The 50,943-nt window shown below is 49.0% G+C and overlaps 2 protein-coding genes across 4 annotated transcripts in view; one reads left to right on the top strand and one right to left on the bottom strand.

The window, feature by feature from the left end:
* The window catches only part of LOC122372574 (probable indole-3-acetic acid-amido synthetase GH3.9), a 9,455-nt gene extending 4,097 nt beyond the window's left edge, over nucleotides 1–5,358 (bottom strand). The window contains exons 1-4 of one of the 3 annotated variants that reach the window (XR_006254891.1): nucleotides 5,234–5,352; nucleotides 4,749–4,918; nucleotides 845–2,037; nucleotides 1–140 (exon numbers count right to left, since the gene is read on the bottom strand). The exon at nucleotides 1–140 is cut by the window's left edge and continues 77 nt beyond it. Coding sequence is in view for 2 of the 3 variants with exons in the window: in XM_043349939.1 (XP_043205874.1) it covers nucleotides 1–140; nucleotides 845–2,037; nucleotides 4,749–4,918; nucleotides 5,234–5,282 (1,552 nt within the window). In the remaining variant the exon portion in view is untranslated. Of the gene's footprint in view, nucleotides 141–844; nucleotides 2,038–4,748; nucleotides 4,919–5,233 lie in introns of all 3 variants that reach the window. The other 2 variants (XM_043349939.1, XM_043349940.1) reach the window with 2 other exon arrangements.
* Nucleotides 5,359–19,432: 14,074 nt separating this feature from the next.
* Nucleotides 19,433–50,628, top strand: LOC122372567 (E3 ubiquitin-protein ligase UBR2-like). The gene is made up of 22 exons (XM_043349924.1): nucleotides 19,433–19,595; nucleotides 24,912–25,174; nucleotides 31,593–31,743; nucleotides 33,039–33,181; nucleotides 33,838–34,007; nucleotides 34,418–34,680; nucleotides 35,109–35,297; nucleotides 35,753–35,902; nucleotides 37,011–37,203; nucleotides 37,562–37,749; nucleotides 38,133–38,287; nucleotides 38,895–39,067; nucleotides 39,472–39,581; nucleotides 39,888–39,992; nucleotides 43,788–43,904; nucleotides 44,580–44,723; nucleotides 45,035–45,194; nucleotides 46,973–47,186; nucleotides 47,466–47,640; nucleotides 47,877–48,520; nucleotides 48,946–49,132; nucleotides 50,482–50,628. Exons 2-22 carry the CDS (start codon nucleotides 25,089–25,091, stop codon nucleotides 50,626–50,628), a joined length of 3,864 nt encoding a protein of 1,287 aa, XP_043205859.1. The 5' UTR covers nucleotides 19,433–19,595; nucleotides 24,912–25,088.
* Nucleotides 50,629–50,943: the final 315 nt, after the last annotated feature.

Here is a 50,943-nt window from a genome sequence, read left to right as displayed (position 1 = left end):
GGTCAGCCGGTCCCAACTGACTGCTAGCCACCGTGTAGTCCTTCAGGGTGGACGGCCAGCGCTTAGCCGCGTCCTCCAGCGCGCGAAAGAACACATCCTCGATCATTTTCTCGCCACAGACGTTCAGAAGTTGACCTGACCTGGCAGTGGAGCACGGCAAAAAAAAAACATTTCTGTTATGACGTTATTTGATATCGGTGGTTATTCGGGAAAAATGCATCGTCTTACCGCTTAGTGCTTGTATGTATGAAGACATCAAAATGCGTTCATATGTATGTAGGCAATGAAACTTTCTGTATGCATATGAACAAGCTATGAAGCGACTCATAAAAGGTTATTTATAGTTGTCATATGAATTGACCACTTTTGCATCTTTATCTTAGCAATTCGTAGGTGCTTGGATGCTTGGCATAGGCAATAGGCAATGCCGAGATATTTCACCCGACTCAATCGACCTCAGGGGCACCAACGACTCAACTTTATTTGTTTTGTTGGGTTAAGTCTAATTAGACTCCTTCGGTCTAATAAGACCATTCCAGAGCAGGAAGGATGATAGGAATTATGGGGAGACATTGATCTGGGCGGGCATCTTGGTGAGTCGTCGGCTGGGTGACCCATCCAGGCCATCCATGCATCCGCCCGACACTCACCACACCCGGCTACGGGCGTGCTCCTATGGGAGCTTCCCGTATGGGATATAAGCTGCCCGTCCAGCCCGGAACAGGGGGTTGAAGTGCAGTGTAGAGAAGGATTTGATTATCCTGAGGATGGAAACGATACCAACGCTGGACGACTCGACCGAATCGTACCCAGACATATGTATAAGACCTCGTGTGCCGCTCACCTGTAGAGGAACTCCACTTGCGGCGCCTGCTGGTAGAACCCCGCCACCCTGACGACGTCGCCTAGACGGTAGCGGAACAGCCCAGACGGGTTCGTGATGAACATCTCGTACTCCTTTCCGACCTCCAGCTGGTGGCCGAGCAGCAGGTCCTGCGGCCGGATGTCTGCCAGCTCGGGGATGTGGTCTCCCACGATCGGCAGAAACTCGTAGTACACCGCGTCAGGGATGAGCGTGTAACGCGGTGGTCCGGGTCGGGTCAGCTCGAGATTGGCGCCCAGAAAACCCTCGGAGGCCATCAGCGAGAAGCTGAAGACGGGAATGTTGGGACCCAGCACGGCTCGGGCCTCTTTGTAGTACATGGCGTTCGTGTTTCCCGACCAGATGCCGCTGATACGGGTCACTTTCGGCCAGACTCTCTGAATCAGGCCGTCGAAACCTTTGGCGAATTCCTTCTCAAGCTCTGCTGCTCTTTCGGGCATCGGAGAAAGGTGGGCGTTGATTTCGGAGCGAAGTTTTTCATCGATGTCTAGATCCTCTTTGATCTGTCCTCTGCGTATATCTTCAACGAGGCTCTTCTGGTTCATCTTAATGCCACGAATCAGAGTCAGAAACTGGAAGATGTATCCGTTCCGGATCATAGAGATGTGCTTGTCCCGAAGGCCGAACAAAGCGTGGATGTAGTTACACACAGACTCGTTCTTCATTGGCAGACTAAGTGGCGGCGTTGTTGTCAGCAGCGTGGTCATCTCATTTAGCTTGGAGTAGATAACACTGGAGACGACACCCACCTTGTGACCGGCCTTAGTTGGCTTGTGAACGAGGGGACTGTTTTTTACGGTCAACATCCTCGTCAGGTCCCACGGGAACCGCTCACGAAGGGCCCACTGATAGGCGCCGAACAGGACCTGATCCTGAAGACTCTTCGCCCCCTCAACTGTTACCGGTATCAATTTGTTCTTGCCCGTCGTTCCGGAGGACGCCGAGAACAAAACTAGCTCGTCCTCATCGCCGAGAAATGCGTTCTTTTCTCCATTCGCCATGCGGTTTATGTACTCTTCAACTTTTGAGAAGTCACACACAGGGAAGTTGCGTCGAAATTCGTCGACGGTTTTGTAGGAGGGGAGATGATAATCTCGTCCGAAGGCTGTGTTTTTGCAGCGCCGTATCCTCTCCAGAAGGAACTCGGACTGCGCCTGTAAGTTACACCACATTGTGTTACTTGGTGTTTTAGAGGAAACAGCTCAGCTTACCAAATACTTACGGGAGCTGAACTGTCCACATTGTAATCGATATAACCGATATAAACGTTACTGTATTCGGTCACTATGATATCGCTTGACAATTGATATTTGTTTGCGATAAAGTTATTGTTGCATGACTGACTGGAATCATTTGTGTCGAGCTCGGAGCTCAGGCACCGCAATGAAAGCCGTGCATTCGGGAAAATATGCTTCACTTTGCGTGAGTTGCTGGTCATCATTGACGATGTGTTTTACTTTCATCAAGAAACGCCCTACCCCGAACGCACAAACATACTCTTATATTATGTATCGGTTGTCATTACGTTATTATGAGCCTTCTATAACCCGCGCCCCACTAGGGGGGGAGGGGCTATAGCCCCCTCCCGTTTTTCTGCAATAAGTTCTAAACTGCTTGAGGTATCGCCGCCAAACTTTCAGTACCTTCGGCTGCATCAATTTGACACCTTGTGTCAAAATTCGGACTTCGTACCTATCATAGGTCGGCCGGAAATGGCGTCAGAGTGACGTCATGTTTGGCCGATTTCGACGCAAAACATTGAAGCACGGCAATCGCTCCCAAAAGCTCAGTTTTTTAGCTAGATCCAATTTCTTTGCATGAGAGGACTCAGAATGGACTGCGCTATCAAACTGTTATCTCGAATTTTCAAAATTTTGAAAATTTTGAAAATAATATTGTTGCAGACGTTCTTCAACTTGACTCTAACTTGACGAATGTCGTTCTAAACCCGTCTCAGACATCGGTTCATTGGTAAACATGACACGCTGAATCGGAAAATTCCACCATGGGTGCTTTGCACCCTCTGTGTGCCCGTCAGGTCATCTTAGGTCGTGAAATGTCTTCATCAGTGTTTGTTTACTACAACTTTTGACAGTGAGGTGCTAGAGCGGTGAAAACACGTCAGATGTGTTCAGCTCAACGATACGGATCGACTGATATGCAGCACGACCCCTTCCGGTCAGGTCATGTCCTTGACCTAAGGTCAAATTTTCAACATGACCTTTAAAGGTCAAATTACAGTTCAATTGACGCGTCTTGACGAGAGGAACACGTTGCTGGCTAAAGTTTATTCGAGGCTCTCTTAGATCAAAAGTTACTACCGAAAAAAAAAAACATTTTTTCGTGACAACGGGCTATTTCTAGGGGTTTTGCCGTCTGGAGGCTAACACATTAACCTGAGGTCAAATCTGAGGATACGGTGGCAAAAGAGCTATCGATGCGCTTTTCCGCGGCACTGTAGCTCTATTAGCCCTCGCCCTGGCAGGGCATTTTTCATAACACGGCCTGGCAGGGGGGGGGGGGGGGTCGATGCGACCCCCCCCCCCTCGCGATTGGCTCCTATGGCACCTAGAAACATCAAATTTGGTAGGTAGGTGGGCCCCCTGGAGTTCTCGCCCCTGTGCAAATTTGGTTGCTCTAGGTCAATATTTAGGGGGTTTTGGGGGGTATAAATGTAAAAATTTCGCTAAAAACAGGTCAAATGTTTTTCGCTTATAACTTTTGATCTAATTAAGATAAAGCAAAAAGAAAAGCACCAGTGAACTCAGCACGTCAAGGCGCGTCGAATGATATACTTTTTAGCTTGCTTAAGTGTACTTAAAGTTTTTCTTAAATTTTAAGTAAACTTAGATTAATAAATTAAGTTCAAGTTAACCAAATTGCGTCATATCGTACATCATTCGATTCGGCTGATCACCAGGAACACAATGATACCATTTTTTAAGCTCTAGCGTCATTATGTGCCAAGTTATTGGCAAAAATGTCATTTGACCTCAGTTGACCTCATTTGACCTGACCCATGGATAAGTACACCAAACAAAGAAGCACCAAGTGACCTGCTGTTAAGTACTGTGGTTTCAAAGCACAAAAATGATAGAACGAAGCGGATATCTCCATTATTTTCCGAATTTAGTATTTTCCCATAGGCTTAACATTACGACGTAATGACCTCTAACTGACCTCAGGTCAGTGACCTCAAAAATCCCGAACTATATGCTATACAACTCGGTGAACTTAGCACATCCTGAAAGTTTGAAGGAAATCAGTGAAAAACTGTGAGTTGGACAGGTGCAAAAAGAAAATTGAAATTTGACCATGACCTTGTACCGGTTTTTCTGACCTGGTGACCTGACCCAAGGTCACCCGGACCTGAAATTTTCAGGTCATATGTAAAAAGGTTGCCCCATAGGCTGTGCCAAATTTGGCGGCGCTGCGCGCCGCCGTTTTTACGCTATCTTCGAAAAACCTTAGGGGGGGGTCGCATCGACCCCCCCCCCCCCTGCCAGAGCGAGGGTTAGTTCCCGAGTTAGCCGTCCGGTGTTTCAAAATTGTTGAAATCGACAAAATTTAAAATTTGATGACCTCTGGTGACATGACCTTTGACCTGACCTTAAAAATTGCTGAAGTGCTTCCGCCATTATTTTTTATGCTCTTTCGAATGCCGCTTCCAGCGTGGAGGGGGGCGTAAAAACACCCCCTCCCCCATCTCTCCGCGGAAAGTTCAGGCCACCAGCACGGCGCGGGCTTATGCTACTGATAGGTAAAACCATAGATAACATGAATGAATAACCATACCGTAAATAACATGATTCATGTTATCTATGGTAAAACGAAAAGGCAGAATGACATCTTCGCCTCTCCCCACCTTTTCAAATTGACGAACATCTCTTTCAAACTTGCGATGCAGCCGGTACGTTTTGATATCGCCAAGCTTGAGTAAAACGTACAATTTAAGTAGCTGTGTCCAGGTCAGTGCCTTGGAATATCCTCGTCGCTGTATGTCCAGTAGTGCCAGAGGAAGCGCGGTACTCAGCGCTGAAGTGAAAAAAAAAATGTTAGCATCGCCTATCTGATTCAAACATTTCGAATAGAAGCTGGCTTCTTGTTATATGTTTCTTTTATCCATAAAAGTATGTTAAACGGAGCATCATGCATTTACCACCAGTGACTACTGACTGCATATACATAGCACGCACTGCCTTCAAAACGAAATAAAAGTCGCACTAGCTCGGCACAACACTCAGAAATGCTAGAGCTGTATCAATTATTCATTTCATAGACATCTAATATTCATGAAAGATCTCTACATCTATCGATCGATAATCGATAATCTCTATCGATTAATCTTACCAGCGACGAAACCCCATAGCAGAATGGAGCAGAGTGCGCACAGGTCCATAGCCGGCCACCGAAGCTGCACCTCTGGGAGTTTCCGATCACAGTGAGCGCCGCGGGCCGACTGAGCCCGCGACAAACTGCGCCTGTCTCAATGATTGTCCATCATTTTCCGATAACTGGAGAGGCAGGCGGACTCTCCACGCTGTGCCGATAACCGAGCGACAGCCGGACTCCCCATATGCTCAGATAGCAGACGGACAGATCAGAGGCTAAAGGCTGTAGACGACGGGAAGTAGGATAGAGCGTCCAAATCTGCAGCCCGTCTTCTCGGTGAAGAGGGGAGGGCCGGTAAGATGGGAGGTTCGACTGATATTATTTCAGCCATGTTGTTATGATACGAGCTATGATGATCAGCAAAATTTGAGATATCTGCTTAGTGCATCATGTAGATGAAGATGTATATCATAAGCAGATGTATATCTGCTTGTATTTGTATTTGTATTTGTATTTGACAATAGCAGACACTCTACAGCAACGCGTAGCTTTTACGTGTCCTTAGTCAGAGATGAATAAAAGAGCAAGGCAATGATGTCGCATAAACACACACACAATGACACACACGCACACACAGTACACACAGTCACGCATACAAGTCATCGCCGAGTAAAAATACGTTTCACAGCTCGTTTAAATGCCGCGGGGTCTAGATTTCTCGCGTCTCCCGGCATGGAGTTGAGGAGACTAGCAGCGCGGTACTGAAAACAGCGCTGCCCCGTCGCTGTGCGCACGGCTGAGAGGCGCAAACAGTTGTCCTGTCTAGTCGAACGCTCATCATTCCTAGTGTCAGCATGGGTATGTAAAAGCATGGCAAGCTCGGCGGGTTCTTGATATAAAATGGCTTTGTGAGCAGCAATCGCTGTCTGCATATCACACATTTGCCGAGGCGTGTGCAGGTGCAGGTCATCCCGCGCGCGAGACACATGGTCGAACTTCTTTAGCCCCGTTACCACTCTCGCGGCAAAATTGACTACTTTAAGCAGTCTAGTCTGCTTGAATTCCAGTAAACGGCCCTTTGGCATTTTGGGCGAGAAACAGGTGAGCGAGACAGTGAGCCCTGCAAGTGCAAAAGTACAATGTGACCACTGGCTGACCTCCGACTGGCTAGTGCGGGCAACCGTTTTAGCCAATTAAAAATGCATTTGGTGTACATTTGATCAAGCTGGTGCATTCGCCAGATAACCCGTCGTGAAAACGGATCTGTCTATTCACTAATTCAGTAGCCCTATGCGTTTGCGCATTGCGTAATACTTAGGTATGGGTGAGGGCCATTTTTTAAAATTTTAATTTAGCTCGAATGTTTGAATGGACGAGCCGGAGCCCAGCTAAGCAGAGCTTGTTGCGTATACCCCGACCCCTACCGTCCGATCGCGCAATTCCGGGTAACGGGAGAATTTAGATGCCAAAGTTTAACGTGCCCTTCAAAGCCGGACACGGCCTGTCCCACTCAACTGACTTCAACTGGCTGCGGCTGTCCCCACCAACCGCAGACCATCCCCGTCAGGAGTCTCAAATATCGAGCGCCGGAGCATCTCGAACCCGGGCTCTCACTACCGGGAGTCCGATGCTCTACCAACTGAGCTACGGGAGGCCATGCTGAAGACAGTGGAGAGAGAGACGCAGGAAAATAGCCCGAGCCATGTATTCAAGCGCCGATGCCAGCGATAATTTTACCCCGAGTCACCACATATCGCCATCATGGCACACTCAGAGATAAGACACGGACAGTCCTAAGATACAAGCAAATATACGATATATATTTATACCCGTAGTGGGAAGCCCAACTTCGGAGTATTTGCACTGTGCACCATATCACTTATCACAGCGGAGTTTCCTGCTGTTAAGGTTCGATAAAAAAACAGCGCTTGGCCTTGACCTAGAGTGGCGGAATTTCAGATGCGACAGCCTTTCCTCGGACGGTTTGAAATCTTATATTGACTTGTGAGTGAGCGCATCAATTGCGAGCGAGTTTTGATGCTAAGGTGACAATTGGGGCATTCCATGTCAACCGGGACAGCCAAAATCAGCCACCTCTGCGATTTTGTTCAAACTTGGTATAATTGTTGGCTATTGAGTGAAACCTCTGAGGGTCAAAGGATTTTGTCATATGCCCTCGGGCTACAGAGATACAAGCCGCTAAACTTCTGCTTTTTTAGCAGAATTGGACGTGTATTGCAATCTTGAAAGATCTATAGCTTGAACATTTTCGAAGCTATTAATTTCAAACAAACTGAACCGTGTACATAAGGAGTTATGCTAGTTAAATCTGGCAATTTTAACATTTTTTGGTGATTTTGTATTTATTTTATTTTGAAATAATTTCTTAAAATCTAATTTGTGAAAAATGCGTACCCTTCGATTTTGCTCAAATTTAGATATTGACTTCCACTACACGTAGGGCATACGTGCTGAGAAAATTAGAGTGGGCCAACGATAACTTTGGACAGGGCCTCGTCTAACATGTTAACTGGGGGGGCAATTGCCTCCCCAGTCGAGCGGATTGCCCCCCCAGTGGCCAACATTTGCCCCCCCAGTCAACACGTGAACTTCTCACAAAATTACCTTATCTGCAATACGTTTTGCTAGGAGTCTTACATGGATTTAACGAGAAACATTAAATGATTTGTTCAAAAGCTGGTAAAATTAAAATATAAACCTACGGGAAAAGCCAGAGTTTTGTGATTTTCAGAGCTGAGAGCGCCAATTAGCAAATTGTCAATTAGCAGAGCTGGCCAGTGACCCAACTCGTGTTTGCCCCCCCCCCCCACACACACACACACACTCAATCAAACGCCCAACACGGATAAGTATGTTTGTCACTGTCTGGTGAGGGGGTAACTGGTAACACAATGTTAACCCGCGCCGGGCCGGTGCTCTGCGACTTCCGCGCCGGACCGGGGGTGTCTGAACCCCCCCCCCCCCCCGTCTAACTCCGCTCCTGGGCCACATAGCGACACGCATTAAGCGGCATTCGAAAGAGCGTCAAAAATGATGACGGAAACACTTCAGTCATGTTTTTAGGAAGGTCAAAGCTGATATCGCCGACGCCAGAGGTCATCAAAGGTCAAATTTTGTCCATTTCAACAATTTTGGAAACTGCCAACGGCTAACTCTGGAACCGATAGAGTTAAAGCGCCGAGCAAAAGCCAATCGATAGCTCTTTTAACGCTCTTTCGCCGGTGTGTCCTCAGATTTGACCTCAGGTCAACGGTTTAGCCTCCAGAGGCCAAAATCTAAAAAATACCCGTTGTTATGAAAAACGTTTTTCTGCAATAACTTTTGACTCAAGGAAGTGACATTTATTTTGAAGGCATCGCGTTCCTCTTGTCGAGACGCGTCGAATGAACTATAATTTGACGTTGAAAGGTCATTTTGAAAATTTGACCTCAGGTCAAGGTCATGACCTGACCGGAAAAGGTCATGTTGCATATCAGTCGATCCGTATCGTCGAGCGGAACACATCTGAGGTGTTTTCATCGCTATAGCATGTCTCTATCAAAAGTTATTGTAAAAAAAAAACTCATGGGACCTTTTATGACCTGATATGACCTCAGGGTCATAAGGAGAGGTCACGGGTGCCATTTTTCGGTTCAGCTTGTCGAGTTTACCTGTAACACAATGCTTGAGAGTGTTTGGAATGACGTTCGTCAAAAAAGGCGCCTTTCATTTTTCTCCTATTGACTTAGGTATAATAGAGAGGTCGCAAAATTGACCTGACCTTAGGTCACCGATATCAAAATTCCGAGATATACATTTTGTATATACTGTTACTCTCATCAATTGCTGAAAGTTTTAAGGTGATCGTTCGGTCGGTGCAGCTATTGACGAGGATTCTAACTTTTTCAGGTGAGGTCACTTGACGTGACCTGGTGACCTGACCTTGAGTGACCTGGGTTTGAAATTTTCACAACACGTGCGGAACAGATGCATGAACAGGTGTGCCAAAAACGATTCTTAGATATCTGCGAAAAACCGCAGGGGGTGTTCAAAAATCCCCCGGCCCGGCGCGGGATAAAAAATCAAATTAAAAAAAGAAAATTGTTAAAAAATTATGGTCTCAGGGCTGTGACGAAAAACAAGTGGCCTAAATCCGATGAGAAAACAGGATTTGGGGGTACCCTAGGTTTGGCTCCTTCAGTCTCTGCCCCCCCAGTGAAAATTCCTTAGACGAGGCCCTGACTTTGGATGATATAGCAACAAGTAGTGCAACGTAGCACGGGCGATGGAAGGGGCTGATTTCGCCAACCCCACCTATTTTTCGCCAATAACTCACGCCTTAATTATTATATTAACGTCAAACTTGCAGCATCTGTCCAGAATTGAATTGCAAATCCTCCCGTGCAAGCAATAGGTAAATCGGTCCACAACTTTTCTAGTAATAGCGATGTAAAGTCAAACATCTTGCCGGAGCGGCGCGGTGGCCGGCGCCAGCCGTTGCCGCCTGAATTGTAGACTGTGCCGGCGCGGGACGGTTCCATCTTTGCACTGCGCTTCTTACCGCTGATTATGATCGATTCGTGTTAAATTTTGTGTGAAGGCTTAAAAATGTACAGGCAATCTAATGGTCAAATAAATACGAAATCAACTGGTAAAAATTGAATTATTAGGGTGCAAACACAATCTGTGACTGAAACGTTTCCCGCGTCGGCCGATCCCCGCCTTTGCCGGCGACATCTTACTCTCAGCAGGCCACTAACTGCCAAATTTATGGTTAGATTAGCTAGAGATTCTCATAACACTACAAATGTCGTATAAAGGAAGAAATAGCAAAATCGGTCAGTAACTCTTAGAGCTATGGGCGTATAAACGCAAAATAGTCACTATATAGCAAATTTCATCACGATTAACCTCATTTGATCTTGAAGATATTGATCTAGGGTCATGAAATTGGCACTTAAAATTCCGTTTTTTTATACCTTTTTTGGCTAAACCAAAGAGCCAAAAACGTTTCTCCCCTAGCGCTGGGAGAGTCAGGCGTATTTCCTTTTTGCAACCAAAGAGAGGCGCTGCCCGGAGAATGCCCAATTGCATCATTAACCCTCGCCCGCACATGGGGGGGTGGTTGCCACCCCCCCCCCCCAGGTAGTCTTTCTGCTCTGCACTCAACATTTTTAGAGCTAGAAGGCTGATTTTTTGTATAGCTGCTCCTCTATCCTTTCCTGATGTCCACTGAAAATTTCAAGTTTCTGTGAGTTTTGGTTTCGGAGATATGACCTTGTTTTTCAGGTCATGTCATGACCCAAATGGCCAATTCTCAACATCTTGCGTTTGCCATGGGCCTTGTGAGCTTTTGACACCCTGATTTCGGCCTTTTTTGCCAGTCTTACCTCCCACCTATCATGGAACATGTTGTTCGACGATGTACAGGGGTCAAGGTCAAGGTCAAGGTCAACCTAGGTCATCTAAGATAATTGCGTTTTAGGCAAGCTGAATTTACTTTTTGTGAAGTTTTTTGACTGCATTTCTGGTAAAAGCTTCTCAGATCATGATTTCATGTAATATGGACCCAAAAACAATCGGTGCACACATCAGTATACACACAGACACACACAGACATACAAACACATATAATTGACCTTGACCTAACTTGACCTGAAATGACCTCAGCAGCAAAATTCTGGTCGGGTAGTGTGACAAAGAGGTTCTAGCTGGCTTGGCACCAGAAAACAGCATCGTCATCGGTATTTGATAAGCAGCGCACTTGATATCCAACGGTGACCCAAAACAGCAACATTTTTTAGTTTGACCTGACCTGGAAGGTCAATGACTGACCTGAGAAGGTAAAACTGGGTATCATTGGATTCGTCTCTTCCCAAAGAATCTTTTTGGTCTTTACCGCTAAGCTCTATCTCCAACAGGAACGAAATGGCGCGGGGGGGGGGGTGGCAACCCCCCCCCCCCCCCATGTGCGTTCTAGGATGGGAAAATGGCATGTGCGGGCGAGGGTTAAAGAAAGTTGGCTTACATCTCCGCGATGACCAGCTATCTTCGTGGCTTAGTACTCGTAGTTAGTGTGCCGACTGCCGAGTGTACCCACCTCGTAATCTAAAGGTGGCTGGCTCGTGGCCGGTCAGGCTTAAGTGTTTTAACACGCATTCGTTTTTTAAGTAGCACCTGGCCAGCCGGCAAATTTCGTGAGGTCTAATGTTCGTATCTAAGTAGCATTTGGCCAGTCGGCAACTGCCGTGAGGGGTGTATATATTTACGCGTGTTAGATTAGGTCAGGTCACGTCAGGGCACGCTAGGTTTGCTTTTGTTTTGGGTAGAAAGAAGCATCTCCGGGTATAGCGCCTCTCCTTGGTTGCTAAAACGAAACACGCGAGTGCCAGACTTTACGAAGTCCAAAAGACAGTTAGGTACGTAGACGTCGGCCCATTCTGGATTTTTTATATGTTGTGGCTAATGTGTGGGAGAATAAAATATGTAAAAATCAGCAAAATCGAAGGGTACCCATTTTTCAGAAAATCATTTTTTTATTCTAATTTAGTTCATTAATTAGCTAATAATGTCAATATGGTTATCCTCAAATTAAAGCCTGATCTATTCCCTCCATTTCACACTTTGTCTCATGGTGATATGTCTAAAACTTCAATGGCTATGACGCTTTAAAGGAAAAGGGCCACCTTTAACATGGGGATTGAAACTGAGATAGCCATCTTGTAGCCCGTGTCCGAAAACCTATTTGTTTACCTCCTTACGGCCGATTTCGGCCTCCATTTGTAGTTATCGGCAATTTTAAAAGAAAATATGCCAGGAATGCGTCCTTATCCCAGGAATGCGTTCTTATCCGACAATACAGCCACCCGCGGCGAGGCTTTGGTTTTTTACCAATCAGCTCCAACCAGCTCAGCTTTAACCAATCAGCTCATCTGACACAATCCGACGAGTCTGTCTTCTGAACGCTGATTGGCTTGAGTGTGACGTCATCGCTATGCCATCATACAGTAGGTGCCGTAGAGAGTATCAACATAGTACCAATGTGTTAAATAGTTTTAAATACTTTTTCGCGAATTGTGCACTTCTGGCACCAGTTTTAAAAAGAAAATGAAAAATAATAATGTCAAAATGAAAAACAACGATATCTTCATAGTTCACGAAGGTGGCCCTTTTCCTATGATAATGTGCCTTGCCTAAGTCAATGTTTGATGACGTGTATCTCGGAAACATGACGTCATATCTTGACAAAAACATGTCTCCTTTCTTTTCACATATAGGTGAGCAGTTTCACAAAGTTTCGCAAAAATCGGAGGAGGTGAGGTTCAAAATGGCCATTTTTTGTCTCACTTGACGTGGAATGCCCCAATTACGGCAAGTGGCACGTGCTAAGTCAGAGGTGCCAACATTGTTCTGCTTACCAAAATTCTGCAATCTGCATTGACTGCGTGGATTGCGTTGAAACTTGGTGACAACTGACACGGCAAGGCTAATAATGCATTCCCATGCATCGCCTCCACATTTCGAGAACGGCTAGGCCGGTCGCTCTCAAAGTTGGTTAATTGTTACGAACTGGTAAGAAAAACGAAGTACCTTTCGAAGCGGTACTTTGCGGTACTTTTTCAAAAGTCTATTTGTGTGTGACATCAATTATGTGAAATTATATTTTCGTCTTTAAATCTTTGCGGTGCAAATACACCATAAGCAAGTAAGAGTTCACCATTTTCGTGCAGTTAGGTGAGTTCTGCAGACCAGGAGCTATCGTTGGATGTATATAAATGTGGAATTCCTCCTCAAATTGTGATTGTTTTCGTGAATCAAAGATACGTTATCGAAGAGTGCGGGGGACGAGTTCGGTCCAAACGATTCTGAAGTTCGTGTTTAAGCTGAGTTTTCGCCATGAAATAGCAATTGTGTTGGAAAACAAAGACCACAGCAATGTAGTATGATCATTCAACAAATTGGTATAGGTTTCATTGCACTTCCACACAGTTCGATTTTTTACCCATGTCGTGCTAGAACTGGCGATCCGCCCAGTGTGTGTCGGTGCGTGGGTTAAAATCAGACACATTTGAGGCTTGTATCAGCACTCAATTGAGTCTTTATTCAAAAAGGTTCTCAAAGACTCAAAGTGTTTTCTGAGTGTAGTAGGTAGTATTGGTTTCATATTGTGTTGTGACCCTTTATCATTTACGACCTGACCTCTGTGACCTGACCTGGCATCAGTGACCTAAACAGCATATGTACTCACATATTAGCCCGGCAGGCGGTGGGCCTCCCGGCCACGTTCCGCGCGGTGGGGGGGGGGGGGGCGAGGGGCACTTTTTTTGCCCCCCCCCCCGTATCTCCGAAACTACTGGACGGATCCGGAAAGTTCAAACGGCGTTCGATAGCCCTGTCAAATTTGTCTTAGCAAGCCAAATTTCATTGACCTCGGGGTCACCGATGACGTCACAGGTCAGGTCAAAGATAAAATGTTTCACCGTTCACGGGGCTTCAGGGAAAGCGCTATAACACCGAGTAAAACGCATTTTGTCGAAAATCAGCGATAGGGCGTCAGTTGTCTAGTACATATGTTGCTATTAGAAGTCACTGGTCATACCAGGTCTGGTCACAGGTCAGGTCACCAAAGGTCACCAAGGGTCACCAGTCACATGAACCCAACTTTACTATGGTTGTGCGATGCGATTCCAGGACCGTGCGATGCATGTTTTATGGCCAGTTTTTCATTTCCAACTCAATGGTGTTGGTTGTAAGACCATCAAGTACGGTTTAGGTCACTTTCTGGTGGAGGTCAGGTCAAGGTCAGGTCAAAAAAGGTCAAATTTCAAAGTTGATATTTTTGCATAAAATGGGTATTGATTCGATGCAGTTCGTCACGGGGAGTCTAATGGTGGTCTTTGTTTTGCGCTACGAGGTCTAGAATTGCTACAAATTGAGTTTGAATTTGGCGTCATCAATTTTGAACAGCTTTTTCGCTATAACTTGGCCAAAAAAAGAGGTATCGATCTCAAATTTGGTATGTAGATAGAAAGCGGTAGGGACTATCACATATCTTCCGTTTTTTTTCGAAAATCAAAAAACTTTTTGGATTTTGGCTACTATATTCAAAAAGTCTTTTTTATTTTTTGGGTTCAAAATAAAAAAATAAAAAATCTGAGCCAGAAGTTTTGTAGCCCTTTAAATTCTACACCTTTTATGGCCAGAACATTTTTCTGTATTTCTAAAGCTAAAGGCCTGACAGCTCTTCTCGCGGAACTTTTTTTGGGTCGAAAATGGCAAAAATGACATCACTCTGACGTCATTAGCGTCCAACCTATCCATAGCCTTTGGAAAAAAAAAATTGGACACAATGTGCAATAGCCCAGAGGTGAAAAAAACCTGCTACTCGCCTGCGTGCGTAGGTGACAGCCATTAGTTAATGCATCTAAAATTGATAACTAGGCCGTTTCCGCTAAAATCAGAGCTGTCTTCCCATAGAGAGTCACTATGGACCACGGCACAAAAATTTAACAGCGTCATCTCTTTGTAGACAGCTGGGGCTGAAAAATCCCGCCGGTGCGACAGCCGGTGCGTTGTGAATCGCCATAGACAACGCAGGAAAAACGGCGACAGCGCGACAGCTCGTCCCCGCTCGTCGCCGGTTGAGCGGTGGCGGGGACTGGCGCGGCCTTGGCCGCCGTAGAGTAGGGGAGGACCGGACGACTGGGATGGGGGACGTCACATCTGGGCCACAACTGGGGTGAGGTCCATGACCATCGGTCCCAGAAACTTGGTAGGAGCGTTGATAATTGTTTCTGACTGCTGAAGCAAAGGCAAGTGAATCAGTGACAAAGCTGACAATCCTTTCGTGAGTTCTGATTGAACTGGATCTGGAAGCCAGGAGCCAGGAGAAGCTAGGAAATCGATCAGACCTTTAGGTAAGTTGGAAGAAAGTGATTTATTTTTTGTTGCTGTGTCACTGAAATGTGGTGATGCGTTGTAATGCCCAGAGGCCGAAATTTGGCCTTCAAAGGTGATGAGAAAACGTAAAATAGGGTAGGACCTACTGTTTCAAGATGGCTTGTAAAAAAATTCGTGACAGCTAGACATCGCGTAGGTGACAGCTTTTGAGTTTTATTCACCTCTGCAATAGCCATTCACGGGAGGGTACTGAAAGTTTGGTGACGATCGGCGTTGTGGTTCTCGAGATATATCGAAAAAACTAAAGGGGGGGGGCAAAAAATGTCCCCCCCCCCCACCGCCTGGAAGGTTAGGTAACCAACGCTGCATCGATGCTTTTCGATAACATGCTTTTATTCGATGTTATAACGCATTCCTTAGAGGGCCCATAATCGGTGAAAAATGCGACCTTTGACCTGACCTGTGACGTCATCAGTTGACCCTAGGTTTACGAAACTTGGTCTCAAGGTATTCCCTTGTGGCGCCATCGAATACCGTCGTTTGAATTTTCAAAATCGGCCTGTAACTTTCCGAGATCTGAGGGGGGGCCGAAACGACCTCTCCCCCCCCCCCCCCCCCACCCCCCACCGGTGGTAGGGTACGCCAATCAAGATTACTTTACTCCGCCAATAGCCCAACAGGGCGCGGGTAAAGGTTTTCCGCCTTTAGTAACATTTACCGCCAACAGATGTCGTCCAAGTATCACGCCTGAATCATGCTGTACCGCAAGGCACTACGGTCTACTACTGATCGCTGCCGATAGATGTCTCTCCTCGTCTACGTTAGTGTGACTATTTGAGTGTGACGTCATTTCACAACATGTGAAGAAAAGTAAGAGCATAACAAAAGTATGTCCTTGACGATGCACCAACTCCTAAACGACAAACGGGGCTCTGGTATTAACTGGATAATTCGCCAGCTGACGCCGTATGGTGGCGCTAGTGGAGCAGCACCATATGACGTCAGCAGAAAACACCGTGAGCAGCTATGAAATGGGAGCGAGCACCACGGAAATATCGAAAAGTGATGGACATGTACTGACTTTGGTCATTCAAGTACCACCAACACCATACAAAAACCATATAATATCATCAAGACTGATTCTGGAATCGATTCGTTCGGGTATTTAAAACACATCAAAAATGTTTGTTACCAAATTCTGAAACAGTATAAGGATATTCTTGTTCCTTACTTTTACCTTGTGGAGTACTTTTACAATACCTTTTACTTGCTTTCTAGTACGCCCATCACTATCTGAAAATCTGGATTGCAACGCTGTAGGAAAACTTTTTTTCATTTGTCATTTCTTCCACTTTTGAGCAGTGATAATTCATTTGGTTTTATACATTAAATAATAAAGACGGCTTCTAACTTTTTAGGGATCTGCGGTGGCCCAGAGAGCAAGATCAGATATTTCCTAGAAACTTGAGGCCACTATTTTCTTATATGCTAGATAATATACAAATATTGACATGTAAAGAATGATACGGGTGTATAATTCTGCAGAAATATACATTCAAAGTATTCAACATTTTTCATGAACCTTTTTAAAATCTTCCATAATGACTTCTTTCAATACAAGGTGGAAGCAATTTCAGTTAACAATAAAGCAGCACAAAGCAGTTCCTACCTTGAGCTGCGATGATCCATAACCAATCGGCACCTGCAATTTGATCTTCGAGATGTACCCTGCCTCTATTCCCTGACTTTCCCTTTTCGTTGTACCGGGTGAAGTGAATATTCTGTGAATATTCTTCTGACAGTCAGTTTTTAGTCCTACATTATGTTGTCAATCAGATTTAATTGGTTCAAAAACCGTCGTAGTCCGTCTCATTCGCAGTCTACATCTCCACATGCGCACCCATACATGCTCAAAATTTTCACTACGTATGTACTATGTACCCTGCAGCGTACCCTGATGAAAAATGTTTTGTTGAAATCAGAGACACTTCCCAAGGTAGGCCATAGTCCATGCCCCATGGCCATATATTTAAGTCAAAACAGATGAAACAGATAAACACAATTCTAATCATCAAGTCGACCAGCATCGACAATCTGCACATAAGTTCTAAACCTATTGCAAGACTACTTTGTATTCAAGCTTTGTATTGCAGAAGGGTGGAAGCTGCATGGAATTATGCGGCCGACAATTTCAGCGTGCATCCACGCTCGAAAGAGCAGGGTTAATTGTAACAATACCATAACAATAACGTAATTGTAGGTGTTGTGATTCGGTTGCCGCTTGTCTGTGCTGGCCATTGCGCGGGCGGTCCAGCGACGGAACTCGGCTTCGCCGCCGTGGCGCGCTGGCAGTTGCTTCTTCTTCTTCTGCATCCCACCGCCAACCCGCTCGGGGGGGGGGGGGGCGGCGGCGCAGGCGGGTTGAGCGGCGGCTCGGTCCGCCCAACATCCTCGATGAAGGTGACGACCTTCGTCGCCGGGCCGCCGAGGACGTCGACCAGGCGAGGGTCGACACCCCAGCGGCGGCGGCGGGCCGCCTCATAGGCCGGACAATCGGTCAGTAGGTGCGCCGCGCTGTCGGGCTCCCCGCACGCGGGGCATTCGTCGTCGGCTGCCAGGCCAATCTTGTGGAGCGTGTCACGGGTCAGCGGTGATGTGCCGGTCCTCAGCTGGGACAGCGTCACCGACCCCCAGCGCGCCAGGGAGTCGTGGCCAGGCGTGGGGTCCGGGTGCGGGTGGGCAGCGGTTGTCCTCTGTCGCGACAGCTCCCGGACATGGCGCGTGACGGCGGCCTGCGCAGTGCGCACTCGACAGGTCGATCGGTGCGCTGTCTTGGTCGCCCGCCGTGGCCTCGCCAGCCAGGCGGTCGGCGGTTTCGTTGCCGTCCAGCCCGGCGTGGCCTGGCACCCACTGGAGCACCGTCTCGGTGCCGTTCTCGGCGAGGGTGCTCAGCAGCCTCCAGACCTCGGCGGCCAGGGCCATGGTCTGGTTAGCTGGGCCGCGGCCGAGTAGTTGGAGCCCAGACCTTGAGTCGGTGAGGAGGCGGACCGACTTGGTCGATGCCAACTCCCCGTCCTCCAGGCCGGCCACAGCCGCGAACGCCTCGCGCATGGCGGTCAGTTCTGCTCTTAGGCTGGAGCAGACCGCCCCTGCAGGAGCGCGCACGGTCTCTTCTCTGTTGAGGTGGTGGAACTGGATCAGCGCGCCTGCGCCGCCCTGTTCCGTCCTGCCGCGAGCCGAGCCGTCCGACCAGATAGTGACGTCCGGGTGCGGGAGGTCTGCAATGGCTCGCAGGGCAGCTTCCCTGCAGACTGCAGGCGGGTCCGACTGGCGGGTGGCCACGGGCAGGTCCACCCTGAAGGTGATGCCGCCGCGGTGGCCCAGCCATGGCGGGTCGCAGCTGTAGAACACCGAACCTGTAACACAATAGAATTGCAATTGTAACAAAGACCTGCATGGTCAGCACACATCTGCAGTGACTGTCATCCCAAGTTGGTATGAGTTGGAACAAAGTTGGGTCATGGTAGCAGACGTAGCACAAGCTGTCGTGATATGCCATACCGTAGGACTAGGTCGTAGGTTGTAAATTTTAGGTATGAGGCTATAGGTTGTAGGTCAGGTTAGGTAAGGTTTGGTTAGAAAGACCCATTCTCGTCATCGTGCATAGGGCAGCTTGTGCTACGTCTACCTTACCAATACCCAATTGAATTCCCAAAATTGATGGCAAACAGGCTTTTTGTATAACAAGTGTGGTTAATTGTTCTAATCCTCGCTGCAATGTGAGGGTAACTGCTTTTCTACAATCACAATATTTGAATTCATATAGGTAGGTGTTTACATGTTCAGAAAATGGTACAAAATATGACACAATTATAGCTGCAACTGGATAGTGGATACCAACCTCAACTGAAAATTTCTGCAGCCTTATAACCTAACACATGACTTAATTGCCAAAATGAATCCCTTAGTACAATAGCTTGACTCTAAAATAACAGAACTTTTGCATGCAGACCCTGGAAACTGGAGGGTTTATGAAAAGTAACAAAAATAAACATTCACTAATATCAATATTTTGTTATAAATTTCATATGTAGCATAAGCGCCAATACTGCCTTCATTTACAATTTTGCTACTGTTTTCCACTCACAAACGCTGCCCTCCGTGGACAGCAGCAGCAGCAGTGAAACGTCACCCGTGGTGTGACATCATCACCCATGACGTAATGGAAATCCAGTTGTTACCAAGGCCCCGACAAACGTATGCGGCGCCAAGGCCCTATACCTGCGGCGCAGAGTTCGGTAATTTTTTCAGAGTTTCATTTTCGAAATATCTTTTAGGTTTTAGTGTTGGGTGATATCTGTTGTATTTACAGGCTTTCAAGCTGATTACTTCGTTCTGTTTGATCGTGCATCCTCATTTATGCAGCACACTCGAACGGAAGTTGAAGTCAAGTGAATCGATTGGGCTTGTAAGTACCCAGGTAGGTAAACTCTAATTCGGCTCAATTTATCATTTCATTCTTTCATTTTTCCTTTGAAGGTGACTGTATTTGAATAACTGGCAATGATCTTATGAGAAACTGTACCTGCTTTCCACCATATTATATAAATTGCTATGCCTAAGCTGTGCTAGCAGCTGTTGCCTGTGCTCGGAAATGATAAATTAAAAATATTTTTATTTTCATTTAAATGTCTCCACGTATGCTGATTCTAGGACCATGAATGATGTGCTTGATGTTTTGCTTTCAAAGTATCCCTCTCCATTTGTCTTATATTCTTCCCATGTCATACATTCACCAAACACCAAAACTAACACAAAGGACGTGGCCAGTCAGCTGTCAGGACCTCAGCATGCCCTATGACACCAAGCTGCAAAATTTGGCTGGGCAGTTGACAAGCCAGGCTGTCGCTTAGCCACCAGCCACAAGGACAGTGCTGTATCAGCCTGCATGGAAAGGAACAGGATTTACCCTTCAAAACAGTGAGGACCTTCAGAAATACCTAAAGCATTAATGAAAATATACCACTTTTAACATGGGGTTTTGAAATGGAATAGCAGTTTTGTAGCTTGAACTGAGACTAGCACAATTTTTAAGCTTTTTACACTCCAATGATCACCCTAGCCAAAGATATATCAATTTTAGCTCCACAAGGTACAAGGGAATCATTCCCTTATGTTAGAATGTAGTGCCTCATGGAAGAATGCAAAGAATGCAGTCATTTCTGGCAGAGGCACTCAGGCAAATCATCACCCAATCAGCATGCTGTTGGTTTTGACTTTTGAGCCATGCAACATGTGAGTTAGAAGCTTCCACTGCAAACACTATTTAGCCTCTACTAAAGATGGAAATTCTTCTTCTGTATGAAAATATTTTAAGATTCCTTTGCCTAATGGTTATTATTTTCTTTTCTGATCATTTGAGGCAAAAAATCATACGACTGAAGCAAAAATTCATTTGAAGAAAGTGGTATAGTTCCCTAGACCAGGGTTTTGGGGTAGGTACCTACATACATTTGCTTATTGTCCCTTGCAAGGAGATAAAAACAGGATCATTGTTTGATCCTGCCATCATAGCCTGATTCCTTACTGGGTGTTCATTACATTACCTATTTGACATTCTAATTAGGTGTGTTGTAAGCTGTCAGGTGACCGCGACCCCCAGTAATAATTCAGAACAGTACCACCAGAACAGAAGTTGGCCAGTGCCAGTAGCACAGCCCTATGCAAAATCTATGTGCACAATAAATGCACACCACACCAAGGAAAATCTGCACTTATCTGCACTGACTACTGAGTGACCATGCTGCAAGGAGCTGCTGTCAACTTTGTCATATTTTCACCTGAATATTGCTGACAACTCCTTAATTGGTGAACTGAACTAAGCTCAAGTGGTATCATGCTGCCTTAACTGGTGAGAGGAGACCTGTCACCTGACCCAGACTCAAGAATGGCCATGCAAGCTAAAACAGCCATGGAAAGGTATATCTTTACAAACAGGGAGATCACAGATGAGTCACATGGCCAAAGTTGTGGCAGAATCTATGTCCAGGGAAGAATTGGTAGACATCAGGCCAGGCAGCATGTCAGTTAATTATGGGAAGAAAAGCAAAGTGAACACAGCATCCATAGTTCTGTTTCCAAGCTCTCTGTCCCATTCACTCAATGATAATGCCCGGCCTGAAGCCACTGCTGGCAATGCCTCATTGGTCTGAAGTGATCTAGAAATTGTCAAAATGGCAGAGTAGAAGCAAAGTGACTGGATTTTGCCAATTTCTAGCTCAGTTCAGATCAATGAGGCATTAGCCAAACACTGAATCCACAGCGGCATCAACCATCCATGGCAGGAGGCAAGTGTTCTTCAGATGCTCAATTTCAGTGACAAGTCTTATTCTCAGATGTTTGTTTCTGCCAAAAGGGCTATATTTAGGTCATGACTGCTAAGGAACTGTTATCCCGTCACCCAGACCATCGAGCATGCCTACAGACCACTGAATTCCTGTTGAAGGAGCATGGTGAGCCTATCAGTTGTGCCTGGCTCTATTCCCCGCGCATCGCGGTCACTTTGCATATTATTTGATGGTTATTTATGGCGTCGGATTTTAAGATTGTGTAGCAAGTGTCGAATTGAACGGTGGCATCGGCGAAAGGTGTGGTGATGAAGGAGCCATGGCCTTTATCAAGTCCTGTCCGTGCTAATTTCCCAGCTGGACAGTGCGTTTGTTCGCATTACCACCAGCGCCCACCATTGGTGTTGAACCACTTAAAATTAGAGTGCTTTACTCTAACAAGTACCCTCCCCGAGTGAAAGATGTGAATTCCAGTTGTCATCACTGGCTGACCACCCGTCTTATACGATGCGCAGGCTGTGCTCTCTTCTCAATTGTCTGCGTTTTTCGTTGATTGATCTCGGCTTGGGCCATTGCAAATTACGTTAGACGATACGCCACCCTCTCAAGCAGATGCTTCTTGCCCAGATTCCCTTTCATCCAACAGATGTGATTTACCCGGAGTGATTTACTGAACATTTATTTACTTTTCGTCAGCCTCAAGCGCCTGGTCCACGTCGGGTCTTTTCATTGCTGTCTTACGTAACCAGCACGCTGCTGGCTCTCGCAATGGCAATATTCGTGAGCTGCTTGTCCACTTAACCGGGACTCGCCATGGGCTGATGTAACGCTACTTTTCCCCCAATAGACCTCTCGGCCACTTCGACTTTAGTGGTGGTTACCTGGATTTCGAACCCAACACCCGATAATAAGCAATGAATGATGCGCTAAAGGTAGCGTGGCGAACTCATCGCCCGCTTTGCGATCAACTGATTCTTACTGTGTGATTAGCTGGCTCCCGCTGTGTGGTCAGCTGATTCCAGCTGACTTGTCAGATGAGAACCTATCCGCATTGTTTTGTGTAGGTTCCGATTCCCTTAGGGCAGTGTTGACTGTTAGCTGTACTTAGTCTGCCTGGTCGGCTGATTTTCTCGGCAAAGTCAGCTGATGCGGCGGCGCCTTGCTGCCGGCGATGACTGGGCTGCACGGTGAGCGTCCTCTGCACGAGACAGATGCTATAAATAAACAACCGCTGCGACGACGGACCTGCCAACGCTGACGACACAGCTGTGGCCCGCGGCGACGTAACCAAACTGTGGAGAGTGACTGAGGCTGGACACAGAGGCTGGCCCTGGGAGGAAGAGAGGAAGTGTGATTTCACGTAACTGGAAGTGGGTCTAAGGTAGATGGAGCTGCAAAATTGGTGACGCCGAGCCGTCTATTGCCATCGCACTAGATCTGCGATATAAGTTTCACTAATCCTGGCTGTTGTGTCAAGTACCGTAGTGCTTGGCGGGCTTAGGGCTTAAGTACTCTAAGCTGAGCACTTGTCGGAAACAAAGGAGACTTAACACATGCCTCGCAGTGTGTGCAGTGGAGTGGTCGACTGCAGTGACCCTAACTCGAGTTCACGGCCGTCCACGGTGGCTTTGTGGCCGGCCGTGACTCTACCGGTTTCACGGCCGGTCGGTCCGGCGGTTCTTCTGTGACTCGAACTCAGCTAATCTAACATGCAGCCGCGATCGTGATGTTTGTCGGCGTATCGTCTCCCCACTGCGAGGGCTGATCCCTGGGAGTGGGGATGGTTGCCCATGAGAGGTTCCCGTTTCCGGCGGCTGCCTTCCCACTCCCTGCTGCTTTTCATCCGCTCCCGGCCTGCTTCCGCGTCCCTCTACTGCTTTCCGTCTGAGCAGTAGAGACTGCCCTACAATACAGCCCCTTCATCAGTGATAACCCCACAATACAGCCCCTCCACCCCCCCCCCCCTCCTCCCCAAGGTGGTGACGGGAGTTATGATAGTTCTACCTCATAGCTATGTTGAGCCATAGAGCTCTGTGTACCAGCATGCAAAGGTCAATGGGTCTGGGTGAGCTGATGACTTATGTGGTTAAAAAGTGTCGAACAACCAGGAAAGTAGCGGTCGATTGGTCATTTGGTACGGAATACTCATCCAGTGCGGTACCTATAACCATGCAGCAGTGCAACACGACATCAGGCATGCTACAATCGATGTGCTGCTAATTGACAGGGGGTCGATTTGTCAAGCCGTATGTTCCAAGCAAATATGCCAATGAGGCAGGAGACGGGACCTCTCATTGTCTATGCCGTAACAAAATAATGATCTTTGCTACACAATGTAGAGCAGGGGCTGATTCGTTAATCGTCTCTTTAGAGCAGCCATAAGTAAGTGAACAAAGCAAAAAAAGCAAATTATATAACTCATTAATTACTGGTTCTCAAAACAATATAATACTGGTTCTCAAAACAATGGATAAGCACCTCTGATGCCAGCCCCCGTGACCGGTTCGCCTCGCCTGCCATTTGTTGGACGCCGTCATCCCAACCCCGCGTCCTATTTGGCTGATTGCCGTGTTTCGTTGACCCCAACCGTGGCGTCAACATGGCCTTGGTGCAGCCTCGCGCCGCTCCCATCCGCAGTTGGCAGCTGTGCTCTATTGATTGGAGCGGACCGAGCTGGCGCCGACCTCGCCGATCAGCTGACTGAAACCACGTGACGCACTGCACTCCTCTCCACGGGGGGGGGGATTCAGCGTGCCGGTCTTGTAGGTTTTGTCAGGCGTCGTAACAGCGTCGGTTTGGCGTCTGCCCTCAATATCTCACCCCACGTCATCCTTTTCTATCCCATCGTACGAGTTCCGATCCACTAGGTACGTCTCCCATCATCCCAAGCGTCTCCCATTCCGTCCCATCCCACTGACCCATCCCACGCCATCCCGACCGGCGCCGATCGCATCCTTCCCTATCGGCGCTGCCCGGCCCCGGTGCCAGCCGGTTTCCACCCCGTCTGTCTCCCCCTCTCTCTCTCTCTGTCCGTCCGTCTGTTCACGGTTTCGTGTACAGGTGTGTCACCGGGCGCCGGTCCGCTGGCCGTGACCGCTGGTATGGCACCGGCCAGCGCCGACCGACCGCCGTGAGAGTGGCCCGCTCGGCCGGTCGGCAGTCGGTGCCGGTCGGCCTCCGCGTGAGGTGGGAGGGTCGGGGGACAGCCGACCGGCCGATCGGGCGGACCCGCGGCGGCGTGGGGTGAGGTCAAGGAAGACCGAGACAGATGGATAGACAGACGAAAGATGAAAGTGTTTGGTCTCGTGCGGATTGCAACAAGAACTGTTTATGCCAGGGCCTGGTATGAGCGTGGTGCGTCACAAGTCAATGTTTTGTGGCCGGCATTTGGATATGTTGCAACGCTGTGTTTTTCCCGAGTGGTGACTGTATGTTCTGGTGTTTTGCAGGCAGCAAGGCTACCCTGAGGTCTGCTCGGCCTTGAGCTGGACGGGAGCGGTCGCAAGTCCGTCATAAACTGGTCGTGAATGTGTCGTGAATTTACCGTGATTCGACCCTGAGTGGTCCGTGAGTGGGCCGTGAGTGGACTGTGAGTGGGCCGTGAGCCATTCGTGATTCGTCCGGCCATGGCGGAGGCTGACTACCTAGCCACGCCCGTGCAGGAGTGGGCCCAGCTGTTCGAGCGGCAGGCGCTCACCACTGAGCTGATTCGGTGAGTACTCATCTCGAATTGTGTCCTTATGTGGTTGCCCTAGGTGGTGCCCCAGCTTTCTGTGATTCTGTAGGTTCTAATATGAGAAGTGGATGTCGAGACGGCTTCCTGTGGGCTCCTTGTGGTGGGCCATTGGTGATGTAGGGTTGTAAGGAAATACCCTCGTTGATAGCATCTGTGACATCACCAGTTTAAGTGGGCAAAGGTCGGTGGTAGAGCAATGGAGCATGTTCCGAGTAGGTGGCTGAGAGTCATGTTTAATTACCTTGGAAGCGAGTCACCAAAGCACCCAATCCGTGGCTCGACTTTGGTCGTAGATGACCGCCAGCTGTAGCGTCCGTCGTCTACCCTTACGTGTCCGTCATCTGACTTAAAGTAATTGCCATCTACCTTTTTATGTCCTTCATATGCCTTTCAGCGTCCGTCATCTGAAATGCCGCGCGTGGCTCTGGTCTCTGCAGTGTTCTGTAACACCTCTAATCACCGCGCATAGCTGCAGTGTCCACTGAAATATCTCGGTCTTCCCATTCTAATTGTGACATGAACAGCTTGCACCGCCATTGGTAAGGTAGCAAGACTAGGGAAAGCAAGGGACGGGATTTGAAGGTAGCTTTGGTTTTGATCGATTGTCAGCCTGCATAGCATTGCCGACGTATTTTAACCGCAGGTTGTTTGAAAAGACAAACACTATTCGTTAGAATTGTGTTTTTCTATTGAAAAACAACCGGAGCGGTCGTTCTCCGGGCTATGTTTTGCAAGTCTGGCAGCGAATCGAGACATCTTGATTGGGGCCTAGACGAAATGTACAATCTTCGTAAAAAGTTCAGTGTATAGGCTCCCGGAGGCGATCTACCTTATGGCATCGGTCGCTACTCGCTTAAAACCTCGTGGCACGTGGCACGTGCGATTCCATTTTCCCCGTGTTAAGTGAACGGGGTTTTGGACACTTTTTGCGCGATCGCCAATAGCGGGAAAACGAGCCAAGGAAGAGGTGGTTTTCTTCCCAGCATTTTATGGCAAACACGTTTGGGTACACGCCAGTGTGCGCTGTATACCCCTCAGAATCTCGGAACGTGTCTTTGCACGAGGTCAAAGTTGGAATTTTGCTGTGTCCCATGTTAAGTCAATGGACGGCGATGTCGAGACTTTGCAGAGACATTTTCATTCGATCTTTGTACAAAATTTTAGAGATAGATTTCGCCCAAACTCTTATATCTTGTAAAGGAAAGAGCATAGTACATGCCGTTATGCTTCGTTAAGCTGGCAAAACTCATTTTTTCTTATAAAGTTCATTTGAAAATTAAAATTTTTAACATGGAAAGTCAATGGGAGCGTCTTTATTCCTCTATAACTTTTATCTTTAGTAAGATATATAGGTGAAAAGTTAATATAATATACAACTTTTGATGCTCTTTCCACTGATGCCTAGGACGTCACTGCACGATGTGCCGTTTTTAAGAAAAGCTGTAAAAAATCAGGGCTCGACTGTGACTTGAACCCAACCACATTAGAGTATACGAACAGGTGACGGGGATACCTCCCGTGTGCGGATGCGACACTGATTATTGCTAAATATTAGCATTCGGCCGCCTGTGGGGTGCCTTTAGAAACCTTATATCTCTGCAACCACTGGACCGATTCACTCGCGGTCTTTTGTGTGGGACAGCTCCTCCCTTTCTGACACGTATTGTGCTATTCTCGATGCGTATGGGTGACCCCTAATGCACGTGCCACGTGCAAAACGAAGAGGTGTCAGTTCGGTTACAAGTCTAATAACTCTGTAGTTAGTTTGCCGATTGCACTGATACTTGGCATGGTTGTAGGCACCTGCCGCGCAATGCATTTCCATGTGTCACGGTTGGGGTGCCGCTGCACGTGCACACGGGCAGGGTGACGCTTCCAGATCTCGAGAACGGCTGGGCCGATTGTGATCAAAGTTGGCACACCGCTAGAGGCTGGTAAGTAGGGTGCCGTGCTAAAGTCAGATGGGACCCAGTTTGCACGTGCGCACGTGCAGGCTGACGCTTCCATATCTCAAGAACGGCCGGGCCGACTGTGCTCAAATTTGGCATACCACTAGAGACTGGTTAGTAGGGTGCCGTGCACAAGGTAAGTATGTATTTTCATGTGCCGCGGTTGGGGTGCAGCTGCACGTGCGCACGTGTAGGGGTCGTTTCCCGATCTTGGAAACGGCTGGGCCGATTCAGATTAAATTTGGTACATCGCTAGAAACCGGCGAATAGAGTGCCGTGCACAAGTCAATTGGGGCCTAGGCTGCACGTGCGCACGTGCAGGGTGTCGCTTCCAGATCTCGAAAACGGCCGGGTCGATTGCACTCAAATTTGGCACACCGCTATAGACCGGCGAATAGGGTGCCGTGCACGTCAGTCCGTAGCACACCGACTCCGGTCTGCACGTGCAAGGCTCATCCTCTCGTTTGGTGGCGGGCGTTTTTGCTGCGTTTACAAAGGTGCTTGCTCAAACAACCTGCGGTCCCGCGATGCGGAGCCCGGCATCGCAGATGCCGGTAATGCACTTTCGTTGTCGTCATCGCTCTTTCACTCAGTCTAACTAAGGCAGATCAAGCGTTGAGCAGACAAGAAAAGACACTGATCTGTTACCTAGTTGTTACCTGGCCAACCATATCTGAAAATATTCGTCAGAATCGATAGCTAGTTAGGCCAAAAATAGCGTTGCTCTTCGAATAAAATCGGGGAATGAGAACATATGCGAGAGTGACTAACAAGCGTACCGTGCACCTGAATCCTATAAAACCGCCCGGTTGTGACAGCCTTGGATTATAATTTATCCTTAAAGGGAGATAATGAGCTTTCTTTTTTCTTTAATAAAAATTACTCGACATCTATACTATTTCTACTGTAGTTTCTATAAAATATGAAAATTTCCTAGCACATTTTCGTATGTGAAAAAGGTTTTTATTTTTGCAAAAAAGAAGCAGTACTTGCAGTACTTGTAACACCCACCGAAATGCGTTGTCCTTCTTGTCCTTCTCTATAAAAAAGTCGCAGTATATGGCGCTTTTGTTTCAAACAGCGACGCTTGGGTTTTTGTTTATGTTATCGCCTTGTCGTTGCTTGGTTGTAAGGATTCTAATTTGAATTAGAGTTAATTCGGTTTAGAATTAATTAGATTCGTACATAGTGCCTACTCTTCTTTGTTTCCAAGTATTATTTTGCGCCACAAATGAACGGCATGCGCCAGAAACGCAGCCAAATCTTGCGATTGCGACTACGAAATTCATTATTTTGGCCTCAGAGCCTGAAGCGAAAAATACAAGCATATTTATTTCAAAAAGACTTCAGGTTTGTCGAACGGTGTTATGAGAATTTTGATAACAGTACTGCATAAGTTTTTCAGTGATGCCGCAAAAGTGTTGTATCTATCTTCTTTTATTGTGCAGTCGGCGGGACCGATTCAAAATTGAGTCGTTGCTACTAAAATAGCAGCATATGGCCTCAGATGATGAACAGGAAAAATAGTTGCGTAAATTTAGACATAAACCACCCCCAAACCATGAATATCTTTTGAAGGCACTATAGACGACCATTAACTAACTAGATGTGATGAAGATCAAATGTAAGGAATACGCTCATTTTACAAAATTACATGCAAGTACCAAAAAGTGATGTAAGTACTTATTCAACGGTCATTTTCAGCGCTCCCCGCTAACGTGACTTCAAGTTGAGATATTTGCGGCAAGGTACCGCATTGAGCAAAATGGTTTTAATTTACATTATAACTTGTTGTGTTTTGTCAGAAAATGATCCTAACTCAGATTTTGTGGAAAAAGGTCATTATCTCCCTTTAAAGGGACTATCCCACCTTTAACATGGGGTTTGAGTTGAGATAGCCAAGTTTGCGGCGAGGTTCAGAAACCACTATCTATCTAGGTTGCAACCCCCGCGGCCTCTTGGTGTTGAAGAAATTCGTTCCCTTCATTTGAAAATGGGCCTTGTACAAGGCCCTATCTTCAACATGGAGCGACCGTTAGTGTGACGTCACCTCGTTTAGTCATTCTGATTTAAATGGGTTTGTTCGTTGAAAAATCGCTTAAAACTTGGTCTGAACTTTGTTGTGGTGCCTACAGAGTAAAAATAATCAGCTTTATGACAGTAATGTGGCCTGGGGAAGGAGGTAATTTAGGGCTGTGACGTCACATATTTGAAAGTTTGTGTTTGGAATATGTGAAGCCTAAGATGTTTAATGAAAAATAAATGCCAGAACCGTGTTCCTGGTCATCCAATCTATAAAGTCGGGCACAATTTAACTGGTTTTGACAACATTTTAGAAGGTGGGATAGTCCCTTTAAATGGGCAGGAGTTCCAGGAGGCGCCAGTTTCCTTTAACCCATTTGACGTCACGAGTATACTGGTGTGCACGTGTTTTGGCTAGGAGCATCACGTCATGGTATTCTGTCGCTACTCACTAGTGGCGATTGGTGGAGTTCTATCTGTGACTGATAACGTGCGATAATCAGCAAGCAAGCCGCATTTTGTTGATACATGAGATTCCATTTTTCTATCTCGATTTGTTCTCATTGTCTTCTTGTGTCATGCTTTTACCTAGAATGCAAAACTTTGAATAGTTTCGGCTTTGCCTTGCGACACCCCTCCCGATGCTGTTTTAGACTTTTCTTAGCATGAGGGACAACTCTGAACTCGCACGTTTTTTTTCCGGCAGTGGAAAGTTATTACGTAGCCCACGGTCCAAGAAACGGTTTTAAGTCAGTCATGATGTTCGTACACCCTGAAAGCGATTATGTATTATTCAAGTTATCTCCTGTACTATTCAGTCTGCAAAGGTCATGTTCCGGTCGAGTTTGGAAGGCATTTCTCTCGGGTGTGGAAAGGCAACTCTTACCAAACTTATGGAAGCCAACGTCTAGTCCTTGCAAGTGGCGAAGTTGAATTACAAACACAATTTGTATGGCTTTGCCTCCCATTCGTATCTAAAATAGGGCTGAATTTCCTATACCCGCACAATTCTGCCGGCGATTTAATTTATAAAGGGGTAGTGAACAGGCAGGCTGTTGCTGGTTTATATGTTGCTACATAGCACGAGATTGCCACAATGTTTTGTTACAACCTTAATCGGTGTTGCTAATTCATTCTTTGTTTACATGAACAATGTCAGCCGAAGTTCCATCGCTGCTAGTTACCAGCCATCCAATACCACGACCACCACGACCTTTGTAAATTCGCACTAAATGATCGACAAATTCGCGCTTCATCGTAGATCAACTCGCGCTGCATCTTCGACGCACCAGCAGAGCTCTATCTGTTTCCGCTCTTCAGACAGCAGCGTCCCCAGATAACAACACCTGGCTCTGAGCGCCCACAAAACCCGCCGACGATGGCAGCGAACTGCGCGTTTGGCACGGCCGGCTCCTGAGCTGCGGAACGGAGCCCTGTGCCAGCGGCAGCCCCAGTGGGCACGCTCGCCGCCGCGCCGCTGGCGCTGCAGAAGGACCATCGCTGCCGTTGCAGAGAGCGGTGGGGTGGAAGGGGACGACGTAAGATGGGTTTTGTTCTGGGAATGTCGCTGGCAGTTGTCGCTGGCAGCTGGCAGTATGTTATAGACAGACCCGCATGCTATGGGCGGCTATGAACGGATCGCATTGCAGAATGCAGTGGGGCGGAGCGGGCTGATATCATGACCTGGATTTTTGTTTCAACGGCCATATCAACTTATTTTACGAGATGTGTCTGTTTTTCGCCATTCCGTGTTCGACATATGTAGGATGATGGGAAAGGGCTAACTAGCAGAGATTCTCGTGTACAAACTCAGAATGAATAAGAATCTCCTGTTGTCATTTCTGTGAATCAAGGCTTTACGTAACGCTAAATGATGATGCTGGCGTTGCACGTCCTTGAGCGTGGTTTACCTCGCTCCGCGGGTAATGCCGTAGGGCGTAGGGGCAAACAGAGATGCAGCTGGACATTTACCGCCTCTGATGTTCCGTTAAATCTGTTTGTTTTCTCGACTGGTTCATAGAGTCGGAGTGCTTACGTCAGACGGTATCAGGTTCCGTCCGATCCAACATACTTCCGTATGATATCGCTGACATCGATCCGGGTTCAATGGATCGATACACTTTAACCTCTACTTCCCTTATCAGCCGTTCCAACCAACCCCAACCTGACCATGTCTAACCTTACCGACCCAAAATCTGATCCCCACTCACCGATCGACTCCTGTGGTGTGGCCCCGTCGGACCGGGGACCCACACACCGAACGTGCCTGAGGCCTGAGCTCACCGACCCTGTCTTCCCCCCCCTTCCCCCAGGTCCCAACGACATTTAATGGCCTACAACTGACCCCATGTGGACCCCAACAAACCTGTTCGATAGGTACCCAACGACCTCTGTGACCCCGTCTGACCCCTCTGTACCCTCAGGGAGTTCTGGAAAGAGTCGGTGCCTCGTCTCACTGTTCCCCCGCCGGCGGCTCCCGTTGAGGAGCAGACCGCGTTCGAGGATCAGCGTCACCGCCTGCTGCTGCGGCCGCTGTCCAGGTTCCTACTGGGAGATGACGCCGTCGACGGAGAGGTGAGGGAGGGAGAGGGAGAGGGAGAGAGGGAGAGGGAGAGAGGGAGAGAGAGAGAGAGAGAGAGAGAGAGAGAGAGAGAGAGAGAGAGAGAGAGAGAGAGAGAGAGAGAGAGAGACAGAGAGAGAGAGAGAGAGAGAGAGAGAGGGGGGAGAGAGAGAGAGGCAGAGAGAGAGAGAGAGAGAGAGAGAGAGAGGCAGAGAGAGAGGCAGAGAGAGAGAGGCAGAGAGAGAGGGAATATGACGCAAGAAAACTGGAATGTCAAATTATTTGGAATTCTCGACTGATATATGTGATTCAAAACTTCCATAAGAAATATTGTTTTCTTTGCTGATCTCAGCAAAGTTGGGATATGCCTGTCCCGTAGCTCAGTTGGTAGAACTTCGGGCTCCCGGTAGTGAGAGCCCTGGTTCGAGGCCCTACGGCGTTCAATATTTGAGACTCCTGACGGGGGTAGTCAAGAGTCTCAAATAGACGTTGTAGGCATTCGTAACGGTGACGCGTTTGCACGTTCGTCTGTGCTTACATAACCCTGCTCGTATCAGTATGGTTGTTGTTGTCATAGGTTGCCTAGATTTCACAGATAACATACTCGTACAATGACCCAGTGCTGATTCGATCAAAGTGCAAAGTCAGAATACCGCCATGGGTGCTTTGTCAGTGTCTCGCTCAGAAACAGAGCAGTCCTGGGCAGAAACGTCGCGCGGATGTGGAGACGTAGGTGTTTGTTTCGCTTGTATTTGTTGGATCGAGTCTGTCATTAGGTCAAGGGGAGGCTCGACTGATGAACTTATAATTTTCTGCTAGCCTTCAGTGTTTCAAACAACCCCGTTTCATGACGTTTACGGTGGCGCAGTGCGGTCCCAAAGGTCAGGCATCGACGACAGATGCGACACTATCACCTCTGTACACAGTCGCGATAGCACCCGTTGAAACCTGATCGGCTCCCAGTATATGGCCTTTGTTGGGCTTAGAGACAGTGTTCAGACTCGGTGGAGATTCGATCCTGACAATGACGATTTCCGATAGGTTCTTATGTTGATAGCTCCATCATGTCTTGAGTGGGGTGATTCTGTCTCAACACGTCCTTTTGAGCTAGATTAGGCATCACTTTAACATGGACAAACGCACAGCAAGGGGCGGGTAAAATCGACCTCATCTGACTCGAATTAGCCAATCCCACCTGTGCTTCTAACCCAACCTGCACATCTGACCTGTGACGTGCTCTGCCATGCCCCTATGTGTATCTCGTTCTCGTTCGTGACCTGACCTGTGACCTGCTCTGCGTCTCGTGCAGGAGTCGGCCCCGCCGCCGTCGCAGGTCTGTGGCAAGGTGTTCAACAACGGCGACCCCACGTACAGCTGCCGCGACTGCGCGCAGGACCCCACCTGTGTGCTGTGCACCGAGTGCTTCCGACAGTCGGTCCACAGATACCATAGGTAGGTCCGTCACAGATGCCATGCGTACACACTGCACAGATACCATGGGTAAGTCAAGATGGGGTCAGGGATACCACGGATGTGACAGGTAGATGGGGTTAGCTCACATACCTATGCCACAGGTCTGAAGGCCCGTCATCCGACGACCAGCCGTGGTGTGAACTAGCTGAGGGTAAAGAATTGTTATGCAGAATCCGCTTTTTATTTTTTCTGGCTATTTAGTGCCAATTGATTTATCAATCTTACACCAGTGGCATCAATAAATCAGATTGGAAGAACTAGCTGTCCAGCAATAAAGACAATTTATTATCAATTCAGGCTCACTTACGACACGGTTGGTATTGATCCTCTCATCCTCTTTGCTCCGCGGTACACACTGTTTGGTATTCCTTGCATTGCACCATTGATCGATTGGAAACCCTCCTGCAGCAAAGTGCTGTGTTTTTTGTCGTGCTTCGTCGTGAGCTCACATTTCCAACAATTACTGGCAGAAGAGGTTATTTTCGCCAGTCCAGGCATATCGAATAACCATTATCAAGCTCAGACGCCGATGATCGCTGAATTTGAGACTCCTTGAAATCCAAATCGAGCCCATTTTGCAGTCCAGCGTGTCTCAGTAGCCTCATACCGACTCTGACCCCACCGCGCCCCCTCAGGTATCAGATGTGCGTCTCTCAGGGTAACGGCGGTTTCTGCGACTGCGGCGACTTTGAGGCGTGGAAGGGCGACCCGACGTGTTCCTCGCATAAACCGCCGCCTCCGGAGCAGCGGCCCACAGAGGCATCCCCGGAGCAGGCCGGCAAGGCGTCCGTGCTCTTCAGTGCTGGTGGGTGACACACCGGAGGGAGGTGGTGGTTCGAGAGGAGAGTCAGCAAATGATTTTTGGTAGGGCTGAAACCGCACAGTGGCGGGGAGCCCCGTTGTGATCCTTGTTAGTTGTTATCCTGAGTCGTAAGTCTTGCCAGTTTATGGGAATATGAATACGGTAGCACCGATGATTCTTAGTTGGAATCATTTTATTGAGATATACGAAGGCATTTTTCGAGGGCATTTTACAGCGGACGACTGAAGATCATGATCGAGTATATCACAGCAAGTTGATTTATTTTATTACGCTACATACCGCTTAAGCCAGGTGTCTTGACATCAAAGTAGCTGCTTTTCCGTCACAAGGGCTCCCTGGCCCCCCGTCATTTAACACCCCTCCCACCCCACCATTCCCCCTCCGTCCTCCAGCTATGCAGTACATGCTGAGCGTGTTCGACCGGGACGCCAGCACGCTCAAGATCGTTCCGCTCGAGCTGGACCTGGGTCGAGAGCACTACCCTGCACGCAACCAGCGCTACGCCACCATGGCTTACAACTTCGGCGTCACGGCCACGGACAAGGTGGCTGATACGGTGGCTCAGGTGACGCCCTGCTCGCAGGAGGAGGCCAGGGCAGCGGCCACCGCCCTGAAAAAGGAGGGCGCCGCCATACTGCTCTATAATGATATCACGGTTAGTAGATGTGGGGGAGGGGGAGAGGTGTGAATCACGTGAATGGTCGGGGGGGGGGGGGGGCGTTTGCGTATTGTGTAGTTATGGCAACCTATCGTTATATAATTATCGGTTGTTTCGCCTGGTAGCTAGCGAGGATATGTTATAATGTGGCTTCTACTATCCCTGGCTCTACCTCAGATTATATCTAACGACGTCTGTCTTTTTCATTTTTCTCTCGGAGTTTGACGTCACTCAGGGCCCAGAGCATTTTGTTGGCTGCCACATAGCACGGAAGAATCCTCAGAAGTGTCATCTCCCAAGTCCCAACAATAGCGTGTTCGTGCTCCTCGCTAACATGCCACCGCTCATTCTCTCGTGAATCTACCAATGGCCTTTACACCTCAGAACGATGACGCAGTCGCTCCCGCCACCCTTTCTCCGGCCAGGGTTGTGACGAGCTGCTGAAGCGTCTGAAGCCGGAACAGTCGCGCAAGTTGCGCCGTGCCGAGCTGCACGTGGTTCACGCGCACGTGGCGGCGCACCAGCTGTTCACGCTGCGCCTAGTCCGCCACCTGCGGGAGATGCTGGAGCGCCGGCCCACACTGCGGCCTCTGTTTAATACGGTCATGCAGCAGGTCGGTAACGGGGATTCTGAGTGGTTTGATTGATCAAACCACAGACTTCTCTATTTATAGAGAAGTTTGTGATCAAATGTGTGAGGAATTTAGAGTGACTAGGAATGATGAAATGCCAGAGAATGTTCGGAAATTTCAATTGTTCTTGTTCCACTGAGCACGGTTTTGTATTTATTTCAGAACTATCGTAATCTTTTTTAACTTTTTGCCAGACAGCTAGGCCACCTGCTGACTGCGCAGTTCCGCTGTCAGTGCTGGTATCACTGTGTTTCGACTCACCTCCCTATAACCCCATTCCTATCGACTGGCCATATGTGTCCGCCCTCATATGTCTGACCTACCTTTCCCACATTTCATCTTTGTTTTGTCAGACTATCCGAGCTGATGCCCTTCCCGCCTCTTCCCATGTGTCTGTTCTTCCCGTAACTCCCCGGGTTGTCTGTGTATTCCCTCAGACTGTCGGCGGCTCGGAGCTGATGCCTTCCATGCTGGAGCGAGTGATGGCCTGTGATGGCAGACAGTGGAAACAGGCCAGGCACGAGACGCATCTGCTCCTCATACAAGGAATGCTCATGGACATGGAGTCGAAAAAGTACTTTGCACAGGTGAGCAAAGTAGTTTTTCTTAAGTGTCGGGAGGTCTGTCTGCTTTGTGTCTGCTGCCCGACGTAACTCTTACGCGTGATTTATCGGGATAACAAATTGATTGCTGGTCCCGCTAGTGCCTAGCCTGAGCTTTGCCGATTCATTTCTGTGAAAGTACGTGCGAATTTTCGTGTGCATATGAATAACCTCCCCTCTAGGCTTTCGTTATGAGGGAAGTCGTAAAGACGCACTAATGAAAATGGTGTGAGTCAAAGACATCATCGTCGATTAACTATTCTTTTGTGGGACGACGACTAACGCAGACGTGACTTAATTTCGCATCGTTTATCAAAACAGTTAAAAGCTTCACATATCAAAGGCACGGAAATTTCACCTGACACAATTCCATCCCTTTAATTTTTCATAAAGAAGCGAGTGTTTTCATTTTACCGGAAGTGAATTACATCTGCTTCACTTCCCGTAAATCCAGCTGTTTAGTTGACATTTACAATTGCACCTGTCGTGCAACTGTTGAAAAACGTCCGGTGTCAGTGACCAAATGTTCGTAGGGGATTTTCCATTCAGCTGTAATCTGTGAGAAGTTTAGAATTACTGATTTGACGTGGGCGTGGTATTAAAGCCGGCTTCGCCAAATCAATAGGGCTGGCTGCAACTGTTATGACGTTTGCATGTCCCTGGTAATTTAATGTTCAATAACTCGAGAGAAATCCCTGCCTTTATGTTAAAAAACACAGCTCGAGGAGGCTTTATGTGATGGAACGAACTCCATTTTCCATTTAGACTATATGGACCAATTTTTATTAACTGCACGCCACTTATATGAACTACGTGTATAAGTACGTTAAATCGTAAGTTTGCTCATACTTGTCACGAGCTTATGCCTTCCCTTCGTGCGTTAGGTCAAAAGTCGTAAAAGGGGAGACTCGGAGCCCCACGTGTTATGCCCTCTGCCGTCGTTTATTCTCTACTAACCCCCATTCTGTTCTACTGCCCATGTCGACAGATGTTCACGGCCCGGTACCGGGAGCAGACACTGGCGTCCCTGCCGAGCACCATGCAGTACTGTACAGGATCACTAACCACTGTGTTCTACTGCCCATGTCGACAGATGTTCACGGCCCGGTATCGGGAGCAGACACTAGCGTCCCTGCCGAGCAGCATGCAGGACCAGATCACCGTGCAGGACCTGTCTGTGCAGATCTACACGGTGCCCTCGATCGCACACCACCTCATGGCAGAGCAAGACGCCCTGGCCGTCGTGATCGGGACGCTGGTGGATGAACTCCGCACGCATACACACGGTACGGGCTTGCGATACGCGCACATATCGTATGAGATCTACACACGAACGTAACGAGAATAGAACGTACGAGCATGACCTTACGGCCGGTGGGACTGCTTGAGGAATGGCCGGAGGGGAGGCATGGTTGGTAGTTTTCAGACTGATGTGAGGAAAGCCGTTGTTTTTCGTGCCCTTGGCGCAGGTGATGGCCACCTCTAGTTGACTATCAATGATGGACTGTGTCAGATACGCACAAGGTAGAGGCAACATTTTCGAATCTTTACATCTTGAGTCAACGCAAAACACCTACCTCCCCCTCTGGCTTGTCGGGTCTCCCATATCCAACTAACCCCCCACTCGTTCCACCACCACTACAGGCGGTCAGCTGGTGCTCCGACCGGTGACCTCCGACTCGGCCGCCCGGCGTCGGTTCGAGTGTGTCATCAGCTGTCTGACCGACGCCAAGTACCTGCTCAGCGTGGTCCCGCCGACTCAGTCGGATAAACTGCGCGCCGGAGTGCGCCGCGGACTCGACATGCTGCTGGAGCTGCTCTACTTCTGTGAGGTTAGTCTCGGGGGTGTCCTGTACGCTCGCAGATTGTGGTAAGAGTCTGGTCAGTAAGGTAAGTCATGTCTGTCGTCCTAATTGGGTGCTGCAATCGTTTGTCAAAGTGGCAACGTAAAATCAGCCAATGGCTAGCGGAATAAAGGAGTCGAAGGATGGTGTGAACACATGTCGACGTGCCGACGCTCAAGTCAAACATTTACTAGCAACCTATTGATATCAGTTCTAATGTTGTCAAAATGATTGACCAAAACCTCGAGGCTTGTTGTCGATTTTCCTGGATCGCTAAACCATTTGAAGCTTCTCGAGTTTTTTTTTTAAGCTTCGGCCTACGGCCATGCCTTCGAGTTCCACTAACTTGCTTTTTTCTCTCCCATCGCCAGGGTATGGAGCCGGTGGTGCGCGCCCAGACGGCCCACGTGCTGTACGACCCGCAGTACGAGCTGCAGATGACGCTGTCGTTCAGTCTGGCGCCGCTAGTCAATCAGGTGCTCGAGTGGTGCGCCTCTGACCGACAACTGCTCGTCTACGCGTACAGGTGAGCGGCTGTGATGGGAGAGGCGAGGGCGTAGAAGGGGAAGGGATGTACTCATGTCACGCGGGACTTGGGAGTGTGCTGTGTAGTTTCTTGAATTCTTCCCTCGGAAGGATGATGGAGTCTGAACTTTGTGCGGCTAGGTTGTTGATCAGATTAATGCGCATTGTGCAGATGTAGACAGATGTTGGATATGTTTAGATTTGTTGTTTAGAACTTGCACGGTAATGAAAAGTTTTAAAGCTGAAACATAACTCTAATATGGCCATGACGTGTACGTGCTTCATCACCATTGGAAAAGTCACTGATCACTCACCCATCTGCGAGCCGTCCGCTTTGCTTGCTCTATAAGCGACATGCAGTTTGTTTATTGATTACCTGTCCTATATGCAGTGGTGACATGTTCACTCTCGCCTCTCATTCACTCGTGACCCTGTTTATTTGTGTTCCGTCATCTTGGCGGCAGCGTTTGGATAAATCGTCACCCTATCATTCGGCATCACTTCCGCATGACGTATCCGTCCGTCCCACCGCCTAACACAAACTACACCCTACAAGTCTAGACTTGGTCGACCAGTCGATCCTAACAAATACTCTCTCTGTTCGACAGTGCCGTGCTCTCGAAGCTGCACTCTCGCCTGCCGCCGGACAAGTACTTCCAGCGGTGCGAGGTGCTGCGGTTTGGGCGCCGGCTCAGCGTCAGCCCTCTGTCTGTGATGACAATGCCCGTCAGTCTGGAGTTGCCGCTTTCGAGGCTTCTCGCCGGACTTCATCTTCACTTGGGTGAGTGGAACTCGCAGACAGGGGATCGCAGAAGGGGTGTACATAGCTGATGAGTTGAGTCTGGAGGCGCCTTAATTGCAAACAGAAGTCAGCGCCCGTGGGCTGGCAGTTGGAAGAATGGAAGTTTAACGGGCTACCTACGAAATATGATGGCTATCAGGATGATCTGGTGGATATGAATGTATTCGTATTTTACGGTTTTGGCGCAGCCTTACAAAGCTGTATGATGCCCCATAAGCCAGGAGTAAATCCCATGAATCTTGTAAAACGGCATTTAGCTTCTTTTAGCTACCTTTGACATGTGAATCGCCCCTGGTCTTACGCTAATGTTTATTATAACACCGCTGCTGATCTGTTCCCATTATTCCGTGAGCACTCACCCGTTTCCTACCTCTCGTTGCCAGCGGCTCACGGACTGAGTTACAACAGCAGCGAGTTTGCCTCACTGGAGGACCGCGTCACTCCAGCCCAGATGCTGGAGCGGCCTCTCCGGGCGCTGGTGGTCGATGCCCAGGTACGAAACTGGGTACTCAGAAAACTAAGACCCTGACCTGGCCTCACCGGTCGTTGGTCGTCGATGTCCAGGTCTGTAACTGTGTACTCTGTCCCTCCCCTGCGACCTAGGGCGAGTGGTCTCTCATCTGACGTGTCAGCTTCAGTAATGTCATCAACTAGGAGCGCCTGACATCAGTATCTAGCTTGTCTGACACCAGCCCAATATGCGAGCGTGTCAGTGTTTGACATCAGCAGTGACGTGGGCGTGTCTCTCACGTCAGCGCAGTAACGTGTGTCTGACCGTGACGTCTCGTGTAACCCCCAGGTGCAGTCTGGCCTGTGGCGGCGGAATGGCCGCTGGCTGGAGATCATGTGCAGCTGGTACTCGCTGCCCGTCCAGGTGGCTGATATGCGCGACAGAGATCTTCAGGTGAGGAGTCCACACACCGTCCCACGGTGGGACGGAGGAGGAAGGCTGATGGTGGGAAGGACGTGGTGGAGTGCGTTGTTTTAGGTGAATCTGTCAGAGCGGGGCTTCGGTCGGGCTCTTCACAGCCCAGAGACGTCTTGAGAAGCATTGTCTGTATTTACATCGGACACATGGTTGTATATCCATACATACACTTAAAAGTTACAGTTTACATTTCTACGGTTGTACATTTACAGTTTATTACACAGAAGGATAGTTCCAACACCAAGTACGGCCGGCAGTGCGCTTTAGGGGCGCTACACATACACAATTAGCATTCTGCACTCAGGCGTGTCGACCAGGCCGTCCGATCTGCTGCACGACCAGCATATAGAATAGGATGGTGCAAGGAAAAAAGTGTGATCTGTAAAGGTCTTTATGATTACGGATAGAAAGACGGGATAAGGATAAGCAACATTATCTCCCCCTCCCCTTGAGCCGACAATAAGAGGTGTCACCGAACACTCTCAACAAGATATGAGAGTATGGTGCACAGGTATGCGTTGCTGAAGGTCGACACTGGTAGCTGCGGCAGGTGGAAATCCCATCGGTTCGCCAGGAACATGGTGAGCAGCAGCTGAACAGTCGTCTGGGACGCCGTAGATGGACCGCAGGTGCGCCTCTGGAGTGGTCAGCGAGTGGTGCTGGACCACAGCGGCGGCCGGCTGGGACCTGATATCGCCGGAGATTGTGTTGATGAGGTCACCAGAGAGGTGACGGCGACGTCAGGTGCTGTTGTAGCCGGATCCCAGCAGGAGGGCGCTGCCACGGGTGTTGTGGCGTGGCGCAGAGAGTTCGGTCCACCGGTACACCGTGCCGTGTTGATGAGGCGGGTGTGTAGACGGCGTCGGTGTCAGAAGGCTGCTGCTCGGTCTGGCTGGAGAACCAATAGGGGCATCCTCTCTACTGCAGGAACAGACTGATTTCGACCAGTGCAGGTCTCGCGGCTGGACTGGGCCCTTTTTCCAGAGGTGAAGACCCGAAGAAGGAACCCTGTGACCATAACTGACGCATCGTTGTGCGAAGTGGGTGACAATCTCAAATTGTGGCTCAAATTGGGCCCTTGTGGCTCAAATTGGGCCAAGGGCCCAATCTTATAAAATGCCGTACTATTCTATTCACGGCATTTGGTAACATTTGAAGTGATACCAGTGCTGGCAAAGGGTTATCCGAGTCAACGAAATGGCTCTTTAGACCGTCGACAGACGATGGACTGAAATGCGTGAAAACCATTTTACAATTGATAGCCGTTTTCTGCAGCTGAACTTCAGCCAGTGCTGCCATATCCATTCCACGGCGTTTATAAGATCTAAGAGGAGTTTTGGGAGAAGTGGTAAGGCCTACGTTCGACTTCTACTAATATGATTAGCAATAGTGAAAAATAGTTCAATTACATACATCTGACTTATACTAGTATCATTATCAATGGTGACGAGCAATTCAATTACATACAACAACACATACAACAATTGCATAGTAGATAGACTATTTAGGGTACACATTTCACTCATCTTCGTAATTCTGTCTGTCCATCGCCATATATAATAGGCATCATGTGATAAAACAATGAACATAATGTGATAAAATAGAGATGTGCAATGTGCATTGTCACTGCAACTGCGATGCTTGGGGCCAAAGAAAATGTTTGGCCTCACCATGTTGCGCTTCCGCTTACATTGTTGTTTGTAAGTTCTTTTCGGGTTGCTGCAGATAGTGGGCGCTGGCCAGGCGTGGCACAGGAGCACTGAAGCGTACATACAATATGTAATCACTATCAGGCTTGATGAGCCTGGCGGAAGCGAAACATGAAACCGGGGAATATCGAAAAGTTCAACGTTTAAAAAGTCATTAAAAGTGTCACGATGAATGAAAGGGTGAAATTTCCAGGCAATAAATGGCTTTAAGCCAAATTAGGTATTATTTTATCGGAGTGCTAAGGGATTATGTGGTCATAGACAAAGAGTCGAAAAGACCACGGGAATGCATAAGAGCTGTGTGTTGGACACAGGTTTCATTGCGTTGGATTAGGTTCAATATAGGGGCATCTAAAATCTATTCTAGGATAGATTTTGGATGTGGAGACGGAGAGCGCATATCATTAAATTGAAGATGGATGGCGAGAGGGGCGCTCTGCAATAGCTCGGATTCCAGGATGCCGTCAGTGATAACGAAAAGATGATGATTATGGACGGCACGGGAAAGGATATTGGGGCGGTGATTTTGCAGAACTTGTCGAAATGAGGAAGCCATATACTACATATTGGAAACTAGAAGGAACACACGACAAGTTTGACAACATTTCGGCACAGAAGGTGCAAGAAATACGAGAGCAATGTGTTGAGCTAGGAATGTCAACTGAACCAGATGAAATATGATCATCGGTTGCTACTAAAGTAAAAGATAGTGATCCTTCATTATAACAGAAAATAGTAGGTAAAACAAACTGTAAGTGTGATGAAGCGAGTAGTGCAATAGCACGAGGAGTTATCATCACACGACGCGACTCTTTTGCAAAAGAATTCATCTCCTTCGCATGGTTGCGTCTCTGGACAATGGCATGTGTCCTGACTCCGTCCTCTAGTGCCATTTTGTTGGCGGATACAATCATAGGCAGCGTCCTCTCCTGGCTGATTTTCTATAGGTTTGGCGAAGAACTTAGAAGGGTGGTACAGAATGCCTTGATGTTGTGCAAGGGTGACCCAATTTACTACCGAGTAATCCAAGCAAAGATCACAGGAGTCACTGTCACAAGAATCGATGGCACAGATTTGTGGTGGAAGAAAACGGTGAAGAGAAAAGGGTCGCTACCTCAGCCACCGCTTTTTGTCTTCTCTTCTTCGGTCTTGAACTCGTTGACGAGGTGGTGTTCATCACTCGATGATGTTGAGGACAGCTGACGAGCCGTGCGCTGTCGGCGGGCTCCTTAGAAGTCCAGTGCAGCTGATAGCGTTGGTTGCCGCAGGGCAGATGATATTGCCGGGCAGAGCTGCTCACCGGAGACGGTGCTGCTGGACGATGAGTCTAGGATGATCAGCTTCCGAGTCGATGACGTGACGTAGGATCGACGCACCGGACGCACCGTCACAGAGCACGGACCGAGCAGCCTGCGATGTTACTGCGGATGCAGAGGCCGGGGTCCGCAGCGAGGGCACAGGTCCCCTCGCCCGCTGCTGCCACCATTGTCGCAGAGGCGCGGAAGGAGAGAACCGGGCGGGTTGAGGCTTGCGTTGGGACTGTCGGGCTCGCTAGCGTCGGTGCTTGTGAAAGGCTCGGCTGGTTGCGCAACACAGGGTGTTTGTGCGTACGCAGGCTCGGGGGAGGGTTGGGCAACACACGACCGGCCCTCCGACCGACTGGCTTATCAGATCGGTGGGCGGTGCCGACACGCTTGTGAAAGCTGCGGCTTTTCACGGCAACAAAACTTTCGTTTTATCGTGATATGAACGAGGGTAATTAATAAGTTCCACAAATATGTCCTAGTTAAATTTGCACGAGGAAGGTAATCACGATGGACTTTGCGAAGGTTCATCCACCCTAGAGCAAACACCTCACTAGAAGTGATTCATCGAAGTCCAATATTTCCTCAACCAAGCAATGCTACCGTAATAATTCGCCAAGAACTGAATAAGAGTGTGTGTAAATATACAATGAAATTACAGTAAACATCACACTGAAATAACGGCGTTTTTATGATGTCTCTTGCGGCGATAGTTGCTACCATCCCTCGTTGACATCTCCCCGTTTCTTTGTCCGCAGGTGGCGCAGATTTGCGCGTCTCTGATGGACCCGGATGAGTTCGTAGCCACGCTGCTGTTCCGACACGGAGCGGCTGACACAGACGGAACGCTGGCTGGCGAGCACGGCGAGGCACTGGTGAGTGGTGAGGCACTGAGACATGGTGAGGCACTGAGACATGGCAGAGGACGGGACACTGGCGGGCGAGCACGGCGAGGCAGTGGTGAGTGGTGAGGCACTGAGACATGGCAGAGGACGGGACACTGGCGGGCGAGCACGGCGAGGCAGTGGTGAGTGGTGAGGCACTGAGACATGGCAGAGGACGGGACACTGGCGGGCGAGCACGGCGAGGCACTGGTGAGACACTGAGACATGGTGGGGGACGGAAGACTGTCAGGGGAGCACGGCGAGACACTGGTGAGACACTGAGACACGGCGGGGGAGCATGGCGAGACACTGGTGCAGTGGTAAGGAGACATGATGGAAGAAGGGTCGAGCTTATGCTGGGCTGGCGTAAGGCGTACTAGTTGGGAATAATGTGGATACTGGTATTGAAAGAGAAATGCTATGGGGTGGAGAATGCAATTCGGGAAGGGATAGGTAGTACTCGTAGAGAAGGTAAGGAGTTACAGGAATACGGTGACGATTTGAATCGCCTCTGGTGGAAGAATTTTTGTTAAGTAACTGCTAACTTTTTTTAAACAGAGACCGATTCGGAAGTTTTTTTTAAGACATTAGGATCGTTGTCACAAATATTGGGTGTCTTGATAGTAACGGCCAGGTATCCGGCCTCCTCCTCTACCCCTCCTTCAGCCGGAGGACGACCCGGAGGGCGAGCGGCGTGAGCACATGGACAGCAACATGGCCGACCTGCTGCTGCTCCTGCTGCACGTGTTCGCCGAGCGCTACCACCCGGGCGTCGGACAGGTCACCAAGGAGCAGTGTCTGGAGAATGAGGTACGAGCGGCGCGGCAACTGATGGTTTTGATATGGGGGAGGGGGGGGGGGCGAAGAGCGGCTGTGTTACTGCTGAGCATGGAAAGTGAAAGAGCGGTGCGCCGTGTGGTTTTCATGGAATAGGTGGCTGACATCTAAGCTCTGTATCAAAATATTGCTGTAATATTTTCATCTATAGTTATTTTTGTGTTGCTGCTGTTATCTGCTGTGTGCGCTACTCACAGTCTGCCTCCCTTAGTAACGAACGATTGCCAGTGATCGCTCTGGCCGTGTCTGACACTGACCCCTCCCGCCCCGCCTCTCTCCGACAGGTGATCCAGTTTCTGTGCGTGAAGCCGATGACCCACTCCCAGGTGGCCAAACAGCTGAGCGAGGCCGACAGCGGCATGTTGGAGGCGGCGGTGAAACGCGTGGCCGACTTCGCCACCCAGCAGGACTTCCGGGGGCAGCTCACCTATCACATCAAACCAGGTAAGAGCAGCTCATATAGCACATATTATAACCAGCTAAGAATATACATCCATGACACGACAGTTACGTTCTATGACACGTGCAGTTACGAATGTATCATCCAACACGTCAGAACAGATTTTCGTCCCCTATTGGTTGTTCAACTTCCGCTGTATGTAATCATTGTATGTTGGTGTATCTTCCATAGCCAATAGAGGTGGCAAAAGATGAAAATTTTGGGAACCAGACTCGAACCAGACCCGGCTGGACATTTCTGGAACCAGTCGGACCCGGTCTTAGTTGGAATCGGAACCAGTTGGACCCGTTCCCCAAAAGTCAATTAATACAAACTACTTGTAAGTATCATTAGTTGCATCATGTAAAACAGCCTATTTCCCACTGAAAATACTCATGAGCTACTGTGCGCAAAGAAACATTCACTTCCTTCACTTCATATTTTGCAATAATGTGTAGTGTGCAAGATGTATAGTAACTTTATGGAAGGACCCGGTTGGACCCGTCAGAAAATTTCCCGGAAGACTGGTTCTTTGGACCGGGTCCTCGGGTCCACATTTTGCCACCTCTAATAGCCAACCAAGCACCGATGCTCCGCTCTCAATACGCTACTCTAATGCGGTATGCTAATAATGTAAGGCAGCAGCTTATAGGTCCTTCGTCTTAACACGCGCACCGACGGGGGGGGGGGCGGATATCCGCCCCCCCCCCCTGAGGTTTTCGCGAATATCGGGAAAACCGCGGTGCGGTACGACTATTCTCTCATCAATTTTACACATGGTGTGCAAGTTTGAACCTCCTAACTTTTAAGGTCAGGTCACCAGGTCACTTTGAATTACCCAACCTTAAGTCACTTTTTTGCAACTTTATCACCGTGCCAGAGCTACAGTAGATGTCGGAGGCCTTTGAAAGTCGCAGGATGTTATAAGGTCATTAGTAACTACAATTTGTATATCTCGGAATTTTGATATCGATGACCTAAGGTCAGGTCAATTTCTCGACCTCCCCATTATAAGTCAATGGGGGAAAAATCAACTCCCTGTTTTTACCCCTAAAACGGGTCGGAATGGCCCCATAAACCATACATGACCTCATATACGATCAAATTTCACTACCTTGAGGTCTGTTTTGCTGTTGGGCAGCTGTAAGGTCATGTGACGTCAGCAAAGGTCACCAGCGGTTTTTTGACAATAACTCCGTACAGGAACAAGATACAGCCGCGCGGATGGTCTCATTGTGTTCAGCTCATCAAGGCGCATCGAATGATATACATGATGACCTCGAGGTCACGTGACCTGAGGTCAACCTTTGACCTTGACCTTTCGAGGTCAAATATATTATATCATTCGATGCGGATTGACGAGAGGATCACGATGCTGCCCTTAGTTTGTTCCTTTATTGACTAGTTCGAAAGTTATTCGAGAAAAACTCTCCATACCTAGCGCCGCCATTTTGACTTTTTTAACCCCTGTGACGTCATCTTTGACCTGACCTGAAAATGACCTTAGTAAAAATTGTAGACCTTGTCCGTGCGTATCCCTTGCCGTTTACCGCTTGTCGCTATCTTGCTTCGTTCTCGAGATCTCAGGGGGGACGGTCATCCGCCCCCCCCCCCCCCCCCCGTCGGTACGAAGTTGGCGCAGACCCCCGTCGGTGCGAGTGTTAAAACGCATCGAAACAGTATTGCATTCGTAATAAGACTGTTGCCCATTAACTTTAGCCTCCACCTATCCATTCTCGCCTTGCGAGACCCGCAACTCTAACCCATCCCCCTCCATCGCCAGAGTACACGCACCGTTACACCCCGATGTGGCACCACTTCTCCCGTCACTACCGGTCCCAGTCAGAGCAGAGACTGCGGCGGCTGCGGCGGCAGCGCGGTGAGTCGGCCTGTCTGCCGCCGCCGGCGGCGCCGCCCTTCCAGCCGGCGCTGCGGCCCGCCAGAGCCATCCTGACCTGTGACGTGACGCTGCAGGTGCTGCTGCAACAGCTCAACAGGTCAGTCTCGTAATATCTGTGTCATCTTCCTCTTTTTTCTTCTTTTTTTGTTCTGCAGCTGAGGAATCATGATAAAAAAAAAACGGGACAATTTTCTGCTTATTAGTGATGTCATCTGCCTAGCTGCATGTTTGCCTTCTTTATCTCATGTTGGCATTTCTCCCAACTGCTTTTATTAAGCCGACGATTTTACACTATCATGATACGTTGCTTTCTCCCAAACAAGCTACCATTTAACCCTCTGACCGGCTTTCTGCCCGCCCCCGCTCCTGTCTGCAGGATGTTTGACGCGCCGTTCGCCGCCTCTCTGGAGCTGATCCTGCTCCGCTCCCTGTTCCTGATCGGCACGGCGCTCAACGAGGAGGAACGCGAGGCCAACACCGACGAGCCGGAGCCGTTTTGCTTCTCCGGGCCGGCGCAGCGCGTCGGGCTGGTGGACGTGCTCCAAAAACTGGTGAGAATTGGGAAAGACAGAGGGAGAAAGAGTCCGTTGTGACGACGACAGAGATATAAATTGATGGATATCTTACCCGGTTAGCATTCTATGGTCTCTGGAGCTTTTCAATTATCAAATATACCTATGCAAAGTGACTTATTCCATGTTATCATTTTTTTGCCATTTTGTCGTTACGTTGGTCTATGTTCAGTTCATTGGCTCGCTTTTTGCCATCGTGTTTGCTCGTTCCCCAGGTCGGTAACCCGCGCGTCAGTCCTCACGCCGACCTTCTGGCCTGGGTGAACACGAAGCTGAACCGTCTGCTGGGCCGGACGGCAGCCGCCTCGGACAGCCAGGCAGCCGCCTCTGAGGACGCCGGGAGCGAACAGAAGCGCCGCCGGGCGAAGGCGGCCGCCCTGCGCTCGCGGATCCTCGGCCAGATGCAGGCGCAGCAGAAGAAGTTCATCTCTGAGAACATGACGGCGCTGGCCGAGCCGGAGGAGGCGGAGCCGAGCGGCGCGCTGTCGGCCGAGCGGGCGGCCGCCGTCACCGGGTCGGCCATGGACCTGAGCGAGGGCGCCGAGCCGGACCGGTGGCCCGTGTGTCTGGGCCCGCGGCAGTCGGCGCGGCCGGCCGCACCCGCCGAGTACACGTGCATCCTGTGCCAGGCCACCGAGCAGGTGTCCAGCACCCGGCCGGCCATGGTGATGGCGGCGTTTGTGCAGCTGTCGACGGTGCTGTCCCGGGACCGGGCGTCCACGGCGGCCAACCCGGTGCTGTACGTGCCGAGCTCGCTGCACCGGCTGCCACACACCTCCAGCTGCGGGCACGCCATGCACGCCGCCTGCTGGCAGCGACACTTTGACAGCGTGGCGCGAGACAGACGCGCCCACCCCAGGTAGGCAGAGTCACGTGCTAGTGGCTCTCCTCGGGTCTGGGTGATTTAGTGGTAGTTGGGGTCAGAGGTGACTTTTTGCCGTGATATAAAGCTAGACGACCATCGCAGGACGTTTTCTACGGTGTTCTAATTGTAATGGCAATTTGTATCTATTTCGTCAATTTAATCATACAACGACACTCTTTAGGATTGCTGCAAACGCATTTAAATTTGAGTGCCTCCTTTTAATGATACCTGTCGTCTCAACGTGGAACGAAATTCCCTCCAATTTTCTATCAATAGCCATCAAATCATTTTTTTCATTTTCAATCATTTTTCCTTCGGTCGCGACGGCACTCTGCCGATCCACGCAGCACAAACTACAAACCCTTCTCCCTACTGACTTACTCAATATGTGACCCTCGTCTGCCCCGTTGTGCCCGCAGGGTCCAGTACCTGTCATCGTTCGACGTGCAGCGCCACGAGTTCCTGTGTCCGCTGTGTCTCCGTCTCAGTAACACAGTGATACCCGTGGTGGCCGAGTGGGGTGGAGCGGCGCCGGTCCCCGCCGCCGCCGCCACCGTCGACCACATCGACGTGTGGCTGTCGGGACTGATGGTGGCCTGTGGACCGGTGAGTTGCATACTTTCCCTGCCCTTCCCCTTCCCTGTTGATAATCGTCGGCACGGTGACTATCGTCGGAATGGGTGAAGGGTGTGTGTGGTGGGGATTGGGCTGCTAAACATACCTTAACAGATCAAGTGAAGACTGCTAGTGGCGCACAATCAACAGAAGTCTATCCTTTAGATTTGAAGACTTGGCTTATGTCACATATAGAATATATCGCCTGTGGTAACTGGCGGCCGCAGTGAACTGTTGCTTGCAACCGCCAACTTGGTGTATAACTTAACCCGCGCACCGACGGGGGTCTGCGCCAACTTAGTACCGACGGGGGGGGCGGATGACCGCCCCCTCCCCTGAGATCTCGAGAACGAAGCAAGATAGCGACAAGCGGTAAACGGCATCGGATACGCACGGTCAAGATCTACAATTTTTACTAAGGTCATTTTCAGGTCAGGTCAAAGATGACGTCACAGGGGTCGAAAAAGTCAAAATGGCGGCGCTGAATATGGAGAGAGTTTTTCTCGAATAACTTTCGAATTAGTCAAGATAGGAACAAACTAAGGGCATCATCGTGATCCTCTCGTCAATCCGCATCGATTGATATATATGTTGACCTCGAAAGGTCAAGGTCAAAGGTTGACCTCAGGTCACGTGACCTCGAGGTCATCATGTATATCATTCGATGCGTCTTGACGAGCTGAACACAATGAGACCATCCACGCGTCTGTATCTTGTTCCTGTACGGAGTTATTGGCCAAAATCCTTTGGTGACCTTTGATGACGTCACATGACCTCACATCTGCCCAACAGCAAAACAGACCTCAAGGTAGTGAAGGTTGATCGTATATGAAGTCATGTATGGTATATGGGGCCATTCCGACCCGTTTTAGTGGTAAAAACAGGGAGTTGATTTTTCCCCCATTGACTTATAATGGGGAGGTCGCGAACTTGACCTGACCTTAGGTCACCGATATCAAAATTCCGAGATATACAAATTGTAGCTACTAATGACCTAATAACATCCTGCGACTTTCAAAGGCCTCCGACATCTACTGTAGCTCTGGCACGGTGACAAAGTTGCAAAAAAGTGACTTGAGGTTGGGTCATTCAAAGTGACCTGGTGACCTGACCTTGAAAGGTAGGAGGTTCAACCTTGCACACCATGTGTAAAATTGATAAGGGAATAGTCATACCAAATTTCGCGGCGCTACGCGCCGCGGTTTTCCCGCTATTCGCGAAAAACCTCAGGGGGGGGGGGCGGATATCCGCCCCCCCCCGTCGGTGCGCGGGTTAATGGTCGTGACGTCCTGCCCTAAGATGTGACATGCGGTGACCTGCCATCCCTCCCCTGTCTGTAGGTGCGCGGCGGCGGCGGTACAGAGGAGGACCCGTGCTCGTGCTGTGACCCGGACTGGGCCGACACTCTGACGGCGGCTGTCGGCTGTCAGCTCACCGAGAGGGAGAGTGAGTTACACGATAGACAGATACAGAGGGAGGGGATTTAGTGGGGTTGGCTGTCCAGACACCCTGTCAACGGCTGTCGGCTGTCAGCTCACCGAAAGGGACAGAGCGACGGCCTGATGATCAACAGAATTGTGAGGATAGAGGAAGTGTGAAACGTGGATGGATAGCGGGACACTTTGGAGGGTAAGGAAGCTGAAACGGCAGTGATTGCTGCGGAAGACCGAGAGGGATAGCGAGGAGGAAGGGAAGGGAGAGAGAGAGAGAGAGAGAGAGAGAGAGAGAGAGAGAGAGGAGAGAGAGAGAGAGAGAGAGAGAGAGAGACCTGATTCGCTCGTCTAGGATTGTTTTTCTGTTTT

The sequence above is a fragment of the Amphibalanus amphitrite genome, unplaced genomic scaffold (assembly GCF_019059575.1).
Source record: "Amphibalanus amphitrite isolate SeventyFive unplaced genomic scaffold, NRLGWU_Aamphi_draft 001374F_arrow, whole genome shotgun sequence".
In the NCBI taxonomy this organism is placed as follows: Eukaryota; Metazoa; Arthropoda; class Thecostraca; order Balanomorpha; family Balanidae; genus Amphibalanus; species Amphibalanus amphitrite.
Note: the sequence above shows the minus strand (reverse complement) of the source record. Positions and strands in the feature narration are given on the sequence as shown.

Excerpts from the sequence above, each read along its gene's own strand:
- LOC122372567 (XM_043349924.1), top strand. The coding sequence starts at position 25,089 with ATGGCGGAGGCTGACTACCTAGCCACGCCCGTGCAGGAGTGGGCCCAG. Across the intron at positions 43,905-44,579 it reads GCGAGCACGGCGAGGCACTG|CCGGAGGACGACCCGGAGGG; the intron begins GTGAGTGGTGAG and ends CCCCTCCTTCAG. Across the intron at positions 45,195-46,972 it reads CACCTATCACATCAAACCAG|AGTACACGCACCGTTACACC; the intron begins GTAAGAGCAGCT and ends CTCCATCGCCAG.